The sequence below is a fragment of the Scyliorhinus torazame genome, chromosome 20 (genome assembly GCF_047496885.1).
Source record: "Scyliorhinus torazame isolate Kashiwa2021f chromosome 20, sScyTor2.1, whole genome shotgun sequence".
Taxonomy (NCBI): domain Eukaryota; kingdom Metazoa; phylum Chordata; class Chondrichthyes; order Carcharhiniformes; family Scyliorhinidae; genus Scyliorhinus; species Scyliorhinus torazame.
In genome coordinates, this window is record NC_092726.1 from 118,867,832 (window position 1) to 118,939,920 (window position 72,089).

Genomic DNA, 72,089 nt, shown 5'->3' on the forward strand with positions numbered 1-72,089 from the left:
CATCATTTTGTTCAATCATTTCTGACCCCCTCCACTGCAATTACATCATTCTTATAATCCCCCGACCAGATTTGCACAGTGTATTCCAGATGTGGCCTCACCATGTCTATAATGCTCATAAAAGTTCTACTCATCACAGAATTGAGGCAAATCATTGAGTCTTAAACTCCAGTTGGCGTGCCAATAGGCTCTGTTAGAACTGGAGCAACAATTCCTCACTTGTTAGTTGTAATCTCAGCACGTTGGTGAGAAATGTCACTCTTCCTTTTTACATTTTCCAATTATCCTTTTTTGCCAGAGGAATGGATTTCACTCATCTGCTTATATGGGTGTATTTATTTGAAGGAACGTCTTTTAAATCGTTGTCTGCCCCCTTCTTTCCTTTTTAATATCTGGGCTGCTGGCTGATTAACTACTGAAAACTGTAGTTTTAACTTGACACACCCCTGATCTAAACTGTCACTTGAACTGGCCAAAGACTCCGCTTGGAACAGTGTGCTCTGTGGCAGGGTCCCGTGATTCAATTCCGTAGGACGCGGCTAGCAGCCATCCTATCCAATTCTCAAGTTTCTTGGGCAGAGCCATCTGCAGCTTATGGAAGAAGGGAGTAGTCTCCATTTTAATTTAGTTTTGTTTAGAACTCCCGAGCTGCAACACGCGGGTAAAACACTGTCTTCTATCAGCTCTCTGCCTGGCGATTTCAATGCTACCAGCCAGCCGGTGAAAGTTCCACCCCTGAGCAACGGGCTGGCAAGCAATGCCAGACCTCTCTCATTTGATGACTTGTGACAAAACACCTTCCATTTCTGCACAACCTGGGAGCGGTTTTCAACAGTCATTTATATTCGGACCAGTAAACTGTTAAGTCAGAGCTCTGAATTCCCTGGCACTTGTTGGATGCTTTTGGAATTTCCAGAATAATCTGAGGAGAATCCAATCCAGTTCCATAACGGTATTCATTTGTTTATTTTTTCACACCTCCAAGATTCTAGACATCAAAACAATGCTGTGTTTTTTCTATCTCAGATCCATCATGGATACCTGACGCATATTTGACTTGAGGTTACATAATTTATGCTATTCACTGAATCTGTACATTTCTCAGATTTCTAAACCGATTACCAAAAAGCAATTTGCCTCCTTTTGTTAACGCCATCGGCAAATTTGAGTGTACAGAACCTTAGATCTATGTACACGGCCTTAATGTGCACGTTATCATGTTTCTCCATTGGTCATGAATTGGTGAATTGTCGCAATGCTTCGTGATGGGAAAGTAGATATTTGCACAAATATTATGAGAGCTGCAAAGCAAACGCTTCTAATTTAACAGTGAAATGCAAACAATGCTAACGTGTGATCTGCAAATGTCTGAATCTCCCATGCCCTGGATTGTGGTACTTCCATTAAACCAACTTGACGGACACATAACAGTGCTGATCAGAATGTAAATGTTTGTTAAATGGCCTGGAACTGATGCCCGAACTCCCCAACCATGTGTCCCAGTGGAAATATATGTGTTATATAAGTAGGGGGTTGCCTCTAACAAAGCAGCATATCGCGTAAAACAGACAGGAAACGCCCAGAAAATGAGAATAGAATGGAGAAAGAAATAATTCTTCAGATCGAAGATGTTTTCTTTCATACCCTTGCAGTATTGGGTATACCAGGTAGGATGCTAAATATGTTCAAATCATTGTTAACTCCATTGGATATATCCTCTCTCCTGCCCATTGTATTAGAACTATCTTTCTATCCTTATATTGTCTTAGTTCCTTTTTATTTGTTTGGCTGTAAATTTTAACTTCTCAGAAATCTGCTGCCGTGATTTCACCAGCCTCCTTTATGTTCTCCGACCAGCATTGCTTCCCGCGGCAGGAAAGTCTCCATTCTAAAATCCTGAAGTGAAAATAATCACGCTCGTGTTGTCAGAAACCAGTTGCTCAACCGTGACCACCCGAGGTCTCGATTTCCTACAATTACTTTTTCCTAATCATGGATTCATGTTAATTCTCTTGGTTATTATGCTTTCAACGGCTTAGCCCTGGAGCTCCGTAATTCAATGTCTACATTTCAATATTTTCTTTTACAATAGAAACAGTAAATTTTATAAACACTCGGCATCTCTGGCAGCACCTGTGCATAGCTAATATTTCGGTGTGACTCCAGACAATAATTGCGATTTGAGGATAGTTACGTAAGTGCAATTCTACGTGAAAATGCTGGACATTTTGTTTCTATTCATTGGATACGGGCCTGGCTGGCTGTACCAGATTCCGTTGCCTATCCCTAATTTAGCTGTGGACCTGGGGTTAAATGTAACAACAACAGTACATTTCCTTCCCTGAAGGACAGAAGTGAAACGGGTGTTGTTTTTGTAACAATGGTTTAATGGTCATGTTTCGACAATTATTTCCAAATTTATATTGTTTTCAAATGTTACCATGTACTGGAAGTGTGACTCGAACTGGAATCGCAGAGCACTACCCTGGATCTAAACATCGTGGCGGTGACACTGTCCACTTTCTCCCCAAACCCAAGCATACGGAAGTGAATTATTAACTATGTTCCTCTCCACAGCTGCTGCCTGATTTAAAGAGATTTTTCACCAGTATTTTCAAGTCTTATTTAAGATTACTAACTTGCCATGCATTTTGATTTCATTTTCCTTTAACATTCTCCGCACAATTTACATCTTTCATCAAGCTATTTACCTTCTATTTGAAAATCACATTCTGTGGCAGAATATTAATTGTTGTAATTTTTCAGATTTTTGGATCATAATTGTTTTACTCTGTGAAATGCAAACTCCAGCTACAAGTAGTTGTTACTGAAACGAGAACGTGCCTGTGGCACTAGAAAAAGGGTTTTATTTTGTTGAGGGTTGTTGCAACAGACGAGTGTATCAAGGCATTTGGGTTGACAAGATCAATATAGGCCCCATCGCTAAAACAGACCATCACAGTTTGCTCGTTTAATGAATTGATCTAACTTAGTCCTCCAGCTTGAGTGTAAAGTGGGAAAGCAATTCGAAATCAGCTGAATGTAAAATTCATACTGCCAATACCCTTCTGGTTCCGGGACCGTCTCGACCTTTTCGGAAAGTGGAAGGAGGAAGTGAGTATTCTGAATCCAGTGCAAAATCACAGTCCATCAAAACCTTGTTTCAGACACATTCACTTCCTGCTAATTTAAGATCCATAACTCAGATTTTGAGGATAATAATTGATTGAGTCTATCTGTGCTGGATGCAAACGAAGATTTTTTGAAAAGTTCTCATTGGTTTAACAGACAACGGGGATTTTTCTGGTAAAATGTTCTTTGCGTTACAGTCTTAAAATCGATATACTTTGTTGACAAACTCCACAGCTGTTTACCAGAGACGTTACTATTGTTCCATGAAGAACTTAGGTTCATGTAGATATATATTTTTAAGTAATAATAAATGAGCCGAGAAACTTTGAACAGCAACAGTCCAGGAAGTACACGATTTTGTTTATATCAAATCTCTTTCTGGCAGCGTCCTTTTTACTGGGTCAGCAATGGCTGTAGTGACGTTAAATAGAGAAAGTTTGTGCAAGCATATTCTGTCCTTTTAGGGTTTCTGTTTCAGCAGATTGTTTAAATTAGTTAGCTTCTGGGATTCGCGTGCTTCAATAAAGTGTTCCTGTATACACAATGTGTAGTAGTTAATGGTTAACTAGATTGCATTGCAGTAGTTAATGGCTAATTGGGCATAGGTTTGGAGTCAGTTATTAAACACTAACTTGTGTTGTGTGCTGTTTACATTCGCCAATTTCGGCTGCAGTATGTTAGTTATATAAACTCTAATTATCGAGGGTATGGATCATTTAAACTCTATTTTAGTGTTCGATTTATGTGGAGGCTACTGTTGGCACAGTTTGAATATTCTCTCTTGTCGTATGTTGATGTTTAACTTCCAAACGACCAAAGACGTGCAGGTTAGGTGGAATAGTCATGCTAAATTGCCCCTCAGTGACCAAAAGGTTAGCAGCTCGGGTTACTGAGTTACGGGGACTGGGTCAGAGGATGGGCCTTAGTAGGGTGGCCTTTCCAAGTGTCGGTGCAGACTTCATGGGCCGAATGGCCTCGTTCAGCATTGTGGGATTCTTTGATTCTATCGTCTGACAAAGGAACAAAAATAGAACGCAGCATGTACACAACGGATCTGGAACCTTCGGCAGAGAGCTCTTCCAACTGAACGTTTCAGGTCAAAGGCATATTCTTCAGGAAGAGTGACGTGTGATGAGCATTGTGCAAGTGAAAGTGTTGAGAGTAGAAACAGCACAACCTGTGAATGTGTAATGGGGGAAGAGGTAGAAATTACAAAAGTTGCCATGCTGCAAAATGTATTTAGAGCGGTAAATGTTGCAGTAAATGAACAAAGGTTTTACCCAGTGTGAAGAATGAACACCTTTGTCCAAAATAAAAGACATGCAAGTTGGAAGATGTTTGGGAGAACGACGACATTTGGTAGCGGTTCATGAGCCAATCTGGTTTGACGTCTTGAACTGAATGATGAGTTCTGAAGGCTGCAAAGTTTGTAACTGACAGAGAACGTGATGTCCAGCCATTTTGCGTTTGCTTCATTTGAACAAAGCTGTAAGCGCTGGATATGGCTTAGAACAAAATTTGGCGATTGATACCCGGAATCTCTAATTTATGCTTGAAGATCAGGTGTGGTCCGCAAAGCAAATACCCAAGCTGTGCTTGGCCCACCTAAATTAGGGAAGGGAAGGTTCTGTGCAGTGAATACAAGGTATTAATTTAATCGAAGCCCACGGGGCCAATGTTGTACCTGCTGTAGTGTTCCTGATTTTTATCATGTGCCAAGAGCTTCATCACCCTCCTCCTAGCAGCATAAAGACATGATTCTGAAGATTTCTCCTTCTGCCATGAAATGCATCTGAAACTGATTTCTCGTTAATTTATAGCTAGTACATCTTGTGTTCCAAGGTGAACACTCCACTGACCTTCTTATATGCTCCCTAAAAATGCACGTTGACATTTTATTATAGAATCATAAAATCTACGTCACGGAGACAGGCCCTTCGGCCCAAACTGGTCCACGCCAACCAAACAGCACATCTAAGCTAACTCCATTTGCCTGCATTTGGCCCATATCGCTCCAAATCATTCCTATCCATGTACCTGTCCAAATGCCCTTTAAATGTTGCTAATGCCCCTGCCTCAACCACGTCCTCCGACAGCTCATTCCAAGTACATACCAACCTCTGTCTAAAACGTTGCTCCTCAGGTTTCCATTAATATTTTCACCTCTTAAGTTTCAGCAACCCTGGGAATAAGTGCATTCACCCTGCCCATGCCTCTTGTGATGTTTACTCCTCTATAAGATCACAACTCAGTCTCCTACGCTCCAGAGAAAAAAGTCTTGGCCTGTCCAATCTGACCCTGTAACTCAGTCCCTTGCGTCCTGACAAAATCCTTATAAATCTCTTCTGCACTTGTCCCAGTATAATAATATCTACCCTATAGCCAGGCGATCAAAACTGAACACATTACTCCAGGTGCAGCCTCACCAAGTCCTGTACAACTGCAACATAACTTCCCAACTGCTATACTCAATGCCCTGACTCATCAAGGCCAGGTTAGCAAAAGCGTTCGTCACTGCCCAACCTAGCTGTGTCTCCACCTTTCGAGAACCGTGCACCTGAACTCCAAGGTCCTTCTGTTCGACGATACTCCTTAAGGTCCTACTATTCACCTTGAAAGAACCTTGATTTGACTTTCCAAAATGTAACATCTCACACTTACCTGTATTGAACTCAATTTGCCACTTCTCGGCCCACTTTGCCAGCTGCTCAAGATCCTGCTGCAATTTTGATAACCTTCCTCACTGCCTGCAGTTCCACCTATTTTAGTGTCATCTTCCGACATGCCTCTGTCTTGCTTCTTCCTTCAGTATATCCATCAAATAATATATTGTGATCTTGCTCTTACGAATTTTTCGCACATTATGTTCGATCTGCCATTTATTTCGAACTCACAATCTACGTTCCTTTTTTGGAATCATTGTATCGCCGTCACACTGTGATACGGAAAAAATATTTTGGGCATCAATAAATTTGAAACCACATTTGAGGTGGCCCTGTGGCACAGTGGTTATCACTGCTGCCTCAAATCGCCAGGGACCCGGGTTCGATTCCGACCACGGATGACTGTCTGTGTGGTGTCTGCACATTCTTCCCGTGTCAGCATGGGTTTCCTCTGAGTGCTGCAGTTTCCTCCCACAGACCAAATATGTGCAGGTTATTTGGATTGTCTATGCTCAGTTGCACCTAGGTGGGATGCGGGGATAGGGCCGGGGAGTGGTTCTGTATAGATTGCTCTTTCAGTGGGTCGGTGCAGACTCGTTGGGCCGCATGGCCTTCTTCTCCACTGTAGGAATTCTATTATTCCATGATAACGCCTGACCCAAGCTATAATTCTTTAATTGCTATATGATTTGTCAACACTGACACCGATGTACAGGACTGGTTGGTAATAGGGAAGCACTACCTTTACTGGTACTGGATTAAAAGGTGCAACCTCCAAGGTTGATGGACAGGATCAGGATTTAGGGTGACGACTTACCATGGAGAGATAATTGACGAAAATACATGGGGCAGAAAATACGCAATGTGGGCCATTTTAACAGGCGGAAGGCTGAGATTGGTGGATTGGCAGGATAGGTGCGGCGGTCTTCGCTTGTAATGAACTGTACTGATAAATTTGTGAAGTTGCAAAGAATGCCGTGACTAAGCTTGCTGATTTCCGTTCGTCTAACAGCAATTCCTTACCTCTTTATATCCTTATTTCTTCGTGTTCTGATGCACTCATAACGCCACTTCGTCTTGAAACCGTCTGTCAATCAAAGATTTCCTGGCTAACTTCCAATTTCCCTCCTTCCTCATACATTATGTGTTTCGCAATTCAGGTGTTCATGTCCGGCCGGGCACATTGACAACCCCTGTGCTCTCTGACCAGTATGCACCCCGTTAGAGAAACACATCAAAATCTATATTGTTTCTGCAAACTATTCCATGTCATGGCCCCGCTGTCCTCATTAATTAAATACAACGCCAGCACAATCAGTGATATCTGCATTCATCCGCTGAGAATCCCAGATTTACTCAGTCCATTCTCTGTTCAGTTTTTTCAGCTAACAAGTCCTCCCACTCGGGACATCTCTCCATAGAAATATCCGTCCCTTCCTCCCTCTTTACGTATTTGAGATACCCTCAAAGAGTTTAATTCAGCAGATTTACGTTGAATGCCAGAATAGGTGCTGATTCTTTCCGTATGCAGCTTAGTTTCGTTTATAGTTGCATAATTTTGCTGCAGAATATTTTTGTCCATTGTTTTAAGTGTATGTCTTTTCTCTGTGGATTACGGCAACTAGTTGCAATTGTTCTGAAACTTTCACAGCGAATATATATCGGAAGGAGAGCTTGATACATATGCGATAGCAAGAGAGTTTAACAGGAGAGCAAGGCATTTTAACGGGCATTTCGAAGGAGAAGAGAACCGTGCTGTTTAAGCAGGGAATTCAATAACTTGTCGATGAATCAGTTGAAACATGGACACGGAATAAAAGTAATGGAAGAGAAAGGCTGGAGTTAGTTGTCATCTAGAGAATACAGTGTTGAAGGAGGCCTTTCGGTCCACCGAGTCTGCACCGACCCTCTGGAAGTACACAAACCTAGTACCACTCCCCCGCATTATCTTCGTAACCCTGTAATCCCCCGCAACCACTGGACACCAATCCAGCATGGCCAATCCACCTGAATGACACATCCTTGGACTGTAGGGCAGGGGCTATTACAAACTTATAAACAGGGGAATGAGAAAGATCGCTAAAGAGGCTGACGTTCCGTGCTATACTCACAAATATTTCCTTGGCTGTTATGTGTAATCCACGTTTTCCTGTCTTTATTCCAGCCAACATAGTCACTCTGCTGATCCTCCGATTCAGGGACTGCGGTCTGTGCAAGAGAACAACTATCTACCTGGTAGCCATGGTCTCATCCGACCTGATGGTCCTTATATTTCTTGTTCTGATCAACTATGTACTGGCGCCTCGTTTACCACAGGCACTTTTCCTTAACATCTTAGTATCTGGTCTGAACTCCCTCATGAGTGTCGCTGTGACCAACTGCTCAGTCTGGCTGACTGTGTCCTTCACCTGTGATCGCTTCGTGGCGATCTGTTGTCAGAGTTTTAAAAGACGCTTCTGTGCCCCCAAATCTGCAGCTCTGGTCGTTGGAGCGATTTATCTTGGGACATATGTGAGAAGCATCCCCAATTTCTTCACAAATGTTCATTACTATGATCACGAAGAACTGGAGAAGGAAAGCAGAGATGCTCCCAGCACAGATTCAATTCACGCCTGGAGGGTGTTTTACTGGGTAAAGCTAATTTTAAATCCATTGGTTCCCTACTTCGCCGTGATGCTGCTCAACCTTTTGACGGTCAGACACGTCCTTGCGGCTAGTCGGGTCCGGCGCGGATTCCGGGCAGATGGTCAGAGTACAAGGGACCCCGAGATGCAGAATCGGAAGAAGGCCCTGGTTTTGCTTATTGCGGCCTCCGCCAGCTTCATCTTGCTGTGGATGCCGACGATCTGCCTCTTTCTTTTCTCGCGGATCACTGCAACCTACAGTTTCCACGACTTCAAAGACCCCGTCGCCGTTATTCATGAAATCGCCGATATGCTCAGTATACTGAACTGCTCTACGAGTACGTGTATGTACGCTCTCACCCAATCAAAATTCAGGGGAGAGCTGAGGAGGGTGGTGCGATATGGGAAAGATCGAATTACAAAAACTCCTACAACACATGAGTGAATTCAACCAATGACACAAATACAAAATCCCACTGACATTTCATTATTGATCAGATCAATTTCTAATCTTAACACTTGTTTGGGAGCCATTTTCATTGTGGAATTGTATTCACTACAGGTGTTAAGCAGTAAACATAATCGACAACAATGCTTCGTGAAGAGTCTATATTCTCAGTGTAATTTCACAGTGAAAAATATACACGCTCTTAGTGATATCCTTTGAAAGCGGAAACATCTTTTGTGGTCACTGGGCCTCGCCTCGATTTAGGCCTGATTAAATTGGAAAATGTATAATTAAGTATTGGGCACTGTATATCAAACAAGAGTGAACACTCAATCGGGCTTGGAATTCTGACTTGACACATAATGAAATGCACAACATCCAGACAACCTGCCAGACCCTGCCTGGCCCTGCCCCGTTACTCACCCATCAGGAGATCACCCAGACAACCTGCCAGACCATGCCTGGCCCTGCCCCGTTACTCACCCATCAGGAGATCACCCAGACAACCTGCCAGATCCTGCCTGGCCCTGCCCCGTTACTCACCCATCAGGAGATCACCCAGACAACCTGCCAGACCCTGCCTGGCCCTCTCCCGTTACTCACCCATCAGGATATCACCCAGACAACCTGCCAGATCCTGCCTGGCCCTCTCCCGTTACTCACCCATCAGGATATCACCCAGACAACCTGCCAGATCCTGCCTGGCCCTGCCCCGTTACTCACCCATCAGGAGATCACCCAGATAACCTGCCAGACCATGCCTGGCCCTCTCCCGTTACTCACCCATCAGGATATCACCCAGACAACCTGCCAGACCCTGCCTGGCCCTCTCCCGTTACTCACCCATCAGGAGATCATCGTTGCGACTGTTATGCACCAATTTTATTTTTGGTAGACGAGATCGAGCTACACTCTCTGGCACCCAGAGTCACATTGTATGGCAACAAGATATGTGCAAACTACACCTCCGGAGATGGACACTTGGTGCGGCCTCCCAATGTTCTGCCAAGTAGCCATCACGGAATGTATTGGGTGTTGGGACCCCCTTTCTGCGGACTCATGGCAGAAAGCCAGAGAAGCTTCCAGAAAGGTGTCAAGGGAGGGGGCTAAAGGTAGAGGCCAAAGACCTCACAGGAGTGAGGATTCGGCGTGGGAAGTGACCTTGACCATCCAGAACACTGACCAGAGGACGAAGAAAGAAAGCATCCAGCGAGACACACCTTCTAGATGGTGGACCAGAGAGGCTCGAGGATCGGACACACGGTTCGAAGAAGCCATCTTTACGGGTAGTATAACCGAATCTTGGGTATCTCTTGCATTTTTATGTGGGTTAATTGAAGGGTTAAATATTGTGTTTGGTCATTAAAATTGATTTTATTATATATTTACGATGTCCTTTGTTCTCCTGGATTGTGAAGAGATCTGGAAAAAAAACCTTGAGTGAACAGAGCAGTGTAATATTTGAATTGGGCAGATACCCGCATCTTCAGGCACCTGCGTAATTACTCCTGCGATAATCCTTGGCATCCGCCGGCTTCTACGTTATTTGAATATCAGGTAACTGTGTGAACAGGGCAGTTAGTAAACTGAGCACAAAACATAAAACTTAGAAAATAGTGCCAAGGACGGACAGAGTCAGCATGACTTTGTGAAGTGGAAATAATGTCGCACAGGAGACTGGAAAATACGTGAAGTGCCCATGGTGTTGAGGGTAATATCCTGGCATTGTGAGAGGATTGGCTGACTGGCAGAAGGCATAGAGTGGGAAAAAAGGTGTCTTTTTCAGGATGGAAGCCGGTGACTAGTGGTGTGCCTCAAGGGTCGGTGCTGGGACCACAAAGTTCCACAATATACATTAATGATCTGGAAGAAGGAACCGAATGCACTGCTGCTAAGTTTCGAGGCGATACAAAGATCTGTTGAGGGACAGGTAGTATTTAGGAAGCAGGGGGCTGCAGCATGATTTGGACAGGCTAGCAGAGTGGGCAAAGAAGTGGCAGATGGAATACAATGTGGAGAAATGTGAGGTTCTGCACTTTGGAAAGAGGAATGGAGGCATTTGCTATTTTCTAAATTGTGAAATGCTGAGGAAAGCAGAAGCACAAAGGGACTTAGGAGTCGTTTTCTCGAGTCTCTTAATGTTAACGTGCAGGTTGAGTCGGCAGTTAGGAAGGCAAACGCAATGTTAGCATTTATGTCGAGAGGGCGAGAGTACAAGACTAGGGATGTACCTGAGGCTGTAGAAGGCTCAAATCAGATCCTATTTGGAGTATTGTGAGCAGTTTTGCACCCCTTATCTGCGGAAGGATGTTCTGACCTTGGAAAGGGTCCAGAGGAGGTTCACAAGAATGATCCCTGGAATGAAGAGCTTGTCGTATGAGGACGGTTAAGGACTCTGGGTCTGTATTTGTTGGAATTTTGAAGGATGAGGGGGTTCTAATTGAAACTGACCGGATACTGCGAGGCTTGGATAGAGTGGACGTGGAGAGGATGTTTCCACTCGTAGGAAAGACTAGAACCAGAGTACGCAATCTCAGACTACAGGAACAATCCTTTAAAACAGAGATGAGGAGGATTTGTTTCAGCGACAGGGTGGTGAATCTGTGGAACTCTTTGCCGCAGAAGGCTCTGGAGGCCAAAGCACTGAGTATCTTTAAGACAGAGATAGATAGGTTCTTGATCACTAAGGAGATCAGGGGTTATGGGGTGACGGCAGGAGAATGGGGATGAGGAAAATATGAGCCATGATTGAAAGGCGGAGCACCCTCGATGGGCCTTGTGGCCTTATTCTGATCCTATGTTTTATGGATTATCCTGCAGATTAATTGGGAAACAAGTTGTACCAGGAAACGCACAGTTCAAGATAAACAGAATAAATGGAGATGTTCAGGCTGCAGGGGGATATTGAAGGAGGATTGAATTAATCGTAGACGGGCAGCACGGTGGCACAGTGGGTTAACACTGCTGCCTCCCGGCGCCGAGGTCTCAGGTTCAATCCCGGTTCTGGGTCACTGTCAGTTTGGAGTTTGCACATTGTCCCCGTGCTTGTGTGGGTTTCGCCCCCACAACGCAAATATATGCAGGGTAGGTAGATTGGCAACGTTAAATTGCCCCTGAATTGGAAAAAATGAATTGGATGCTCTAAATTTACGAAAGAAAAGACATAATCGGAGATGGCCGGGGCACAGAGGAATTAAGAAGAGGAATGCTAAGGAAGGGATATATCTGGATTTGGGGAAAATTTTGGTCAGCTTCCGGAATTGTCTTTTCGTGACTTTGGGTGAGTTAGATATATTAAATTAACGACTGGGAACTTTAAACCTCAGGTAAGCTGCTAGGAATTCGGACTTTGCCAAAAATTAAATACACAACACACAGACAAACTGGTAGAACGTGTCTGGCCCTGCCCCGTCACTCGCCCATTGTGAGATCATCTTTTCAATTGTCAAGCACCAACTTTGTTTTGGCGAGCCCGGATCGAGCCGCACTCCCCGAAGCCCAGTGTTCAAAACATAACAACATCGAAACTAGGAGCAGGAGGAGTCCATTCGGCCCTTCCAACCTGCTCCGTCATTCATTATGATCATGGCTCCTCATCCAACTCGACAGCCTAATGCCGCTTTCCCTGTACAACTTTTGATAATCCTCGCACTAAGTCCTATATCTAACTGCTTCTTGAATCATATTTTGGCCTCAACAACATCCTGTGGTAACGAATTCCACAGGCTCACCACTCTCTGGCTGAAGGAAATCCCCATAATTCTGTCCTCTGATCGACTCCATAGCCTGAATCGGTGACGCCCAGTGACCCACCATCGGGAATATCAATCCTGCATCTACCCTATATAGTCCTGTTAGAACTTTGTATGTTTCTAAGAGAATATAATAACATAATACCATCAGACCATGAGATCATGTGACATAGGAGCAGAATTCGATCACTCGGCCCATCGAGTCTGCTCCGCCATTCAATCATGGCTGATATTTTCTCATCCCCATTCTCCTGCCTTCTCCACATAACCCCTAATTGCCATCTACCATCGCCTAATTAATCAAGAACCTATCTATCTCTGTCTTAAAGACACTCAGTGATTTGGCCTCCACAGCCTTCTGCGGCAATGTGTTCCACAGATTCACCATCCTCTGGCTGAGGAAATTCCTCCTCATCTCTGTTTTAAAGGATTGTCCATTTAGTCTGAGATTGTGTCCTCTGGTTCTAGTTTTTCCTACAAGTGGAAACATCCTCCCCACATCCACTCTATCCAGGCCCCGCAATATCCTGTAAATTTCAATAAGATCCCTCCTCATCCTCCAACGAGTACAGACCCAGAGTCCTCAACCGCTCCTCATACAACACGTTCGTAATTCCAGGGATCATTCTTGTGAACCTCTCTGGAGTCTTTCCATGGCCAGTACATCCTTTCTTAGATGCGGGGTCCAAAACTGCTCACAATACTCCAAATGGGGTCTGACCAGAGCCTGAGACAGCCTCAGAAGTACATCCCAGGTTTTGTCTTCTCGCCCTCTTGACATGAATGCTAACATTGTATTTGCCTTCCTAACTGCCGTCTGAACCTGCACGTTAACCTTAAGAGAATCGATAACAAGGACTCCCAAGTCCCTTTCTGATTTCCTAAGCATTTCCCCATTTAGAAAATAGTCTATGCCGAAATTCCTCATTCCAAAGTGCATAACCTCACACTTTTCCACATTGTATTTCATCTGCCACTTCATTGCCCACTCTCCTAGCCTGTCCAAGTCCTTCTGCAGCCCCATTGCTTCCTCAATATTACCTGTCCCTCTACAGATCTTTGTATCATCTGCAAACTCTGCAACGGTGCCTTCAGTTCCTTCTTCCAAATCATTAATGTATAATGTGGAAAGTTGTGGTCCCAGCACAGACCCCTGAGGCACAGCACTAGATCCAGGATTCCAGGTTCGATTCCCGGCTGGGTCACTGTCTGTGCGGAGTCTGCACGTTCTCTTTGTGTCTGTATCGGGTTCCTTCGGGTGCTCCGGTTTCCTCTCACAGTCCAAAGATGTGCGGGATAGGTGAACTGGCCATGATAAATTGCCCATGATGTCCAGAAAAAGGTAAGTGGGGGTTACTGGGTTACGGGAATAGGGTAGGTACGTGGGCTTGAGTCTGGTGCTCTTTGTAAGTCCGGTGCCGAATCGCTGGGCCGAATCGCCTCCTTCTGTACTGTAAATTCTATGGTTCTATGGTTCATGGCAGCGATTATCTTGCTGTGTTTTCTCCAATATCAACGCATTGAGAAATCGAACATCAATGTGTGTAAAGACGATTTGTTTCATGACAAACCCAGTTTCGTATCTCAGCGCATGCGCCTGCCCTTATGTCATGCACCAGAATTCAAAATGTTGTGAATACGACAATCTGCTCAGATCACCTATGCTCCGCATTTATTTTTTAACTGTTACCGTCTATCGTCCTCCTCCAGTTCTTGTCTTTTTTGGAAATGAAAACAGTCTCTCTCAAGTTTTTCTATCAGCTTCTTCGGCGACTCACTCGAAAATGTGCCTCAATCCAATGCCCATTTACCATTCCTCATCCGCAAGAGAATAACGCCGTCTTCCTGCTTTGACACAGAGTCATCCGGGCTTGAAACGCAGGCTCTGTTCCCTGTCCACGGAATCCTATGGCCCACTGTGCATTGAAGCCAATGTGTAAGAAGCAGATCAGAGAAGCATTAATACCGGGAATGGGTGAATTGGCTGATTTGGAAGGATGGAAATGTCAGGTTTGTACCAAATAGAGCTCAGAAGAGTAAGAGACGATTTTATCGAATCCTTGAAGATCCTTTGGGATATTAACAGTGGGAATGTGAAGAGGCTGTTTCCACTTGTCAGAGAATATGTTCACTTTTTATATATAAATGGTCGCTCATTCAAAACAGAAATTAGAAGAATTATTTCGTTTTCCTTGGAGGGCCCTCAGTCGCTGGAACTCGATTTTTTCAACGCAGAGGAAGCAAAATGTTTGAATGTTTTTAAAGAAGAGCTCGATGGAATCTTAGCTAAAATGGGAGTGAAAGGCCATCGGTGGTCCCAGGTACGTGTGGACATGTTGCGATACAGTCACACCAGGATCTCGTTTCGAGACTCAGGCGACCCGGAGATAGGGTAAGACGTTGACAGTGAATTTCGGCCACAGCTGTCTCCAACATCCTCCAGCACCCCAGAGACACTCCCCTCCGTTGGGAACTTTGGTGGAGAAGCTCTTGGGACACTCTGTTTTGCGCATCCCACAGTCACAACGGTACAGCAGGTGGATGTAGGAGCACCCGAAGGTTCGGACGTTCGGAGGGCATACCGACCCGTCAAGCTTGCGGCCGACCAAACGGATCCCGGACTCCTGGAACACTCAGTTCGAAGGACATTGGAGATGCAGTCAGTGAGCTAGGGACCACATGAGAGGATGTTGGCGAGCATCCAGCACCAGCGGGCGCAGGTGGAGGAGTCAAAATGCATCGCAGGAGCTGGAGGTGGTGCCGAACATGGGTGTCGCCCAGGCCAACACAGCACGGTGCAGGCCGTGGTCGAGACAGTTCCGGCTTTGCATCAGCATGTCCAAGGCCTGGGGCATTCTGTGGAGCCGGTGTCCGCGGCCCAGAACAGAGTTGCCGCCTCATAGGCAGACACGTGCCAAAGCTACTTGGACATTGCTGCGGCGCTCCTCAGCACGGCCCAGTCACAGCAGGCTATGGCTAGGAACGGCGGCGGCATTGCCGAGACGCTAGCCGGCATGGCCCAGACACAGAGGGAGGTGTCCTAGTCCCAAAAGGAGCTGGCCCATTCACTGGCTGACCCGGAAGGTGGTCGCACTGTAGCAGCATTATCTGGCGCATTCTCAGGCAGCGATGGTCCACTCCCTGTGCTCCATAGCCAAGAGTATACAGACCCTGGTCGAAAGCAGAGCCGGGCCTCCAAGACTGGTAGTTCCAGGTGACCGTTTACAGGGGATGGCCCCGCTCGCATCCCCGTCCCATACAGTAACCCGGAGGCCACCGCGCATCCCGAGGGAGTAGGAGATGGTGAGACCCGTGCCAGTGACTCCTGCAGCGGAGGGGCTGTAAAACCGCGGCATCACAGATTCCCCCCTCCCCTCCAGCCCCTGTTGCATATTGTGGGCAGCGGACAGAACAGGGCGGCACCCGGGCCATCTGGAGCAACCGAACAGCAACCGGGCCCATTCCCGCCCGATCGCCCCAGAAGATGTGCGCCAACGGGGAACCATGTCGCAGGGCAGGGGTCACAGCAGGGCACCTGCACTCCTGTGGTACCGTATGGGGAACCACCTCGATGAAGGCCAGAGACCTGGACACCAGTAAGGTTGGCGCCCGTGCGGGGCACAGTTTGTTCATAGTGACTGGGGCACAGATGTGTAATTATTTGTTCTGAATTAACACCTGTCACCACCGTTACAACCTGCCTCAGTGCTCCATTTGATGGGTGTGGGGCTGGTCTGGGCTGGGCGGGGTGCGGGGATCAGGCGAATGGTGCATCCCCTATGGAAGGTCCGTGCTCCCACCCTCCCCACAAACGTCACCGTAGGGATTCGATGGGACCGTGTGATGGACTGGCCGGCTCGCATGCAGGGATCTCCCAAGTTGTCTGGGGAAGTGCTACCTTGGGCAGGAATCAGAATCAGACGTTGTCATACAATACGGAGCAGCAGAGCTCATAGCAGAGCGGTGTGTCATCCTCCTCCTTCCCATGGACCAGAAACTCTGTTACTGCCAATCCAGGCGGAGCTCAGAGCAGAGCGGTGTGCCATCCTCCTCCTTCCCATGGACCAGAAACTATGTTACTGCCAATCCAGGCAGAGCTCAGAGCAGAGCGGTGTGCCATCCTCCTCCTTCCCATGGACCAGAAACTCTGTTACTGCCAACCCAGGCAGAGCACAGAGCAGAGCGGTGTGTCATCCTCCTCCTTCCCATGGACCAGAAACTCTGTTACTGCCAATCCAGGCGGAGCACAGAGCAGAGCGGTGTGTCATCCTTCTCCTTCCCATGGACCAGAAACTCTGTTACTGCCAATCCAGGGCCCCCATCAGATTGTGTGGCTGCAATGTATCACAAAGGGGGTTGCAGGCGGGAAGTGGAGTGAGAGGCTGGGATGCAGTGTCCATGCCTCTGGCCAGCCCCCAATCCTCCACCCCTTTCTAGTCAATGAACCTGGAGGCAATCAGAGCATTTCGTGCATGTTGGCTCTGGAAGACATGTTGTGTGGCCTCCGGTGCTCCGCCTAGGCCCCATGTTCTGCCCATCCTCCCCATCCGCAGCATCCTCTTCATTGGACGAGGGTTGGCGTTCACCCTGCTCCATCATCACATCGCCCCTCTGCAATGCGATGTTGTGGAGAACGCAGCAGGCGAAATGCATCACGTCGCTCGTCCCCTGGACACGGGGTGTCTCAGCGAAGGCTGCAAACCCCATACCCGGGTATCCTGATGGGCTCAGTCCACGTGGAAATGGATGTATTGAGGCGCCAGGGCTACGTGACAACGTGACGTACCTGCGCACCGAGGTCTTTGAGACCCCGGACAGGTCCCCACTTAGCGCCATGCAATGACTGTATCACGTACAACTTCAGGGCGTCAGTCACCTTGACGGATACCGGTAACGTGCGTCCAGCCCCATACCCCCGCGTTGCCACGTGTTCCATCATCTTGCAGATGGGCCACACTGTCTCTCTGCTTAGCGAGAGGCTCTGACGGCATGCCCGGTCCAGCAGGCCGTCTAATGACGGGCTGTACCGGTACACACTCGACCTCATGCGGCACCTCCTGTGTACCGGCTCGGTCCCTGGATACGGTCTTCTCCAGCCCGGTCTTCTGCAGGCCGGACCTCTGCAGCCCGGTCCTCTGCAGTCCGGTCCCCTGCAACCCAGTCATCTGCAGCCCGGTCCTCTGCAACCCGGTCCTCTGCATCCCGGTCCTCTGCAGCCCGGTCCACTGCAGTCCGGTCCTCTGCAGCCCGGTCCTCTGCAGCCCGGTCCTCTGCAACCCGGTCCTCTGCATCCCGGTCCTCTGCAGCCCGGTCCACTGCAGTCCGGTCCTCTGCAGCGCGGTCCTCTGCATCCCGGTCCTCTGCAGCCCGGTCCTCTGCAGCCCGGTCCACTGCAGTCCGGCCCTCTGCAGCGCGGTCCTCTGCATCCCGGTCCTCTGCAGCCCGGTCCTCTGCAGCTCGGTGCTCTGCAGACCGGGCCCCTGCAGCCCGGTCCCCTGCAAACCGGTCCTCTGCAGCCCGTTCCTCTGCATTCCGGTCCTCTGCGGCCTGGTCCTCTGCATCCCAGTCCTCTGCAACCCGGTCCTCTGCTGCCCGGTCCTCTGCAGCCGGGTCCTCTGCAGCCCGGTTTTCTACCGCACCGTACTCGACAGCCCGTTTCTCTGCAGCTCGGTCCTCTACCGCACGGTCCTCTGCAGCTCGGTCCACTGCAGCTCGGTTCTCTGCATCCCGGTCCTCTGCATCCCGGTCATCAGCAGCTCAGTCGTCTGCAGCTCGGTCCTCTGCAGCCCGGCCCGATGCAGCTCGGTCCTCTTCAGCCCGATTCTCTGCAGCCCGGTCCCCTGCAACGCGGTCCCCTGCAGCTCGGTCCCCTGCAGCTCGGTCCTCTGCATCCCGGTCCTCTGCATCCCGGTCATCAGCAGCTCAGTCGTCTGCAGCTCGGTCCTCTGCAGCCCGGTCCTCTGCAGCTCGGTCCTCTGCAGCCCGATTCTCTGCAGCCCGTTCCTCTGCAGCCCGATTCTCTGCAGACCGGTCCCCTGCAACCCGGTCCCCTGCAGCTCGGTCCCCTGCAGCTCGGTCCTCTGCATCCCGGTCCTCTGCAGCCCGCTCCTCTGCATCCCGGTCCTCTGCAGCGCGGTCCTCTACTGCACGGTCCTCTGTAGCCCGCTCCTCTGCATCCAGGTCCTCTGCAGCGCGGTCCTCTACTGCACGGTCCTCTGCAGCCCGGTCCTCTGCAGCCCGCTCCTCTGCAACCCGGTCCTCTGCATCCCGGTCCTCTGCAAACCGGTCCTCTGCGGCCTGGTCCTCTGCAGCCCGGTCTACTGCAGTCCGCTCCTCTGCAGCGCGGTCCTCTGCATCCCGGTCCTCTGCAGCCGGGTCCTCTGCAGCTCGGTGCTCTGCAGACCGGGCCCCTGCAGCCCGGTCCCCTGCAAACCGGTCCTCTGCAGCCCGGTCCTCTGCATTCCGGTCCTCTGCGGCCTGGTCCTCTGCATCCCAGTCCCCTGCAGCCCGGTCCTCTGCTGCCCGGTCTTCTACCGCACGGTACTCGACAGCCCGTTTCTCTGCAGCTCGGTCCTCTACCGCACGGTTCTCTGCATCCCGGTCCTCTGCATCCCGGTCATCAGCAGCTCGGTCCTCTGCAGCCCGATTCTCTGCAGCCCGCTCCCCTGCAACCCGGTCCCCTGCAGCTCGGTCCTCTGCAGCCCGATTCTCTGCAGACCGGTCCCCTGCAACCCGGTCCCCTGCAGCTCGGTCCCCTGCAGCTCGGTCCTCTGCATCCCGGTCCTCTGCAGCCCGCTCCTCTGCATCCCGGTCCTCTGCAGCGCGGTCCTCTGCAGCACGGTCCTCTGCAGCCCGCTCATCTGCAACCCGGTCCTCTGCATCCCGGTCCTCTGCAACCCGTTCCTCTGCAGTCCTGTCAACTGCAGCCCAGTCCTTTGCAGCTCGGTCCTCTGCAGCCCGGTCCTCTAAAGCCCAGTCCTCTGCAACCCGATTCTCTGTAGCCCGATCCTCTGCAGCCCGGTCCTCTGCATCACGGTTCCCTGCAGTCCGGTCCTCTACAGTCCGGTACTCTGCAGCCCGGTACTCTGCAGCCCGGCCCTCTGCAGCCCGGTCCTCAGCAGCCCGGTCCTCTGCAGCTGGTCCTCAGCAGCCCGGTCCCCTGCTGCACGGTCCTGTGCAGCCCGGTGCTTAGCAGACCGGCCCCCTGCAGCCCGGTCCCCTGCAACCCGTTCCTCTGCATCCCGGCCCTCTGCTGCCCGGTCCTCTGCAGCCCGGTCTTCTACCGCACGTTTCTCGACAGCCTGCTTCTCTGCAGCCCGGTCCTCTGCAGCTCGGTCCTCTACCGCACGGTCCGCTGCAGCCCGGTCCTCTGCGGCCTGGTGCTCTGCAGCCCGGTCTTCTACCGCACGTTTCTCGACAGCCTGCTTCTCTGCAGCTCGGTCCTCTACCGCACGGTCCGCTGCAGCCCGGTCCTCCGCGGCCTGGTGCTCTGCAGCCCGGTCCTCAGCAGCCCGGTCCTCTAGCCCAGTCCTCTGCAGCCCGGTCCTCTGTAACCCGGTCCCCTGCAGCTCGGTCCCCTGCAGCTCGGTCCGCTGCAGCCCGGTCCTCTGCAGTCTGCTCCTCTGCAGCCCGGCCCTCTGCCGCCGGATTCTCTGCAGTCCGGTCCTCTGCAACCCGGTCCGCTGCAGCTCGGTCCCGTGCAGCTCGGTCCTCTGCAGCCCGGTCCTCTGCAGCCCGGTCCTCTGCAGCCCGGTCCTCTGCAGCCCGGTCCTCTGCAACCCGGTCCCCTGCAGCTCGGTCCCCTGCAGCTCGGTCCGATGCAGCCCTGTCCTCTGCAACCCGGTCCCCTGCAGCTCGGTCCCCTGCAGCTCGGTCCGCTGCAGCCAGGTCCTCTGCAGCCTGCTCCTCTGCATCGCGGTCCTCTGCAGTCTGTTCCTCTGCAGCCCGGTCCTCTGCAGCCCGGTCCTCTCCAGCCCGGTCCTCTGCAGCCCGGTTCTCTGCATCCTGGTCCTCTGCAACCCGTTCCTCTGTATCCCGGTCCTCTGAATTACGGTCCTCTGCATCCCGGTCCTCTGCAGCCCCTTTCTCTGCAGCACGGTGCTCTACAACCCGGTCCTCTGTATCCCGGTCCTCTGCAGACCCGTTCTCTGCAGCACGGTCCTCTACAACCCGGTCCTCTGAATTCCGGTCCTTTGCAGCCCGGTCCTCTGCAGCCGGGTCCTCTGCAGCCCGGTCCTCTGCAGCCCGATTCCCGGCAACCCGGTCCCCTGCATCTCGCTCCCCTGCAGCTCGGTCCTCTGCAGCTCGGTCATCTGCAGCCCGTTCCCCTGCAGACCGGTTCTCTACAGCCCAGACCACTGCAGCCCGGTCCTCTGCAGCGCGGTCCTCTGCAACCCGGTTCCCTGCATCCCGGTCCTCTGAAACCCGGTCCTCTGCAGCCCGGCCCTCTGCAGCCGGGTCCTCTGCAGCCTGGTCCTCTGCAGCCCGGTCCTCTGCGTCCCGGTCCTCTGCATCCTGGTCCTATGCAGCCCGGTACTCTGCGGCCTGGTCCTCTGCAGCCCGGTCCTCTGCATCCCGGTCCTCTGCAGCCCGACCCTCTGCAGCCCGCCCCTCTGCATCCCGGTCCTCTGCAGCCTTGTCCTCTGCATGCCGGTCCTCTGCAGCCCGATCCTCTGCAGCCCGGTCCTCTGCAGCCCGGTCCTCTTCTGCTCGGTCCTCTGCTACCCGGTCCTCTGCATCCCTGTCCTCTGCAACCCGGTCCTCTGCAGCACGGTCCGCTGCAGCTCGGTCCTCTGCATCCCGGTCCTCTGCAGCCTGGTCCTCTGCATCCCGGTTCACTGCAGCCCGATCCTCTGCAGCCCGGTCCTCTGCAGCCCGGTCCTCTGCAGCCCGGTCCTCTGCAGCCCGATTCTCTGCAGCCCGGTCCTCTGCAGCCCGATTCTCTGCAGCCCGGTCCTCTGCAACCCGGTCCACTACAGCACGGTCCCCTGCAGCTCTGTCCTCTGCAGCTCGGTCCTCTGCAGCCCGGTCTCCTGCAGACCCATTCTCTGCAGCTGGGTCCTCTGCAGCCCGGTCCACTGCAGGCCGTTTCTCTGCAGCTCCGTCCCCTGCAGCCCGGTCCTCTGCAGCCCGGTCCTCTGCAGCCCGGTCCTCTGCAGCCCGGCCCTCTTCAGCCCGGTCCTCTGCAGCCCGGTCCTCTGCAGCCTGGTCCTCTGCATTCCGGTCCTCTGCAGCCCGGTCCTCTGGAGCCCGATCCTATGCAGCCCGATCCTCTGCAGCTCGGTCCTCTGCATCCCGGTCCTCTGAAGCTCGGTCCTATGCAGTCCGGTCCTCTGCAGCCCGGTCCTCTGCATCCCGGTCCTCTGAAGCCCGGTCCTCTGCAGCCCGGTCCTCTGCAGCCCGATCCTATGCAGCCCGATCCTCTGCAGCTCGGTCCTCTGCATCCCGGTCCTCTGAAGCTCGATCCTCTGCAGTCCGATCCTCTGCAGCCCGGTCCTCTGCACCCCGGTCCTCTGAAGCCCGGTCCTCTGCAGCCCGGTCCTATGAAGCCCGGTCTTCTACCGCACGTTTCTCGACAGCCTGCGTCTCTGCAGCTCGGTCCTCTACCGCACGGTCCGCTGCAGCCCGGTCCTCTGCAGACCGGCCCTTTGCATCCCGGTCCTCTGAGGCCTGGTGCTCTGCAGCCCGGTCCTCAGCAGTCCGGTCCTCTGCAGCCCAGTCCTCTGCAGCCCGGTTCTCTGTAACCCGGTCCCCTGCAGCTCGGTCCCCTGCAGCTCGGTCCGCTGCAGCCCGGTACTCTGCAGTCTGCTCCTCTGCATCCCGGCCTCTGCAGTCTGGTCCTCTGCAGCCCGGTCCTCTGCAGCCCAATCTTTTCCAGCCCGGTCCTCTGCATCCCGGTCCTCTGCAGTCTGGTCCTCTGCAGCCCGGTCCTCTGCAGCACGGTCCTCTCCAGCCCGGTCCTCTGCAGCCCGGTTCTCTGCATCCTGGTCCTCTGCAACCCGGTCCTCTGCAACCCGGTCCTCTGTATCCCGGTCGTCTGCATCCCGGTCCTCTGCAGCCCCGTTCTCTGCAGCACGGTCCTCTCCAGCCCGGTACTCTGCAGCCCGGTTCTCTGCATCCTGGTCCTCTGCAACCCGGTCCTCTGAATTCCGGTCCTCTGCATCCCGGTCCTCTGCAGCTCCGTTCTCTGCAGCACGGTCCTCTACAACCCGGTCCTCTGTATCCCGGTCCTCTGAATTCCCGTCCTCTGCAGCCCGGTCCTCAGCAGCCGGGTCCTCTGCAGCCCGGTCCTCTGCAGCCCGATTCTCTGCAACACGGTCCCCTGCATCTCGCTCCCCTGCAGCTCGGTCCTCTGCAGCCCGTTCCCCTGCAGACCGGTTCTCTACAGCCCAGACCACTGCAGCCCGGTCCTCTGCAGCCCGGTCCTCTGCAGCGCGGTTCTCTGCAGCGCGGTCCTCTGCAACCCGGTTCCCTGCATCCCGGTCCTCTGCAGCTCGGTCCTCTGCAGCGCGGTCCTCTGCAACCCGGTTCCCTGCATCCCGGTCCTCTGAAACCCGGTCCTCTGCAGCCCGGCCCTCTGCATCCTGGTCCTCTGCAGCCCGGTCCTCTGCAGCCCAATTCTCTGCAGCCCGGTCCTCTGCGTCCCGGTCCTTTGTATCCTTGGTCCTCTGCAGCCAGGTCCTCTGCGGCCTGGTCCTCTGCAGCCCGGTCCTCTGCAGCCCGGTCCTCTGCATCCTGGTCCTCTGCATCCTTGGTCCTCTGCAGCTCGGTCCTCTGCGGCCTGGTACTCTGCAGCCCGGTCCTCTGCATCCCGGTCCTCTGCATCCCGATCCTCTGCATCCCGCTCCTCTGCAGCCTGGTCCACTGCAGCCCGCTCCTCTGCATCCCGGTCCTCTGCAGCCTTGTCCTCTGCATCCCGGTCCACTGCAGCCCGGTCCTCTGCAGCCCGGTCCCCTGCAGCCCGGTCCTCTGCAGCCCGGTCCTCTGCATCCTGGTCCTCTGCAGCCCGGTCCTCTGCAGCCCGATTCTCTGCAGCCCGGTCCTCTGCAGCCCGGTCCTCTGCAGCCCGGTCCTCTGCAGCCCTATTCTCTGCAGCCCGGTCCTCTGCAACCCGGTCCACTACAGCACGGTCCCCTGCAGCTCTGTCCTCTGCAGCTCGGTCCTCTGCAGCCCGGTCCCCTGCAGCCCGGTTCTCTGCAGCCGGGTCCTCTGCATCCCGGTCCTGTGCAGCCTGGTCCTCTGCATTCCTGTCCTCTGCAGCCCGGTCCTCTGCAGCCCGATCCTCTGCAGCCCGATCCTCTGCAGCTCGGTCCTCTGCATCCCGGTCCTCTGAAGCTCGGTCCTCTGCAGCCCGGTCCTCTGCATCCCGGTCCACTGAAGCCCGGTCTTCTGCAGCCCGATTCTCTGCAGCCCGGTCCTCGGAAGCTCGGTCCTCTGCAGCCCGGTCCTCTGAAGCCCCGTCCTCGGCAGCTCGGTCTTCTGCAGCCCGGTCCTCTGTATCCCGGTCCTCTGCAGCCCGATTCTCTGCAACCCGGTCCTCGACAGCTCGGTCCTCTGCAGCCCGGTCCTCTGCAGCCCGGTCCTCTGCAGCCCGGTCCTCTGCAGCTCGGTCCTCTGCAGCTCGGTTCTCTGCAGCCTGGTCCTCTGCAGTCCGGTCCTCTGCATCCCGGACCTCTGCAGCCCCGTCCTCTGCAGCCCGGTCCTCTGCAGCTCGGTCCACTGCAGCCCGCTCCTCTGCAACCCGGTCCTCTGCGACCTGGTCCTCTGCAGCCCAGTCCTCTGCAGCCTGGTCCCCTGCAGTCCGGTCCTCTGCAGCCCGGTCCTCTGCAGCCCGGCCCTCTGCAGCCCGGTACTCTGCAGCCCGGTCCTCTGCAGCCCGGTCCTCTGCAGCCCGGTCCTCTGCAGCCCGGCCCTCTGCAGCCCGGTCCTCTACCGCACGTTTCACGACAGCCTGTTTCTCTGCAGCTCGGTCCTCTACTGCACGGTCCTCTGCAGCTCGATCCTCTGCAGCCCGGTTCTCTGCAGCCCGGTCCTCTGCAGGCCTGTCCTCTGCAGCCCGGTCCACTGCAGCCCGCTCGTCTACCGCACTGTTCTCGACAGCCTGTTTCTCTGCAGCTCGGTCCTCTACTGCACGGCCCTCTGCAGCTCGGTCCTCTGCAGCCCGTACCTTTGCAGCTCAGTCCTCTGCAGCCCGGTACTCTGCAGCCAGGTCGGTGGGGAGAGTGTGACGGAATGGTCAGCTCGCATGCAGCGATCACCCTGGTTGATGGGGACAGTGTGATAGAATGGCCAGCTCGCATGCAGGGATCACCCAGTTGGATGGGGACAGTGTGACAGAATGGCCAGCTTGCATGCAGGGATCACCCAGGTGGTTGGGGACAGTGATTGAATGGCCGTCTCTCATTCAGGGATCACCCAGGAGGATGGGGACAGTGTGATAGAATGGTCAGCTCGCATGCATGGATCACCCAGGTGGATGGGGACAGTGTGATAGAATGGCCAGCTTGCATGCAGGGATCACCCAGGTGGTTGGGGACAGTGATTGAATGGCCGTCTCTCATTCAGGGATCACCCAGGAGGATGGGGACAGTGTGATAGAATGGTCAGCTCGCATGCATGGATCACCCAGGTGGATGGGGACAGTGTGATAGAATGGCCAGCTTGCATGCAGGGATCACCCAGGTGGTTGGGGACACTGTGATAGAATGGCCAACTCGCATGCATGGATCACCCAGGTGGATGGGGACAGTGTGATAGAATGGCGAGCTCGCTTGCAGGGGTCACCCAGGTGGTTGGGGACACTGTGATAGAATGGCCAGCTTGCATGCAGGAATCACTCAGGTGGGTGGGGACAGTGTGATAGAATGGCCAACTCGCATGCAGGGATCATCCAGGAGGATGGGGACAGTGTGATAGAATGGCCAGCTCGCATGCAGTTATCACCCAGGTGGATGGGGACAGTGATTGAATGGCCGTCTCTCATTCAGGGATCACCCAGGAGGATGGGGACAGTGTGATAGAATGGCCAGCTTGCATGCAGGGATCACCCAGGTGGATGGGGACAGTGTGACAGAATGGCCAGCTCTCATGCAGGGATCACCCAGGTGGGTGGGGACAGCGTGATAGAATTGTCAGCTCGCATGCAGGAATCACTCAGGTGGGTGGGGACAGTGTGATAGAATGGCCAACTCGCATGCAGGGATCATCCAGGAGGATGGGGACAGTGTGATAGAATGGCCAGCTCGCATGCAGTTATCACCCAGGTGGATGGGGACAGTGATTGAATGGCCGTCTCTCATTCAGGGATCACCCAGGAGGATGGGGACAGTGTGATAGAATGGTCAGGTCGCATGCAGAGATCACCCAGGTGGATGGGCACAGTGAGACAGAATGGTAAGCTCGCATGCAGGGATCACCCAGGTGGATGGGGACATTGTGATAGAATGACCAGCTCGCATGCAGGGATCACCCAGGTGGTTGGGGACACTGTGATAGAATGGCCAACCCGCATGCATGGATCACCCAGGTGGTTGGGGACAGTGTAATATAATGGCTCAGCTCGCATGCAGTGATCACTCAGGTGGTGGAACAGTGTGATAGAATGGCCAGCTCGCATGCAGGGATCACCCAGGTGGATGGGGACAGTGAGACAGAATGGTCAGCTCGCATGCAGGGATCACCCAGGTGGATGGGGACATTGTGATAGAATGACCAGCTCGCATGCAGGGATCACCCAGGTGGTTGGGGACACTGTGATAGAATGGCCAACCCGCATGCAGGGATCACCCAGGTGGATGGGGACAGTGTGATAGAATGGCCAGCTCGCATGCAGGGATCACCCAGGTGGATGGGGACAGTGTGATTGAATGGCCAGCTCGCATGCAGGTATCACCCAGGTGGATGGGGACAGTGATTGAATGGCCATCTCTCATTCAGGGATCACCCAGGTGGATTGGGACAGTGTGATAGAATTGCCAGCTCGCATGCAGTGATCCCCCAGGTGGATGGGGACAGTGTGATAGAATGGCCAGCTCGCATGCAGGGATCATGCAGGTGGATGGGGACAGTGAGACAGAATGGTCAGCTCGCATGCAGGGATCACCCAGGTGGATGGGGACATTGTGATAGAATGACCAGCTCGCTTGCAGGGGTCACCCAGGTGGTTGGGTACACTGTGCTAGAATGGCCAACCCGCATGCAGTGATCACTCAGGCGGTGGAACAGTGTGATAGAATGGCCAGCTCGCATGCAGGGATCACCCAGGTGGGTGGGGACAGTGTGATAGAATGGTCAGCTCGCATGCAGGAATCACCCAGGTGGGTGGGTACAGTGTGATAGAATGGCCAGCTCGCATGCAGGGATCACCCAGGTGGATGGGGACAGTGTGATAGAATGGCCAGCTCGCATGCAGTTATCGCCCAGGTGGATGGGGACAGTGATTGAATGGCCATCTCTCATTCAGGGATCACCCAGGTGGATGGGGACAGTGTGATAGAATGGTCAACTCGCATGCAGGGATCACCGAGGTGGATGGGGACAGTGAGACAGAATGGTCAGCTCGCATGCAGGGATCACCCAGGTGGATGGGGACATTGTGATAGAATGACCAGCACGCATGCAGGGATCACCCAGGTGGATGGGGACAGTGTGATATAATGGCTCAGCTCGCATGCAGTGATCACTCAGGTGGTGGAACAGTGTGATAGAATGGCCAACTCGCATGCAGGGATCACCCAGGTGGATGGGGACAGTGTGACAGAATGGACAGCTCGCATGCAGGGATCACCCAGGTGGGTGGGGACAGTGTGATAGAATGGTCAGCTCGCATGCAGGAATCACCCAGGTGGGTGGGGACAGTGTGATAGAATGGCCAGCTCGGATGCAGGGATCACCCATGTGGATGGGGACAGTGTGATAGAATGGCCAGCTCGCATGCAGGGATCACCCAGGTGGATGGGGACAGTGTGATTGAATGGCCAGCTCGCATGCAGGTATCACCCAGGTGGATGGGGACAGTGATTGAATGGCCATCTCTCATTCAGGGATCACCCAGGTGGATTGGGACAGTGTGATAGAATTGCCAGCTCGCATGCAGTGATCCCCCAGGTGGATGGGGACAGTGTGATAGAATGGCCAGCTCGCATGCAGGGATCATGCAGGTGGATGGGGACAGTAAGACAGAATGGTCAGCTCGCATGCAGGGATCACCCAGGTGGATGGGGACATTGTGATAGAATGACCAGCTCGCTTGCAGGGGTCACCCAGGTGGTTGGGTACACTGTGCTAGAATGGCCAACCCGCATGCAGTGATCACTCAGGTGGTGGAACAGTGTGATAGAATGGCCAGCTCGCATGCAGGGATCACCCAGGTGGGTGGGGACAGTGTGATAGAATGGTCAGCTCGCATGCAGGAATCACCCAGGTGGGTGGGTACAGTGTGATAGAATGGCCAGCTCGCATGCAGGGATCACCCAGGTGGATGGGGACAGTGTGATAGAATGGCCAGCTCGCATGCAGTTATCGCCCAGGTGGATGGGGACAGTGATTGAATGGCCATCTCTCATTCATGGATCACCCAGGTGGATGGGGACAGTGTGATAGAATGGCCAGCTCGCATGCAGTTATCACCCAGGTGGATGGGGACAGAGATTGAATGGCCATCTCTCATTCAGGGATCACCCAGGAGGATTGGGACAGTGTGATAGAATGGTCAACTCGCATGCAGGGATCACCGAGGTGGATGGGGACAGTGAGACAGAATGGTCAGCTCGCATGCAGGGATCACCCAGGTGGATGGGGACATTGTGATAGAATGACCAGCACGCATGCAGGCATCACCCAGGTGGATGGGGACAGTGTGATATAATGGCTCAGCTCGAATGCAGTGATCACTCAGGTGGTGGAACAGTGTGATAGAATGGCCAACTCGCATGCAGGGATCACCCAGGTGGATGGGGACAGTGTGACAGAATGGCCAGCTCGCATGCAGGGATCACCCAGGTGGGTGGGGACAGTGTGATATAATGGTCTGCTCGCATGCAGGAATCACCCAGGTGGGTGGGGACAGTGTGATAGAATGGCCAGCTCGGATGCAGGGATCACCCATGTGGATGGGGACAGTGTGATAGAATGGCCAGCTCGCATGCAGGGATCACCCAGGTGGATGGGGACAGTGTGATTGAATGGCCAGCTCGCATGCAGGTATCACCCAGGTGGATGGGGACAGTGATTGAATGGCCATCTCTCATTCAGGGATCACCCAGGTGGATTGGGACAGTGTGATAGAATTGCCAGCTCGCATGCAGTGATCCCCCAGGTGGATGGGGACAGTGTGATAGAATGGCCAGCTCGCATGCAGGGATCACCCAGGTGGATGGGGACATTGTGATAGAATGACCAGCTCGCATGCAGGGATCACCCAGGTGTTGGGGACACTGTGATAGAATGGCCAACCCGCATGCATGGATCACCCAGGTGGATGGGGACAGTGTGATAGAATGGCTCAGCTCTCATGCAGTGATCACTCAGGTGGTGGAACAGTGTGATAGAATGGCCAACTCGCATGCAGGGATCATGCAGGTGGATGGGGACAGTGTGACAGAATGGCCAGCTCGCATGCAGGGATCACCCAGGTGGGTGGGGACAGTGTGATAGAATGGTCAGCTCGCATGCAGGAATCGCCCAGGTGGGTGGAGACAGTGTGATAGAATGGCCAGCTCGCATGCAGGGATCATCCAGGTGAATGGGGACAGTGTGATAGAATGGCCAGCTCGCATGCAGGGATCACCCAGGTGGATGGGGACAGTGTGATTGAATGGCCAGCTCGCATGCAGGTATCACCCAGGTGGATGGGGACAGTGATTGAATGGCCATCTCTCATTCAGGGATCACCCAGGTGGATGGGGACAGTGTGATAGAATGGCCAGCTTGCATGCAGGGATCACCCAGGTGGATGGGATCTGTGTGATAGAATTGCCAGCTCGCATGCAGGGATCACCCAGGTGGATGGGGACAGTGTGATAGAATGGCCAGCTCGCATGTAGGGATCACCCAGGTGAATGGGGATAGTGTGATAGAATGGCCAGCTCGCATGCAGGGATCACCCAGGTGGATGGCGACAGTGTCACAGAATGGGCAGCTCTCATGCAGGGTTACCCCAGGTGGATGGGGACAGTGTGACAGAATGGCCAGCTCTCATGCAGGGTTCCCCCAGGTGGATGCGGACAGTGTGACAGAATGGCCAGCTCGCATGCAGGGATCACCCAGGTGGATGGATACAGTGTGACAGAATGGGCAGCTCTCATGCAGGGTTCCCCCAGGTGGATGGGGACAGTGTGACAGAATGGCCAGTTCGCATGCAGGGATCACTCAGGTGGATGGAGACAGAGTGATAGAATGGCCAGCTCACATGCAGGGATCACCCTGGTGGATGGGGACAGTGTGACAGAATGGGCAGCTCGCATGCAGGGATCACCCAGGTGGATGGGGACAGTGTGATAGAATGTCCAGCTCTCATGCAGGGATCGCCCAGATGGTTGGGGACACTGTGATAGAATGTCCATCCCGCATGCATGGATCACCCAGGTGGATGGGGACAGTGTGACAGAATGGCCAGCTTGCATGCAGGGATCACCCAGATGGTTGGGGACACTGTGACAGAATGGCCAGCTCGCATGCAGTGATCACTCAGGTGGTGGAACAGTGTGATAGAATGGCCAGCTCGCAGGCAGGTATCACCCAGGTGGGTGGGTACAGTGTGATAGAATGGTGAGCTCGCATGCAGGAATCACCCAGGTGGGTGGGGACAGTGTGATAGAATGGCCACCTCGCATGCAGGGATCACCCAGATGGATGGGCACAGTGTGATAGAATGGCCAGCTCGCATGCAGGAATAACCCAGGTGGGTGGGGACAGTGTGATAGAATGGCCAGCTCGCATGCAGGGATCACCCAGGTGGATGGGGACAGTGTGATAGAATGGCCAGCTCGCATGCAGGGATCACCCAGCTGGATGGGGACAGTGTGATAGAATGACCAGCTCGCATACAGGGATCACCCAGGTGGTTGGGGACACTGTGATAGAATGGCCAACCCGCATGCATGGATCACCCAGGTGGATGGGGACAGTGTGATAGAATGGCTCAGCTCGCATGCAGTGATCACTCAGGTGGTGGAACAGTGTGATAGAATGGCCAACTCGCATGCAGGGATCACCCAGGTGGATAGGGACAGTGTGACAGAATGGCCAGCTCGCATGCAGGGATCACCCAGGTGGATGGGGACAGTGAGAGAGAATGGTCAGCTCGCATGCAGGAATCGCCCAGGTGGGTGGGGACAGTGTGATAGAATGGCCAGCTCGCATGCAAGGATCACCCAGGTGAATGGGGACAGTGTGATAGAATGGCCAGCTCGCATGCAGGGATCACCCTGGTGGATGGGGACAGTGTGATTGAATGGCCAGCTCGCATGCAGGCATCACCCAGGTGGATGAGGACAGTGATTGAATGGCCATCTCCCATTCATGGATCACCCAGGTGGATGGGGACAGTGTGATAGAATGGTCAGCTTGCATGCAGGGATCACCCAGGTGGATGGGATCTGTGTGATAGAATTGCCAGCTCGCATGCAGAGATCACCCAGGTGGATGGGGACAGTGTGATAGAATGGCCAGCTCGCATGTAGGGATCACCCAGGTGAATGGGGATAGTGTGATAGAATGGCCAGCTCGCATGCAGGGATCACCCAGGTGGATGGGACAATGTGACAGAATGGGCAGCTCTCATGGTGGGATCCCCCAGGTGGATGGGGACAGTGTGACAGAATGGCCAGCTCTCATGCAGGGTTCCCCCAGGTGGATGGGATCTGTGTGATAGAATTGCCAGCTCGCATGCAGGGATCACCCAGGTGGATGGGGACAGTGTGATAGAATGGCCAGCTCGCATGTAGTGATCACCCAGGTGAATGGGGATAGTGTGATAGAATGGCCAGCTCGCATGCAGGGATCACCCAGGTGGATGGGGACAGTGTCACAGAATGGGCAGCTCTCATGCAGGGATCCCCCAGGTGGATGAGGACAGTGTGACAGAATGGCCAGCTCTCATGCAGGGTTCCCCCAGGTGGATGCGGACAGTGTGACAGAATGGCCAGCTCGCATGCAGGGATCACCCAGGTGGATGGGCACAGTGTGACAGAATGGGCAGCTCTCATGCAGGCTTCCCCCAGGTGGATGGGGACAGTGTGACAGAATGGCCAGCTCGCATGCAGGGATCACTCAGGTGGATGGAGACAGAGTGATAGAATGGCAAGCTCACATGCAGGGATCACCCTGGTGGATGGGGACAGTGTGACAGAATGGGCAGCTCGCATGCAGGGATCACCCAGGTAGATGGGGACAGTGTGATAGAATGTCCAGCTCGCATGCAGGGATCACCCAGATGGTTGGGGACACTGTGATAGAATGTTCATCCCGCATGCATGGATCACCCAGGTGGATGGGGACAATGTGATAGAATGGCCAGCTTGCATGCAGGGATCACCCAGATGGTTGGGGACACTGTGACAGAATGGCCAGCTCGCATGCAGTGATCACTCAGGTGGTGGAACAGTGTGATAGAATGGCCAGCTCGCATGCAGGGATCACCCAGGTGGGTGGGTACAGTGTGATAGAATGGCCAGCTCGCATGCAGTGATCACTCAGGTGGTGGAACAGTGTGATAGAATGGCCAGCTCGCATGCAGGGATCACCCAGGTGGGTGGGTACAGTGTGATAGAATGGTGAGCTCGCATGCAGGAATCACAAAGGTGGGTGGGGACAGTGTGATAGAATTGCCACCTCGCATGCAGGGATCACCCAGGTGGATGGGGACAGTGTGATAGAATGGCCAGCTCGCATGCAGTGATCACTCAGGTGGTGGAACAGTGTGATAGAATGGCCAGCTCGCATGCAGGGATCACCCAGGTGGGTGGGTACAGTGTGATAGAATGGTGAGCTCGCATGCAGGAATCACAAAGGTGGGTGGGGACAGTGTGATAGAATGGCCACCTCGCATGCAGGGATCACCCAGATGGATGGGGACAGTGTGATAGAATGGCCAGCTCGCATGCAGGAATCACCCAGGTGGGTGGGGACAGTGTGATAGAATGGCCAGCTCGCATGCAGGGATCACCCAGGTGGATGGGGACAGTGTGATAGAATGGCCAGCTCGCATGCAGGGATCACCCAGCTGGATGTGGACAGTGTGATAGAATGACCAGCTCGCATGCAGGGATCACCCAGGTGGTTGGGGACACTGTGATAGAATGGCCAACACGCATGCATGGATCACCCAGGTGGATGGGGACAGTGTGATAGAATGGCTCAGCTCGCATGCAGTGATCACTCAGGTGGTGGAACAGTGTGATAGAATGGCCAACTCGCATGCAGGGATCACCCAGGTGGATGGGGACAGTATGACAGAATGGCCAGCTCGCATGCAGGGATCACCCAGGTGGGTGGGGACAGTGTGATAGAATGGCCAGCTCGCATGCAGGGATCACCCAGGTGAATGGGGACAGTGTGATAGAATGGCCAGCTCGCATGCAGGGATCACCCAGGTGGATGGGGACAGTGTGATTGAATGGCCAGCTCGCATGCAGGGATCACCCAGGTGGATGGGGACAGTGTGATTGAATGGCCAGCTCGCATGCAGGTATCACCCAGATGGATGAGGACAGTGATTGAATGGCAATCTCTCATTCAGGGATCACCCAGGTGGATGGGGACAGTGCGATAGAATGGTCAGCTTGCATGCAGGGATCACCCAGGTGGATGGGATCTGTGTGATAGAATTGCCAGCTCGCATGCAGAGATCACCCAGGTGGATGGGGACAATGTGATAGAATGGCCAGCTCGCATGTAGGGATCACCCAGGTGAATGGGGATAGTGTGATAGAATGGCCAGCTCGCATGCAGGGATCACCCAGGTGGATGTGGACAATGTGACAGAATGGGCAGCTCTCATGCAGGGTTCCCCCAAGTGGATGGGGACAGTGTGACAGAATGGCCAGCTCTCATGCAGGGATCGCCCAGATGGTTGGGGACACTGTGATAGAATGTCCATCCCGCATGCATGGATCACCCAGGTGGATGGGGACAATGTGATAGAATGGCCAGCTTGCATGCAGGGATCACCCAGATGGTTGGGGACACTGTGACAGAATGGCCAGCTCGCATGCAGTGATCACTCAGGTGGTGGAACAGTGTGATAGAATGGCCAGCTCGCAGGCAGGTATCACCCAGGTGGGTGGGTACAGTGTGATAGAATGGTGAGCTCGCATGCAGGAATCACCCAGGTGGGTGGGGACAGTGTGATAGAATGGCCACCTCGCATGCAGGGATCACCCAGATGGATGGGCACAGTGTGATAGAATGGCCAGCTCGCATGCAGGAATAACCCAGGTGGGTGGGGACAGTGTGATAGAATGGCCAGCTCGCATGCAGGGATCACCCAGGTGGATGGGGACAGTGTGATAGAATGGCCAGCTCGCATGCAGGGATCACCCAGCTGGATGGGGACAGTGTGATAGAATGACCAGCTCGCATACAGGGATCACCCAGGTGGATGGGGACAGTGTGACAGAATGGCCAACCCGCATGCATGGATCACCCAGGTGGATGGGGACAGTGTGATAGAATGGCTCAGCTCGCATGCAGTGATCACTCAGGTGGTGGAACAGTGTGATAGAATGGCCAACTCGCATGCAGGGATCACCCAGGTGGATAGGGACAGTGTGACAGAATGGCCAGCTCGCATGCAGGGATCACCCAGGTGGATGGGGACAGTGAGAGAGAATGGTCAGCTCGCATGCAGGAATCGCCCAGGTGGGTGGGGACAGTGTGATAGAATGGCCAGCTCGCATGCAGGGATCACCCAGGTGAATGGGGACAGTGTGATAGAATGGCCAGCTCGCATGCAGGGATCACCCTGGTGGATGGGGACAGTGTGATTGAATGGCCAGCTCGCATGCAGGTATCACCCAGGTGGATGAGGACAGTGATTGAATGGCCATCTCCCATTCATGGATCACCCAGGTGGATGGGGACAGTGTGATAGAATGGTCAGCTTGCATGCAGGGATCACCCAGGTGGATGGGATCTGTGTGATAGAATTGCCAGCTCGCATGCAGAGATCACCCAGGTGGATGGGGACAGTGTGATAGAATGGCCAGCTCGCATGTAGGGATCACCCAGGTGAATGGGGATAGTGTGATAGAATGGCCAGCTCGCATGCAGGGATCACCCAGGTGGATGGGACAATGTGACAGAATGGGCAGCTCTCATGGTGGGATCCCCCAGGTGGATTGGGACAGTGTGACAGAATGGCCAGCTCTCATGCAGGGTTCCCCCAGGTGGATGGGATCTGTGTGATAGAATTGCCAGCTCGCATGCAGGGATCACCCAGGTGGATGGGGACAGTGTGATAGAATGGCCAGCTCGCATGTAGTGATCACCCAGGTGAATGGGGATAGTGTGATAGAATGGCCAGCTCGCATGCAGGGATCACCCAGGTGGATGGGGACAGTGTCACAGAATGGGCAGCTCTCATGCAGGGATCCCCCAGGTGGATGAGGACAGTGTGACAGAATGGCCAGCTCTCATGCAGGGTTCCCCCAGGTGGATGCGGACAGTGTGACAGAATGGCCAGCTCGCATGCAGGGATCACCCAGGTGGATGTGCACAGTGTGACAAAATGGGCAGCTCTCATGCAGGCTTCCCCCAGGTGGATGGGGACAGTGTGACAGAATGGCCAGCTCGCATGCAGGGATCACTCAGGTGGATGGAGACAGAGTGATAGAATGGCAAGCTCACATGCAGGGATCACCCTGGTGGATGGGGACAGTGTGACAGAATGGGCAGCTCGCATGCAGGGATCACCCAGGTAGATGGGGACAGTGTGATAGAATGTCCAGCTCGCATGCAGGGATCACCCAGATGGTTGGGGACACTGTGACAGAATGGCCAGCTCGCATGCAGTGATCACTCAGGTGGTGGAACAGTGTGATAGAATGGCCAGCTCGCATGCAGGGATCACCCAGGTGGGTGGGTACAGTGTGATAGAATGGTGAGCTCGCATGCAGGAATCACAAAGGTGGGTGGGGACAGTGTGATAGAATGGCCACCTCGCATGCAGGAATCACCCAGGTGGGTGGGGACAGTGTGATAGAATGGCCAGCTCGCATGCAGGGATCACCCAGGTGGATGGGGACAGTGTGATAGAATGGCCAGCTCGCATGCAGGGATCACCCAGCTGGATGTGGACAGTGTGATAGAATGACCAGCTCGCATGCAGGGATCGCCCAGGTGGTTGGGGACACTGTGATAGAATGGCCAACACGCATGCATGGATCACCCAGGTGGATGGGGACAGTGTGATAGAATGGCTCAGCTCGCATGCAGTGATCACTCAGGTGGTGGAACAGTGTGATAGAATGGCCAACTCGCATGCAGGGATCACCCAGGTGGATGGGGACAGTATGACAGAATGGCCAGCTCGCATGCAGGGATCACCCAGGTGGGTGGGGACAGTGTGATAGAATGGCCAGCTCGCATGCAGGAATCACCCAGGTGAATGGGGACAGTGTGATAGAATGGCCAGCTCGCATGCAGGGATCACCCAGGTGGATGGGGACAGTGTGATTGAATGGCCAGCTCGCATGCAGGGATCACCCAGGTGGATGGGGACAGTGTGATTGAATGGCCAGCTCGCATGCAGGTATCACCCAGGTGGATGAGGACAGTGATTGAATGGCAATCTCTCATTCAGGGATCACCCAGGTGGATGGGGACAGTGCGATAGAATGGTCAGCTTGCATGCAGGGATCACCCAGGTGGATGGGATCTGTGTGATAGAATTGCCAGCTCGCATGCAGAGATCACCCAGGTGGATGGGGACAATGTGATAGAATGGCCAGCTCGCATGTAGGGATCACCCAGGTGAATGGGGATAGTGTGATAGAATGGCCAGCTCGCATGCAGGGATCACCCAGGTGGATGTGGACAATGTGACAGAATGGGCAGCTCTCATGCAGGGTTCCCCCAAGTGGATGGGGACAGTGTGACAGAATGGCCAGCTCTCATGCAGGGTTCCCCCAGGTGGATGCGGACAGTGTGACAGAATGGCCAGCTCGCATGCAGGGATCACCCAGGTGGATGGGGACAGTGTGACAGAATGGGCAGCTCTCATGCAGGGTTCCCCCAGGTGGATGGGGACAGTGTGACAGAATGGCCAGCTCGCATGCAGGGATCACCCAGATGGATGGGGACAGTGTGATAGAATGGCCAGCTCGCATGCAGAATCACCCAGGTGGGTGGGGACAGTGTGATAGAATGGCCAGCTCGCATGCAGGGATCACCCAGGTGGATGGGGACAGTGTGATAGAATGGCCAGCTCGCATGCAGGGATCACCCAGCTGGATGTGGACAGTGTGATAGAATGACCAGCTCGCATGCAGGGATCACCCAGGTGGTTGGGGACACTGTGATAGAATGGCCAACACGCATGCATGGATCACCCAGGTGGATGGGGACAGTGTGATAGAATGGCTCAGCTCGCATGCAGTGATCACTCAGGTGGTGGAACAGTGTGATAGAATGGCCAACTCGCATGCAGGGATCCCCCAGGTGGATGGGGACAGTGTGATAGAATGGCCAGCTCGCATGTAGGGATCACCCAGGTGAATGGGGATAGTGTGATAGAATGGCCAGCTCGCATGCAGGGATCACCCAGGTGGATGGGGACAGTGTCACAGAATGGGCAGCTCTCATGCAGGGATCCCCTAGGTGGATGAGGACAGTGTGACAGAATGGCCAGCTCTCATGCAGGGTTCCCCCAGGTGGATGCGGACATTGTGACAGAATGGCCAGCTCGCATGCAGGGATCACCCAGGTGGATGGGCACAGTGTGAAAGAATGGGCAGCTCTCATGCAGGCTTCCCCCAGGTGGATGGGGACAGTGTGACAGAATGGCCAGCTCGCATGCAGGGATCACTCAGGTGGATGGAGACAGAGTGATAGAATGGCAAGCTCACATGCAGGGATCACCCTGGTGGATGGGGAGAGTGTGATAGAATGGCCAGCTCGCATGCAGGGATCACCCAGGTAGATGGGGACAGTGTGATAGAATGTCCAGCTCGCATGCAGGAATCACCCAGATGGTTGGGGACACTGTGATAGAATGTTCATCCCGCATGCATGGATCACCCAGGTGGATGGGGACAATGTGATAGAATGGCCAGCTTGCATGCAGGGATCACCCAGATGGTTGGGGACACTGTGACAGAATGGCCAGCTCGCATGCAGTGATCACTCAGGTGGTAGAACAGTGTGATAGAATGGCCAGCTCGCATGCAGGGATCACCCAGGTGGGTGGGTACAGTGTGATAGAATGGTGAGCTCGCATGCAGGAATCACAAAGGTGGGTGGGGACAGTGTGATATAATGGCCACCTCGCATGCAGGGATCACCCAGATGGATGGGGACAGTGTGATAGAATGGTGAGCTCGCATGCAGGAATCACAAAGGTGGGTGGGGACAGTGTGATATAATGGCCAGCTCGCATGCAGGAATCAACCCAGGTGGGTGGGGACAGTGTGATAGAATGGCCAGCTCGCATGCAGGGATCACCCAGGTGGATGGGGACAGTGTGATAGAATGGCCAGCTCGCATGCAGGGATCACCCAGCTGGATGTGGACAGTGTGATAGAATGACCAGCTCGCATGCAGGGATCACCCAGGTGGTTGGGGACACTGTGATAGAATGGCCAACCCGCATGCATGGATCACCCAGGTGGATGGGGACAGTGTGATAGAATGGCTCAGCTCGCATGCAGTGATCACTCAGGTGGTGGAACAGTGTGATAGAATGGACAACTCGCATGCAGGGATCACCCAGGTGGATGGGGACAGTATGACAGAATGGCCAGCTCGCATGCAGGGATCACCCAGGTGGGTGGGGACAGTGTGATAGAATGGCCAGCTCGCATGCAGGGATCACCCAGGTGAATGGGGACAGTGTGATAGAATGGCCAGCTCGCATGCAGGGATCACCCAGGTGGATGGGGACAGTGTGATTGAATGGCCAGCTCGCATGCAGGGATCACCCAGGTGGATGGGGACAGTGTGATTGAATGGCCAGCTCGCATGCAGGTATCACCCAGGTGGATGAGGACAGTGATTGAATGGCAATCTCTCATTCAGGGATCACCCAGGTGGATGGGGACAGTGCGATAGAATGGTCAGCTTGCATGCAGGGATCACCCAGGTGGATGGGATCTGTGTGATAGAATTGCCAGCTCGCATGCAGAGATCACCCAGGTGGATGGGGACAATGTGATAGAATGGCCAGCTCGCATGTAGGGATCACCCAGGTGAATGGGGATAGTGTGATAGAATGGCCAGCTCGCATGCAGGGATCACCCAGGTGGATGTGGACAATGTGACAGAATGGGCAGCTCTCATGCAGGGTTCCCCCAAGTGGATGGGGACAGTGTGACAGAATGGCCAGCTCTCATGCAGGGTTCCCCCAGGTGGATGCGGACAGTGTGACAGAATGGCCAGCTCGCATGCAGGGATCACCCAGGTGGATGGGGACAGTGTGACAGAATGGGCAGCTCTCATGCAGGGTTCCCCCAGGTGGATGGGGACAGTGTGACAGAATGGCCAGCTCGCATGCAGGGATCACCCAGGTGGATGGAGACAGAGTGATAGAATGGCCAACTCGCATGCAGGGATCACCCTGGTGGATGGGGACAGTGTGACAGAATGGGCAGCTCGCATGCAGGGGTCACCCAGGTGGATGGGGACAGTGTGATAGAATGTCCAGCTCGCATGTAGGGATCACCCAGATGGTTGGGGACACTGTGATAGAATGGCCATCCCGCATGCATGGATCACCCAGGTGGATGGGGACAGTGTGATAGAATGGCCAGCTCGCATGCAGGGATCACCCAGATGGTTGGGGACACTGTGATAGAATGGCCAACCCGCATGCATGGATCACCCAGGTGGATGGGGACAGTGTGATAGAATGGCCAGCTCGCATGCAGTGATCACTCAGGTGGTGGAACAGTGTGATAGAATGGCCAGCTCGCATGCAGGGATCACCCAGGTGGATGGGGACAGTGTGATTGAATGGCCAGCTCGCATGCAGGTATCACCCAGGTGGATGAGGACAGTGATTGAATGGCAATCTCTCATTCAGGGATCACCCAGGTGGATGGGGACAGTGCGATAGAATGGTCAGCTTGCATGCAGGGATCACCCAGGTGGATGGGATCTGTGTGATAGAATTGCCAGCTCGCATGCAGAGATCACCCAGGTGGATGGGGACAGTGTGATAGAATGGCCAGTTCGCATGTAGGGATCACCCAGGTGAATGGCGATAGTGTGATAGAATGGCCAGCTCGCATGCAGGGATCACCCAGGTGGATGGGGACAGTGTGACAGAATGGGCAGCTCTCATGCAGGGTTCCCCCAAGTGGATGGGGACAGTGTGACAGAATGGCCAGCTCTCATGCAGGTTTCCCCCAGGTGGATGCGGACAGTGTGACAGAATGGCCAGCTCGCATGCAGGGATCACCCAGGTGGATGGGGACAGTGTGACAGAATGGGCAGCTCTCATGCAGGGTTCCCCCAGGTGGATGGGGACAGTGTGACAGAATGGCCAGCTCGCATGCAGGGATCACCCAGGTGGATGGAGACAGAGTGATAGAATGGCCAACTCGCATGCAGGGATCACCCTGGTGGATGGGGACAGTGTGACAGAATGGGCAGCTCGCATGCAGGGGTCACCCAGGTGGATGGGGACAGTATGATAGAATGTCCAGCTCGCATGCAGGGATCACCCAGATGGTTGGGGACAAAGTGATAGAATTGCCATCCCGCATGCATGGATCACCCAGGTGGATGGGGGCAGTGTGATAGAATGGCCAGCTCGCATGCAGGGATCACCCAGATGGTTGGGGACACTGTGATAGAATGGCCAACCCGCATGCATGGATCACCCAGGTGGATGGGGACAGTGTGATAGAATGGCCAGCTCGCATGCAGTGATCACTCAGGTGGTGGAACAGTGTGATAGAATGGTGAGCTCGCATGCAGGAATCACCCAGGTGGGTGGGGACAGTGTGATAGAATGGCCAGCTCGCATGCAGGGATCACCCAGATGGATGGGGACAGTGTGATAGAATGGCCAGCTCGCTTGCAGGAATCACCCAGGTGGGTGGGGACAGTGTGATAGAATGGCCAGCTCGCATGCAGGGATCACCCAGGTGGATGGGGACAGTGTGATAGAATGGCTCGCATGCAGGGATCACGCAGGTGGATGGGGACAGTGTCATTGAATGGCCAGCTCGCATGCAGTTATCACCCAGGTGGATGGGGACAGTGATTGAATGGCCATCTCTCAATCAGGGATCACCCAGGAGGATGGGGACAGTGTGATAGAATGGTCAGCTCGCATGCAGGGATCACCCAGGTGGATTGGGACAGTGTGACAGAATGGCCAGCTCGCATGGAGAGATCACCCAGGTGGATGGGGAGAGTGTGATAGAATGGCCAGCTCGCATGCAGGGATCACCCAGGTGGATGGGGACAGTGTGATCGAATGGCCAGCTCGCATGCAGGTATCACTCAGGTGGATGGGGACAGTGATTGAATGGCCATCTCTCATTCAGGGATCACCCAGGTGGATGGGGACAGTGTGATAGAATGGCCAGCTCGCATGCAGGGATCACCCAGGTGGATGGGGACAGTGTGATTGAATGGCCAGCTCTCATTCAGGGATCACCTTGGTGGATGGGGACAGTGAGACAGAATGGCCAGCTCGCATGCAGGGATCACCCAGCAGGATGGGGGACAGTGTGACAGAATGGCCAACTCGCATGCAGGGATCACCCAGGTGGATGGGGATAGTGTGATAGCATGGACAGCTCGCATGCAGGGATCACCCAGGTGGATGGGGACAGTGTGACTGAATGGGCAGCTCTCATGCAGGGTTCCCCCAGGTGGAATGGGGACAGTGTGACAGAATGGCCAGCTCGCATGCAGGGATCACCCTGGTGGATGGGGACAGTGTGACAGAATGGCCAGCTCTCATGCAGGGTTCCCCCAGGTGGATGCGGACACTGTGACAGAATGGCCAGCTCGCATGCAGGGATCACGCAGGTGGATGGGGACAGTGTGACAGAATTGGCAGCTCTCATGCAGGGTTCCCCCAGGTGGATGGGTACAGTGTGACAGAATGGCCAGCTCTCATGCAGGGTTCCCCAGGTGGATGCGGACAGTGTGACAGAATGGCCAGCTCGCATGCAGGGATCACCAAGGTGGATGGGGACAGTGTGACAGAATGGGCAGCTCTCATGCAGGGTTCCCCCAGGTGGATGGGGACAGTGTGACAGAATGGCCAGCTCGCATGCAGGGATCACCCAGGTGGATGGGGACAGTGTGATAGAATGGCCAGCTCACATGCAGGGATCACCCTGGTGGATGGGGACAGTGTGACAGAATGGGCAGCTGGCATGCAGGGATCACCCAGGTGGATGGGGACAGTGTGATAGAATGGCCAGCTCGCATGGAGAGATCACCCAGGTGGATGGGGAGAGTGTGATAGAATGGCCAGCTCGCATGCAGGGATCACCCAGGTGGATGGGGACAGTGTGATCGAATGGCCAGCTCGCATGCAGGTATCACCCAGGTGGATGGGGACAGCGATTGAATGGCCATCTCTCATTCAGGGATCACCCAGGTGGATGGGGACAGTGTGATAGAATGACCAGCTCGCATGCAGGGATCACCCAGGTGGATGGGGACAGTGTGATTAAATGGCCAGCTCTCATTCAGGGATCACCTTGGGGGATGGGGACAGTGAGACAGAATGGCCAGCTCGCATGCAGGGATCACCCAGCAGGATGGGGACTGTGTGACAGAATGGCCAACTCGCATGCAGGGATCACCCAGGTGGATGGGGATAGTGTGACAGAATGGACACCTCGCATGCAGGGATCACCCAGGTGGATGGGGACAGTGTTACAGAATGCGCAGCTCTCATGCAGGGTTCCCCCAGGTGGATGGGGACAGTGTGGCAGAATGGCCAGCTCGCATGCAGGGATAACCCAGGTGGATGGGGACAGTGTGATAGAATGGCCAGCTCACATGCAGGGATCACGCTGGTGGATGGGGACAGTGTGACAGAATGGGCAGCTCGCATGCAGGGATCACCCAGGTGGATGGGGACAGTGTGATAGAATGGCCAGCTCGCATGCAGGGATCACACAGGTGGATGGGGACAGTGTGATAGATTGGCCAGCTCACATGCAGGGATCACACTGGTGGATGGGGACAGTGTGACAGAATGGGCAGCTCGCATGCAGGGATCACCCAGGTGGATGGGGACAGTGTGAAAGAATGGCCAGCTCGCATGCAGTGATCACTCAGCTGGTGGAACAGTGTGATAGAATGGCCAGCTCGCATGCAGGGATCACCCAGGTGGATGGGGACAGTGTGACAGAATGGCCAGCTCGCATGCAGGGATCACCCAGGTGGATGGGGACAGTGTGACAGAATGGCCAGCTCTCATGCAGGGATCACCCAGGTGGGTGGGGACAGTGTGATAGAATGGTCAGCACGCATGCAGGAATCACCCAGGTGGGTGGGGACAGTGTGATAGAATGGCCAGCTCGCATGCAGTTATTACACACGTGGATGGGGACAGTGATTGAATGGCCATCTCTCATTCAGGGATCACCCAGGAGGATGGGGACAGTGTGATAGAATGGGCAGCTCGAATGCAGGGATCACCCAGGTGGATGGGGACAGTGTGACAGAATGGCCCGCTCGCATGCAGGGATCACCCAGGTGGATGGGGACAGTGTGATAGAATGGCCAGCTCACATGCAGGGATCACCCTGGTGGATGGGAACAGTGTGACAGAATGGGCAGCTCGCATGCAGGGATCACACAGGTGGATGGGGACAGTGTGATAGAATGGCCAGCTCGCATGCAGTGATCACTCAGGTGGTGGAACAGTGTGATAGAATGGCCAGCTCGCATGCAGGGATCACCCAGGTGGATGGGGACAGTGTGACAGAATGGCCAGCTCGCATGCAGGGATCACCCAGGTGGATGGGGACAGTGTGACAGAATGGCCAGCTCTCATGCAGGGATCGCCCAGGTGGGTGGGGACAGTGTGATAGAATGGTGAGCTCGCATGCTGGAATTACCCAGGTGGGTGGGGACAGTGTGATAGAATGGCCAGCTCGCATGCAGGGATCACCCAGGTGGATGGGGTCAGTGTGATAGAATGGCCAGCTCGCATGCAGGGATCACGCAGGTGGATGGGGACAGTGTGATAGAATGGCCAGCTCGCATGCAGTTATCACCCAGGTGGATGGGGACAGTGATTGAATGGCCATCTCTCATTCAGGGATCACCCAGGAGGATGGGGACAGTGTGATAGAATGGTCAGCTCGCATGCAGGGATCACCCAGGTGGATGGGGACTGTGTGACAGAATGGTCAGCTCGCATGCAGGGATCAGCCAGGTGGATGGGGACAGTGTGATAAAATGGCCAGCTCGCATGCAGGGATCACCCAGGTGGTTGGGGACACTGTGATAGAATAGCCAACCCGCATGCATGGATCACCCAGGTGGATGGGGACAGTGTGATAGAATGGCTCAGCTCGCATGCAGTGATCACTCAGGTGGTGGAACAGTGTGATAGAATGGCCAGCTCGCATGCAGGGATCACCCAGGTGGATGGGGACAGTGTGATAAAATGGCCAGCTCGCATGCAGGGATCACCCAGGTGGTTGGGGACACTGTGATAGAATGGCCAACCCGCATGCATGGATCACCCAGGTGGATGGGGACAGTGTGACAGAATGGCTCAGCTCGCATGCAGTGATCACTCAGGTGGTGGAACAGTGTGATAGAATGGTCAGCTCGCATGCAGGGATCACCCAGGTGGATGGGGACAGTGTGACAGAATGGTCAGCTCGCATGCAGGGATCACCCAGGTGGATGGGGACAGTGTGACAGAATGGCCAGCTCTCATGCAGGGATCGCCCAGGTGGGTGGGGACAGTGTGATAGAATGGTGAGCTCGCATGCTGGAATTACCCAGGTGGGTGGGGACAGTGTGATAGAATGGCCAGCTCGCATGCAGGGATCACCCAGGTGGATGGGGTCAGTGTGATAGAATGGCCAGCTCGCATGCAGGGATCACGCAGGTGGATGGGGACAGTGTGATAGAATGGCCAGCTCGCATGCAGTTATCACCCAGGTGGATGGGGACAGTGATTGAATGGCCATCTCTCATTCAGGGATCACCCAGGAGGATGGGGACAGTGTGATAGAATGGTCAGCTCGCATGCAGGAATCACCCATGTGGGTGGGGACATTGTGACAGAATGGCCAGCTCGCATGGAGAGATCACCCAGGTGGATGGGGAGAGTGTGATAGAATGGCCAGCTCGCATGCAGGGATCACCCAGGTGGATGGGGACAGTGTGATCGAATGGCCAGCTCGCATGCAGGTATCACTCAGGTGGATGGGGACAGTGATTGAATGGCCATCTCTCATTCAGGGATCACCCAGGTGGATGGGGACAGTGTGATAGAATGGCCAGCTCGCATGCAGGGATCACCCAGGTGGATGGGGACAGTGTGATTGAATGGCCAGCTCTCATTCAGGGATCACCTTGGTGGATGGGGACAGTGAGACAGAATGGCCAGCTCGCATGCAGGGATCACCCAGCAGGATGGGGGACAGTGTGACAGAATGGCCAACTCGCATGCAGGGATCACCCAGGTGGATGGGGATAGTGTGATAGCATGGACAGCTCGCATGCAGGGATCACCCAGGTGGATGGGGACAGTGTGACAGAATGGGCAGCTCTCATGCAGGGTTCCCCCAGGTGGAATGGGGACAGTGTGACAGAATGGCCAGCTCGCATGCAGGGATCACCCTGGTGGATGGGGACAGTGTGACAGAATGGCCAGCTCTCATGCAGGGTTCCCCCAGGTGGATGCGGACACTGTGACAGAATGGCCAGCTCGCATGCAGGGATCACGCAGGTGGATGGGGACAGTGTGACAGAATTGGCAGCTCTCATGCAGGGTTCCCCCAGGTGGATGGGTACAGTGTGACGGAATGGCCAGCTCTCATGCAGGGTTCCCCAGGTGGATGCGGACAGTGTGACAGAATGGCCAGCTCGCATGCAGGGATCACCCAGGTGGATGGGGACAGTGTGACAGAATGGGCAGCTCTCATGCAGGGTTCCCCCAGGTGGATGGGGACAGTGTGACAGAATGGCCAGCTCGCATGCAGGGATCACCCAGGTGGATGGGGACAGTGTGATAGAATGGCCAGCTCACATGCAGGGATCACCCTGGTGGATGGGGACAGTGTGACAGAATGGGCAGCTCGCATGCAGGGATCACCCAGGTGGATGGGGACAATGTGATAGAATGGCCAGCTCGCATGGAGAGATCACCCAGGTGGATGGGGAGAGTGTGATAGAATGGCCAGCTCGCATGCAGGGATCACCCAGGTGGATGGGGACAGTGTGATCGAATGGCCAGCTCGCATGCAGGTATCACCCAGGTGGATGGGGACAGCGATTGAATGGCCATCTCTCATTCAGGGATCACCCAGGTGGATGGGGACAGTGTGATAGAATGACCAGCTCGCATGCAGGGATCACCCAGGTGGATGGGGACAGTGTGATTAAATGGCCAGCTCTCATTCAGGGATCACCTTGGGGGATGGGGACAGTGAGACAGAATGGCCAGCTCGCATGCAGGGATCACCCAGCAGGATGGGGACAGTGTGACAGAATGGCCAACTCGCATGCAGGGATCACCCAGGTGGATGGGGATAGTGTGACAGAATGGACACCTCGCATGCAGGGATCACCCAGGTGGATGGGGACAGTGTGACAGAATGGGCAGCTCTCATGCAGGGTTCCCCCAGTTGGATGGGGACAGTGTGACAGAATGGCAAGCTCTCATGCAGGGTTCCCCCAGGTGGATGCGGACAGTGTGACAGAATGGCCAGCTCGCATGCAGGGATCACCCAGATGGTTGGGGACAAAGTGATAGAATTGCCATCCCGCATGCATGGATCACCCAGGTGGATGGGGGCAGTGTGATAGAATGGCCAGCTCGCATGCAGGGATCACCCAGATGGTTGGGGACACTGTGATAGAATGGCCAACCCGCATGCATGGATCACCCAGGTGGATGGGGACAGTGTGATAGAATGGCCAGCTCGCATGCAGTGATCACTCAGGTGGTGGAACAGTGTGATAGAATGGTGAGCTCGCATGCAGGAATCACCCAGGTGGGTGGGGACAGTGTGATAGAATGGCCAGCTCGCATGCAGGGATCACCCAGATGGATGGGGACAGTGTGATAGAATGGCCAGCTCGCTTGCAGGAATCACCCAGGTGGGTGGGGACAGTGTGATAGAATGGCCAGCTCGCATGCAGGGATCACCCAGGTGGATGGGGACAGTGTGATAGAATGGCTCGCATGCAGGGATCACGCAGGTGGATGGGGACAGTGTCATTGAATGGCCAGCTCGCATGCAGTTATCACCCAGGTGGATGGGGACAGTGATTGAATGGCCATCTCTCAATCAGGGATCACCCAGGAGGATGGGGACAGTGTGATAGAATGGTCAGCTCGCATGCAGGGATCACCCAGGTGGATTGGGACAGTGTGACAGAATGGCCAGCTCGCATGGAGAGATCACCCAGGTGGATGGGGAGAGTGTGATAGAATGGCCAGCTCGCATGCAGGGATCACCCAGGTGGATGGGGACAGTGTGATCGAATGGCCAGCTCGCATGCAGGTATCACTCAGGTGGATGGGGACAGTGATTGAATGGCCATCTCTCATTCAGGGATCACCCAGGTGGATGGGGACAGTGTGATAGAATGGCCAGCTCGCATGCAGGGATCACCCAGGTGGATGGGGACAGTGTGATTGAATGGACAGCTCTCATTCAGGGATCACCTTGGTGGATGGGGACAGTGAGACAGAATGGCCAGCTCGCATGCAGGGATCACCCAGCAGGATGGGGGACAGTGTGACAGAATGGCCAACTCGCATGCAGGGATCACCCAGGTGGATGGGGATAGTGTGATAGCATGGACAGCTCGCATGCAGGGATCACCCAGGTGGATGGGGACAGTGTGACAGAATGGGCAGCTCTCATGCAGGGTTCCCCCAGGTGGAATGGGGACAGTGTGACAGAATGGCCAGCTCGCATGCAGGGATCACCCTGGTGGATGGGGACAGTGTGACAGAATGGCCAGCTCTCATGCAGGGTTCCCCCAGGTGGATGCGGACACTGTGACAGAATGGCCAGCTCGCATGCAGGGATCACGCAGGTGGATGGGGACAGTGTGACAGAATTGGCAGCTCTCATGCAGGGTTCCCCCAGGTGGATGGGTACAGTGTGACAGAATGGCCAGCTCTCATGCAGGGTTCCCCAGGTGGATGCGGACAGTGTGACAGAATGGCCAGCTCGCATGCAGGGATCACCCAGGTGGATGGGGACAGTGTGACAGAATGGGCAGCTCTCATGCAGGGTTCCCCCAGGTGGATGGGGACAGTGTGACAGAATGGCCAGCTCGCATGCAGGGATCACCCAGGTGGATGGGGACAGTGTGATAGAATGGCCAGCTCACATGCAGGGATCACCCTGGTGGATGGGGACAGTGTGACAGAATGGGCAGCTGGCATGCAGGGATCACCCAGGTGGATGGGGACAGTGTGATAGAATGGCCAGCTCGCATGGAGAGATCACCCAGGTGGATGGGGAGAGTGTGATAGAATGGCCAGCTCGCATGCAGGGATCACCCAGGTGGATGGGGACAGTGTGATCGAATGGCCAGCTCGCATGCAGGTATCACCCAGGTGGATGGGGACAGCGATTGAATGGCCATCTCTCATTCAGGGATCACCCAGGTGGATGGGGACAGTGTGATAGAATGACCAGCTCGCATGCAGGGATCACCCAGGTGGATGGGGACAGTGTGATTAAATGGCCAGCTCTCATTCAGGGATCACCTTGGGGGATGGGGACAGTGAGACAGAATGGCCAGCTCGCATGCAGGGATCACCCAGCAGGATGGGGACTGTGTGACAGAATGGCCAACTCGCATGCAGGGATCACCCAGGTGGATGGGGATAGTGTGACAGAATGGACACCTCGCATGCAGGGATCACCCAGGTGGATGGGGACAGTGTTACAGAATGCGCAGCTCTCATGCAGGGTTCCCCCAGGTGGATGGGGACAGTGTGGCAGAATGGCCAGCTCGCATGCAGGGATAACCCAGGTGGATGGGGACAGTGTGATAGAATGGCCAGCTCACATGCAGGGATCACGCTGGTGGATGGGGACAGTGTGACAGAATGGGCAGCTCGCATGCAGGGATCACCCAGGTGGATGGGGACAGTGTGATAGAATGGCCAGCTCGCATGCAGGGATCACACAGGTGGATGGGGACAGTGTGATAGATTGGCCAGCTCACATGCAGGGATCACACTGGTGGATGGGGACAGTGTGACAGAATGGGCAGCTCGCATGCAGGGATCACCCAGGTGGATGGGGACAGTGTGAAAGAATGGCCAGCTCGCATGCAGTGATCACTCAGCTGGTGGAACAGTGTGATAGAATGGCCAGCTCGCATGCAGGGATCACCCAGGTGGATGGGGACAGTGTGACAGAATGGCCAGCTCGCATGCAGGGATCACCCAGGTGGATGGGGACAGTGTGACAGAATGGCCAGCTCTCATGCAGGGATCACCCAGGTGGGTGGGGACAGTGTGATAGAATGGTCAGCACGCATGCAGGAATCACCCAGGTGGGTGGGGACAGTGTGATAGAATGGCCAGCTCGCATGCAGTTATTACACACGTCGATGGGGACAGTGATTGAATGGCCATCTCTCATTCAGGGATCACCCAGGAGGATGGGGACAGTGTGATAGAATGGGCAGCTCGAATGCAGGGATCACCCAGGTGGATGGGGACAGTGTGACAGAATGGCCCGCTCGCATGCAGGGATCACCCAGGTGGATGGGGACAGTGTGATAGAATGGCCAGCTCACATGCAGGGATCACCCTGGTGGATGGGAACAGTGTGACAGAATGGGCAGCTCGCATGCAGGGATCACACAGGTGGATGGGGACAGTGTGATAGAATGGCCAGCTCGCATGCAGTGATCACTCAGGTGGTGGAACAGTGTGATAGAATGGCCAGCTCGCATGCAGGGATCACCCAGGTGGATGGGGACAGTGTGACAGAATGGCCAGCTCGCATGCAGGGATCACCCAGGTGGATGGGGACAGTGTGACAGAATGGCCAGCTCTCATGCAGGGATCGCCCAGGTGGGTGGGGACAGTGTGATAGAATGGTGAGCTCGCATGCTGGAATTACCCAGGTGGGTGGGGACAGTGTGATAGAATGGCCAGCTCGCATGCAGGGATCACCCAGGTGGATGGGGTCAGTGTGATAGAATGGCCAGCTCGCATGCAGGGATCACGCAGGTGGATGGGGACAGTGTGATAGAATGGCCAGCTCGCATGCAGTTATCACCCAGGTGGATGGGGACAGTGATTGAATGGCCATCTCTCATTCAGGGATCACCCAGGAGGATGGGGACAGTGTGATAGAATGGTCAGCTCGCATGCAGGGATCACCCAGGTGGATGGGGACTGTGTGACAGAATGGTCAGCTCGCATGCAGGGATCAGCCAGGTGGATGGGGACAGTGTGATAAAATGGCCAGCTCGCATGCAGGGATCACCCAGGTGGTTGGGGACACTGTGATAGAATAGCCAACCCGCATGCATGGATCACCCAGGTGGATGGGGACAGTGTGATAGAATGGCTCAGCTCGCATGCAGTGATCACTCAGGTGGTGGAACAGTGTGATAGAATGGCCAGCTCGCATGCAGGGATCACCCTGGTGGATGGGGACAGTGTGATAGAATGGCCAGCTCGCATGCAGGGATCACCCAGCTGGATGGGGACAGTGTGATAGAATGACCAGCTCGCATGCAGGGATCACCCAGGTGGTTGGGGACACTGTGATAGAATGGCCAACCCGCATGCATGGATCACCCAGGTGGATGGGGACAGTGTGACAGAATGGCTCAGCTCGCATGCAGTGATCACTCAGGTGGTGGAACAGTGTGATAGAATGGTCAGCTCGCATGCAGGGATCACCCAGGTGGATGGGGACAGTGTGACAGAATGGTCAGCTCGCATGCAGGGATCACCCAGGTGGATGGGGACAGTGTGACAGAATGGCCAGCTCTCATGCAGGGATCGCCCAGGTGGGTGGGGACAGTGTGATAGAATGGTGAGCTCGCATGCTGGAATTACCCAGGTGGGTGGGGACAGTGTGATAGAATGGCCAGCTCGCATGCAGGGATCACCCAGGTGGATGGGGTCAGTGTGATAGAATGGCCAGCTCGCATGCAGGGATCACGCAGGTGGATGGGGACAGTGTGATAGAATGGCCAGCTCGCATGCAGTTATCACCCAGGTGGATGGGGACAGTGATTGAATGGCCATCTCTCATTCAGGGATCACCCAGGAGGATGGGGACAGTGTGATAGAATGGTCAGCTCGCATGCAGGAATCACCCATGTGGGTGGGGACATTGTGACAGAATGGCCAGCTCGCATGGAGAGATCACCCAGGTGGATGGGGAGAGTGTGATAGAATGGCCAGCTCGCATGCAGGGATCACCCAGGTGGATGGGGACAGTGTGATCGAATGGCCAGCTCGCATGCAGGTATCACTCAGGTGGATGGGGACAGTGATTGAATGGCCATCTCTCATTCAGGGATCACCCAGGTGGATGGGGACAGTGTGATAGAATGGCCAGCTCGCATGCAGGGATCACCCAGGTGGATGGGGACAGTGTGATTGAATGGCCAGCTCTCATTCAGGGATCACCTTGGTGGATGGGGACAGTGAGACAGAATGGCCAGCTCGCATGCAGGGATCACCCAGCAGGATGGGGGACAGTGTGACAGAATGGCCAACTCGCATGCAGGGATCACCCAGGTGGATGGGGATAGTGTGATAGCATGGACAGCTCGCATGCAGCGATCACCCAGGTGGATGGGGACAGTGTGACAGAATGGGCAGCTCTCATGCAGGGTTCCCCCAGGTGGAATGGGGACAGTGTGACAGAATGGCCAGCTCGCATGCAGGGATCACCCTGGTGGATGGGGACAGTGTGACAGAATGGCCAGCTCTCATGCAGGGTTCCCCCAGGTGGATGCGGACACTGTGACAGAATGGCCAGCTCGCATGCAGGGATCACGCAGGTGGATGGGGACAGTGTGACAGAATTGGCAGCTCTCATGCAGGGTTCCCCCAGGTGGATGGGTACAGTGTGACGGAATGGCCAGCTCTCATGCAGGGTTCCCCAGGTGGATGCGGACAGTGTGACAGAATGGCCAGCTCGCATGCAGGGATCACCCAGGTGGATGGGGACAGTGTGACAGAATGGGCAGCTCTCATGCAGGGTTCCCCCAGGTGGATGGGGACAGTGTGACAGAATGGCCAGCTCGCATGCAGGGATCACCCAGGTGGATGGGGACAGTGTGATAGAATGGCCAGCTCACATGCAGGGATCACCCTGGTGGATGGGGACAGTGTGACAGAATGGGCAGCTCGCATGCAGGGATCACCCAGGTGGATGGGGACAATGTGATAGAATGGCCAGCTCGCACGGAGAGATCACCCAGGTGGATGGGGAGAGTGTGATAGAATGGCCAGCTCGCATGCAGGGATCACCCAGGTGGATGGGGACAGTGTGATCGAATGGCCAGCTCGCATGCAGGTATCACCCAGGTGGATGGGGACAGCGATTGAATGGCCATCTCTCATTCAGGGATCACCCAGGTGGATGGGGACAGTGTGATAGAATGACCAGCTCGCATGCAGGGATCACCCAGGTGGATGGGGACAGTGTGATTAAATGGCCAGCTCTCATTCAGGGATCACCTTGGGGGATGGGGACAGTGAGACAGAATGGCCAGCTCGCATGCAGGGATCACCCAGCAGGATGGGGACAGTGTGACAGAATGGCCAACTCGCATGCAGGGATCACCCAGGTGGATGGGGATAGTGTGACAGAATGGACACCTCGCATGCAGGGATCACCCAGGTGGATGGGGACAGTGTGACAGAATGGGCAGCTCTCATGCAGGGTTCCCCCAGTTGGATGGGGACAGTGTGACAGAATGGCCAGCTCGCATGCAGGGATCACCCAGGTGGATGGGGACAGTGTTACAGAATGTGCAGCTCTCATGCAGGGTTCCCCCAGGTGGATGGGGACAGTGTGGCAGAATGGCCAGCTCGCATGCAGGGATAACCCAGGTGGATGGGGACAGTGTGATAGAATGGCCAACTCACATGCAGGGATCACGCTGGTGGATGGGGACAGTGTGACAGAATGGGCAGCTCGCATGCAGGGATCACCCAGGTGGATGGGGACAGTGTGATAGAATGGCCAGCTCGCATGCAGGGATCACACAGGTGGATGGGGACAGTGTGATAGATTGGCCAGCTCACATGCAGGGATCACACTGGTGGATGGGGAGAGTGTGACAGAATGGGCAGCTCGCATGCAGGGATCACCCAGGTGGATGGGGACAGTGTGAAAGAATGGCCAGCTCGCATGCAGTGATCACTCAGCTGGTGGAACAGTGTGATAGAATGGCCAGCTCGCATGCAGGGATCACCCAGGTGGATGGGGACAGTGTGACAGAATGGCCAGCTCGTATGCAGGGATCACCCAGGTGGATGGGGACAGTGTGACAGAATGGCCAGCTCTCAGGCAGGGATCACCCAGGTGGGTGGGGACAGTGTGATAGAATGGTCAGCACGCATGCAGGAATCACCCAGGTGGGTGGGGACAGTGTGATAGAATGGCCAGCTCGCATGCAGTTATCACCCAGGTGGATGGGGACAGTGATTGAATGGCCATCTCTCATTCAGGGATCACCCAGGAGGATGGGGACAGTGTGATAGAATGGGCAGCTCGAATGCAGGGATCACCCAGGTGGATGGGGACAGTGTGACAGAATGGCCAGCTCCCATGCAGGGATCACCCAGGTGGATGGGGACAGTGTGATAGAATGGCCAGCTCACATGCAGGGATCACCCTGGTGGATGGGAACAGTGTGACAGAATGGGCAGCTCGCATGCAGTGATCACTCAGGTGGTGGAACAGTGTGATAGAATGGCCAGCTCGCATGCAGGGATCACCCAGGTGGATGGGGACAGTGTGACAGAATGGCCAGCTCGCATGCAGGGATCACCCAGGTGGATGGGGACAGTGTGACAGAATGGCCAGCTCTCATGCAGGGATCGCCCAGGTGGGTGGGGACAGTGTGATAGAATGGTGAGCTCGCATGCTGGAATCACCCAGGTGGGTGGGGACAGTGTGATAGAATGGCCAGCTCGCATGCAGGGATCACTCAGGTGGATGGGGTCAGTGTGATAGAATGGCCAGCTCGCATGCAGGGATCACGCAGGTGGATGGGGACAGTGTGATAGAATGGCCAGCTCGCATGCAGTTATCACCCAGGTGGACGGGGACAGTGATTGAATGGCGATCTCTCATTCAGGGATCACCCAGGAGGATGGGGACAGTGTGATAGAATGGTCAGCTCGCATGCAGGGATCACCCAGGTGGATGGGGACTGTGTGACAGAATGGTCAGCTCGCATGCAGGGATCAGCCAGGTGGATGGGGACAGTGTGATAAAATGGCCAGCTCGCATGCAGGGATCACCCAGGTGGTTGGGGACACTGTGATAGAATAGCCAACCCGCATGCATGGATCACCCAGGTGGATGGGGACAGTGTGATAGAATGGCTCAGCTCGCATGCAGTGATCACCCAGGTGGATGGGGACAGTGTGACAGAATAGCCAGCTCGCATGTAGGGATCACCCAGGTGGGTGGGGACAGTGTGATTGAATGGTCAGCTCGCATGCAGGAATCACCCAGGTGGGTGGGGACAGTGTGATAGAATGGCCAGCTCGCATGCAGGGATCACCCAGGTGGATGGGGACATAATGACAGAATGGCCAGCTCGCATGCAGGGATCACCCAGGTGGATGGGGACAGTGTGATCGAATGGCCAGCTCGCATGCAGGTATTACCCAGGTGGATGGGGACAGTGATTGAATGGCCATCAATCATTCAGGGATCACCCAGGTGGATGGGGACAGTGTGATAGAATGGCCAGCTTGCATGCAGGGATCACCCAGGTGGATGGGATCTGTGTGATAGAATTGCCAGCTCGCATGCAGGGATCACCCAGGTGGATGGGGACAGTGATTGAATGGCCATCTCTCATTCAGGGATCACCCAGGTTGATGGGGACAGTGTGACAGAATGGCCAGCTCGCATGCAGGGATCACCCAGGTGGATAGGGACAGTGTGATAGAATGACCAGCTCGCATGTAGGGATCACCCAGGTGGATGGGGACAGTGTGATAGAATGGCCAGCTCGCATGCAGGGATCACCCAGGTGGATGGGGACAGTGTGATAGAATGACCAGCTCGCATGTAGGGATCACCCAGGTGGATGGGGACAGTGTGACAGAATTGCCAGCTTGCATGTAGGGAGCACCCAGGTGGATGGGGACAGTGTGATAGAATGGACAGCTCGCATGCAGGGATCAACCAGGTGGATGGAGACAGTGTGATAGAATGGCCAGCTCGCATGTAGGGATCACCCAGGTGGATCGGGACATTGTGATAGAATGGACAGCTCGCATGCAGGGATCACCCAGGTGGATGGGGACATTGTGACAGAATGGCCAGCTCGCATGTAGGGATCACCCAGGTGGATGGGGACAGTGTGATAGAATGGCCAGCTCGCATGCAGGGATCACCCAGGTGGATGGGGACAGTGTGACAGAATGGGCAGCTCTCATGCAGGGTTCCCCCAGGTGGATGGGGACAGTGTGATAGAATGGCTAGCTCTCATGCAGGGTTCCCCCAGGTGGATGCGGGCAGTGTGACAGAATGGCCAGCTCGCATGCAGGGATCACCCAGGTGGATGGGGACAGTGTGACAGAATGGGCAGCTCTCATGCAGGGTTCCCCCAGGTGGATGGGGACAGTGTGACAGAATGGCCAGCTCGCATGCAGGGATCACCCAGGTGGATGGGGACAGTGTGATATATTGGCCAGCTCACATGCAGGGATCACCCTGGTGGATGGGGCAGTGTGACAGAATGGGCAGCTCGCATGCAGGAATCACCCAGGTGGATGGGGACAGTGTGATAGACTGGCCAGCTCACATGCAGGGATCACCCAGATGGATGGGGACAGTGTGACAGAATGGCCAGCTCGCATGTACGGATCAGCCTGCTGGATGGCGGATGTGTAACTATGAGCTGGTGACAGACGTTCTTGGATAATGTGGAGCAGCAGAGCTCAGCACAGAGCTGGGTATATTCATCGTCCATCCCATGGGCCAGATCGACTGTTGCTGCCAACCCAGGGCCCGCACCCGGCGCTAAGGCAGGTAGGAATCACGGAAAGGGTTGCAAGAGTTGAGGCATGGAGCATGTCCATCGTGGAATTGATCTGCCCTGCGCGGTTGGGTGTGTGTGTGTGGGGTTACCGTAATTGTGATTGCTGCTGTCCAGGCGACCTATTCAGGGAACCTGGATCCGATTACTGCGTATCTTCTCCGCCAGCCGAGGTGCACAATTTGTACTGCCTCCTGTGACTGTCCACGACTCATGCCCTGCCCATCCTCGCCCTCGACCGCGCATCATCGCACGAGCCCTGGCGTTCCTCCTCATGCCCCCCCCCCCTCGCTGTGCAATGTTGTCGATGATGCAGCATTCCACCCTGCTGTGGAAAACTCTAACCCTATACTGAAGGGCCCCTACCCCAGGCGGTCCAGACACGTCAACCACATCTTCAGGAGGCCGAAGCACAGCTCGATCGTGCCCCTGATCGCTGCAAGGAGGGGTGGGCGGAGTTGTGGCGGGTCTCCGCGTCGGTCTGTGTCCTCAGATAGGCGTCATCAGCTATGACCACAGCAGGTATCCCCGTGTCGCTGAGGAGTCAACCCGTCAGCTGGGAGTGCACCTCCGAAAGGCCAGGAACCGGCTAGTTGAGGGGTTAATGCGCGCTGCCCGGATACCGGGCACAAACGTACACGATGCGCATCTCATGATTACAAACCAGCTTATGGTCATCGAGTGGAGTCCCTTTCCCTTTGTGTACAGCGGCCTGTCAAAGGCAGGTGCTCGGAGGGGAACATGCATCCTTTCGATTGCCCCCTGGACCTAAGGTGTCTCGGCGATGGCAGCGAACCACGCGCCGCGGGAATCCTGTTGGGCTCGGCCCTCAGTGAGTTTGCTATATTGTGGCCAACGGTCATCTGGAGCATCCGTGACAGCGAGGATGCACCTGTGCACTGAGGCCACGAGATCCCGAACAGGTCCTGGAAGGGGCCCGTGGTATCAATGTTTATGGAGACCTTCGCCCTGGCGGCCACGGGGAGTGAGTTCCACCCCTCCCCCCCCCCCTCCCCCCACCTCACCCCGCCCGATACCTCCGCGGTGCCAGTGCGCCATCATCTGGCAGATAGGCTGGACTGTTCCCTTGCTCATCCGAAATCTTGGACGGTGTGCCCGAAACGGCAGGTCCTCGAATGACAGGCGCTGCCGGTACACATGAAGCCTAATGCAGTGCCTCCTTCCCATCTCCCACTCGGCCTGTTGGGCGGCCAGAAAAAAGGCTTGCATGCCAGCTTGGATTCCCAAGTCTATTGACTGCAGGGGATGACAGGCAGACATGTTAACATGGAGAGTACACACGGCCCAACCAGGTCCAGCGGGCTACATGGTGATCCCGGCCAGCACTTCACATCCTGTCCCCGCATGTACCCCTCCACCATTCCCAATTCCCACGCCCCTGCTCATCCCGAGCAACCTGACCTCCGCACCCGTGGATCTGTTGGTGCCCGGCCACCGTGGGGGCCTCAGGCCGTGGGACATCCGTGCACCCAGGGGTGCCGTTGTCTGGAACTACCCAGCGTAACATTCTGCAGCCCCTGTCCGGCGCCCTCCTGTAGGGACAATTGTGGGCTTTGCATTAGGTAGGTCGTGTGCTGCGCCACTGGTGGGTGCCAGCAGGTTGTGAGGGGGGATATCGCAGGGTGTGGAGGGTGAGGAGCTGGAGTGTAGGCGTACCCTCTCAAGCCATCCCGGCCAGTGCCCCCAAACCCCCCCCCCCAGCCAGTGCCCCCAGCCATCACTGGCAGTGTCCCTAGCCATCCCTGCCAGTGCCGCCAGCCACCCATGCCAGTGCCCCCACCCACCCCAGCCAGTGCCCCCAGCCATCACTGGCAGTGTCCCCAGCCACGCCTGCCAGTTCCCCCAGCCTTCCCTGCCAGTGCGCCTAGCCATCCTTGCCAGAGCCCACAGCCACCCCTGCCAGTGCCCCCACCCATCACTGCCAGTGCCCCCAGCCATCCCTGCCAGTGCGCCTAGCCATCCCTGCTACTGCCCTCAGCAACCCATACCAGTGGCCCCAGGCAACCCTGCCAGTGCCGCCCGCGATCCCTGCCAGTGCCGCATGCCATCCCTGACTGTGCCCCAGCCATCTCTGGCAGTGCCCCCAGCTACCCCTGCCAGTGCCCCCAGCCATCCCTGCCAGTCCCCCCATCCATCCCTGCGAGTGCTCCAAGCCACATCTGCCAGTGCCCCCAGACATCCCGGCCAGTGCCCGCAACCAACCCTGCCAGCACACACTCGCCAGACCTGCCAGTGCCTCCCAGCCATCCATGCCAGTGCCTCCACCTCCCTCCAGCCAGCCCTGCAAATGCCCCCTCACCCAGGAATCCCTGCCAGAGAACCCCCAGCCAGCTCTGCCAGTGCCCTGCCCGCCAGCCCAGTCAGTGCTTCCCAGCTATCCCTGTCAGTTTCCCCCCACGCCAGACAGCCCTGCCAGTGATCCCCCTAGCCAGTGTTGGCAAACTAACTAGATATGGCACTTAGCAATGGTAATATTGCTTTTCGGAGTCGCCATGTATCAAATGATACCACCATAAGGCTTTACCGGATATCGATCAAAGTCCAATCAACCAGTTAGTCAGTTCAAGTTCCAAGATAGTTTATTTATACACAAGGATTACTTCGACACGCAAAATAAAACAATATAAGTTAAACTACACCTAACAACTACAATAACCTAAACTTAACTTCAGGGCAACCGGCTCTTTGCAGATGAACAAGGCCTTTGTTCGGATCTTGCATGGCTTGGTAGAAGAAGTGGCTTTGTTTCTCCTGGGCTCATCCGATAGCGATCGTTGGTCTTGAACTTGTCTTCTGGTCGTAATGCTACACTTGGTTATAGGAGTAGGACTTCGCGCTCTTTGGGGCGGTCCTTAGCTTTGGACCCAATAATTCGAAATGCTTCGATCACTGCCTTCGATTTTGGCCAATAAAGGGGCGGGTACCTTGATTGCTGGGCGTGTCCTGAGCGGTCATTCACCTTGGTAGTTTGGGCTTTCTTAGCAAAGGGCGTGGCGCCATTTAATCTGCATCTGTATCTAGTACAGTCCTTTTGTTCTGGGTAAATGGGCCATTAGAGTGCAAACGAGCGGGTGTTTCGATCGCGTCTAGCTATCTGGGTTACAAATACACACACAAGCTCTGAGTGTGTCTGAGCCCTGGGTTGGCCATAATTCCCATGGTCCTTTGCAGGTGGCCATCTGAGATGGCTACATCCCGCCCTCCTGATGTTGAACGCAAAGCGTGGTGGATTACACTGTTGATCTCTCATCCGTCCTTGGGCTGTCGGTTACCCTTGGTCAAGGACAGTTTCTATACTTCTCTGTCCTATGTTTTGGAGCATTTACTTACGTTTTATTAACACATCATACGTTCCTAATCTCTAAGGGGTCATTCTAAAACGTTTAACTATTACACATTTTACATATTCGCAAAAGGGAATATCTACCCATCACTATCTAAGGTACTCTCATGCTGCTGGCAAATATAAATTGGACATTATGTACAATACAAAATGTTTAAACCAACGGCAGCTTCACATTTCTACTTAACTTATCAACGTTACAGAGGTGTGTTATGAGCGAGGCGTTTTCAGAACACCAATATGTACCATGGAGTTCAACCAACCTCTCCCTTTAATGGATTTGTTGCTTTTCCGAGCACACGGCTTTTTCCCTAGGTGTGGGATTACAAATATGGACAAGTGGGTTTTTAAACACAAAACACTGTTTATTCCATGAACTCAAGTTAACATCTTAAATAAACATTGGATCTCTTAACACCCCTTACTTCAAAGGTAACTCTGAAAATATTGCAACAGTAAATAATTCCTTAAAATGTTCCTTCAAACTCCCAAGAGACTGAACACCTTTAAACACAATCACATCAGGTTAAAGGCTTCACTATTACAAGTTTAAATCACCCACATGATCCAGAGATAGTCTTTCATGGCAGAGATCCAGCTCACTGCAAAACACAGACACACACCCAGCTCTTTTCCTCCCAACTGCAAAACTAAACTAAACTGCAAAATGGCTGAACTGAGCTGAGCTCCACCCACTCTATGATAGCACTGTTTTCTTAAAGGTACATTGCTTAAACACCCAGTTCTTAAAGGCACTCTCGCATGACACATCCCCCCAAGCATTGGTGATCACAGCTTTCAGGCAGTAAAATGCCTGTTGAAAGTCGGCTGTCTATTGAAACGTTTTCCGTTTCTTCAGCAATTCCATTGGTGGAATAATCACGCCCAAAACTTTTGCACAACTGTTCGATCAAATTCATTCATGTTAAGAAATCTCATTATTTAACTTCGTCTTGAGGGTATTGGAAACTCCTCAAGGAAAGTGGTTCGCGCTTCTCCAAATTCACTTTCTGCTCGGTTCATCACCAAACCCGCCCCCTGAAGTCGACCGCAGAACTCCATACGATGTTTTAAATGTTCTTTTCATGTCTGGAAATTGGCAATAAAAGCAGATTGTCCCAGTTTCTCCATGCAATCCTTCAATGGTGGGACAGGATAAGAGTCCGTTCTTCTAACTGCATTCACCTTTCTATAGTCCACACACAACCGATGGGTACTATCTGGTTTAGGTACCATCACTATGAGTGAGCTCCATTGGCTGCAACCAACTTCAATTAGGCCATTCTTCAGCATACTCTCAGTCTCTCTGTTAACCTGTGCCAATTTTAAAGGATTAAGTCTACATGGATGTTGTTTGATGGGAACAGCATTTCCCACATTTACATCATGTGTAGCCATTTTTAGTACTTCCCAATTTATCTCTACAAACCTGCCCATCTGATATCAATAACGCTTTCAGGTCAGTTTGTTTTTCCTCTGGAAGGTAACTTAAAAATTCATCCCAATTTTTAAGAACATCCTCATTTTCCAATTTAATTTGAGGTATGTCAAATTCACAGTCATCTGGATTTGGTTCGTCACTTTGAGTTAGAATCATTAAAACATACTCCTTTTTCTTTCCTTCCCTTTCAAAGTACCTTGAAAGCATATTCACATGACACACTCGGCGAGTCTTCCTTCTTCTCGTGTTTTACCACATCATTCACCTCACTTAATTTCCTTTCAATCTGAAAAGGTCCACAAAACCTAGCTTTTAAAGGCTCACCTACCACTGATAACAACACTAAAACTTTATCTTCACTGACAAAACTACGAACTTTGGATTCCTTGTCCGCTACCCGTTTCATCACATTTTGTGCAACTCTCAAATGTTGTCCAGCCAATTCACCTTCTCTATTTTCTCGTTCCCTAAAATTTGACACGTAATCCAATAATGTAATTTCCGAATTCTCACCCAAATATGTCTCCTTAATCAATTTAACTGGTCTTCTTACCTCATGGCCAAAAATTAGTTCAAAAGGACTAAATTTGGGAGACACATTAGGTGCATCCCTAATTGCAAACAATACGAATGGGATTCCTTTATCCCAATCCTCTGGATAATCGGGACACTAAACCCTCAACATTGTCTTTAATGCCTGATGCCACCTTTCTAACACTCCCTGCGATTTTGGGTGGTACGCAGTTGATTTAAATGGTTTTATTCCTAAGCTATCCATATATCCTTTGCATAACTTTAAAGTAAAATTTGATCCTTGATCCAACTGAATTTCTGTGGGTAGTCCATATCCAGTAAATAATTTAAGTAACTACTCCACAATCCTTTAAGCTGTAATATTGCGCACTGGAAGGGCCTCTGGGAACCTAGTAGACACATCCATTATAGTCAAAAGATATTGATTACCACTTTTTGTTTTAGGAAGCGGTCCTATACAATCGATTAGGAACCTTGTAAAAGGTTCTTCAAATGCTGGAATGGGGATTAAGGGCGCTTGTTTTATCACTGCTTGAGGTTTCCCTATCGCTTGACATGTGTGAAATGATTGACAACATTTAACTGCATCTTTATGTAGTCCAGGCCAACTAAACTATTTCTGGATTTTAGCTTGAGTTTTCCTTATTCCCAAATGACCTTCCACTGGTACCTCATCTGCAGCTCGCAATACCTCCTTTCCATACCCTACCGGCAATACTACTTGATGAACTTCTGCCCACTTTTCTTCCGCCTGCAGATGTACAGGTCTCCATTTTCTCATCAAGACATCATTGTTACGGTAATAACACTATGGTATACTCTCAGATTCCTCTCCGTATATGCTTTCTGATATATACCTTTTATTTCAAATCTCTCTGTTGTAATTCCGCCAATTTTCCTGAACTAAAAATATCCGCCTCATCCTCCACCTGTTCTTGTTCTTTTTCAACTGTCTGATCAATACTCGTTTCTGATAATTGCACTTCACCTTCATCTTCACTCTTTGATTTCTCCTCTTGTCTTAACCTGTGACTTTGCGACCTTGTTACTACACAATCCGGAAGAATCCCAGGATGTTCGTCCTTCAACAATTCAGTTGACTGATTTTCCACTGGCTTATCAACCACAGTAGGCATCACTCGCACCTGCGGTCCAGCTATATCATTACCCAAGATCAACTGTATTACTGGACAAGATAGTTTATCTATTACTCCTTCTACCACTTCACCACTCTTCACTGGTTTACAAACTTACCTTAGACAATGGAACGCTACTCCTCTCACCCTGAATTCCACATAGCACCACCTTTTCTGGCAACATTCTTCCCAAACTACATAATTCCTCATCTTTTACCATTAAAGATTGATATGCCCCTGTATCTCTTAAAATTAGAACATAGAACATAGAACGATACAGTGCAGTACAGGCCCTTCGGCCCACGATGTTGCACCGGCATGGGAAGTCAAAAAACAAAAGCCATCTAACCTACACTATGCCATTATCATCCATATGCTTATCCAATAAACTTTTCAATGCCCTCAATGTTGGCGAGTTCACTACTGTTGCAGGTAGGGCATTCCACGGCCTCACCACTCTTTGCGTAAAGAGCCTATCTCTGACCTCTGTCCTATATCTATTACCCCTCAGTTTAAGGCTATGTCCCTTCGTGCTAGCCATTTCCAACCGCGGGAGAAGGCTCTCACCGTCCACCCTATCTAACCATTTTGTATGCCTCAATCAAGTCTCCTCTTAACCTTCTTCTCTCCAACGAAAACAACCTCAAGTCCATCAGCCTTTCCTCATAAGATTTTCCCTCCATACCAGGCAACATCCTGGTAAATATCCTCTGCACCCGTTCCAAAGCTTCCACGTCCTTCCTATAATAAGGTGACCAGAACTGTACGCAATACTCCAAATGCGGCCGTTCTAGAGTTTTGTACAGCTGCAACATGGCTTCATGACTCCGGAACTCAATCCCTCTACCAATAAAGGCCAACACACCATAGGCCTTCTTCACAACCCTATCAACCTGAGTGGCCACTTTCAGGGATCTATGTACATGGACACCGAGATCCCTCTGCTCATCCACACTTCCAAAATTTTCACCATTAGTCAAATATTCCGCATTCCTGTTATTCCTTCCAAAATGAATCACCTCACACTTCTCTACATTAACCTCCATTTGCCAACTCTCAGCCCAGCTCTGCAGCTTATCTATGTCCCTCTGTAACCTGCAACATCCTTCTGCACTGTCGACAACACCACCGACTTTAGTGTTGTCTGCAAATTTACTCACCCACCCTTCTGCGCCCTCCTCTAGGTCATTTATAAAAATGCCAAACAGCAATGGCCCCAGAACAGATCCTTGTGGTACGCCACTTGTAACTTAACTCTATTCTGAACATTTCCCATCAACCACCACCCTCTGTCTTCTTTCAGCTAGCCAGTTTCTGATCCACATCTCTCAATCACCCTCAATCCCCAGCCTCCGTATTTTCTGCAATAGCCTACCGTAGGGAACCTTATCAAACGCTTTACTGAAATCCATGTACACCACATCAACTTCTCTACCCTAGTCTACCTGGTCAGTCACCTTCTCAAAGAACTCGATAAGCTTTGTGAGGCATGACCTACCCTTCACAAAGCCATGCTGACTATCCCTGATCATATTATTCCTATCTAGATGATTATAAATCTTGTCTCTTATAATCCCCTCCAAGACTTTACCCACAACAGACGTGAGGCTCACCGGTCTATAGTTGCCGTGGTTGTCTCTACTCCCCTTCTTGAACAAAGGGACCACATTTGCTACCCTACAGTCCTCTGGCACTATTCCTGTAGCCAATGATGACATAGAAATCAAAGCCAAAGGTCCAGCAATCTCTTCCCTGGCCTCCCAGAGAATCCTAGGATAAATCCCATCAGGCCCCGGGGAGTTGTCTATTTTCAGCCTGTCCAGAATTGCCAACACCTCTTCCCTACGTACCTCAATGCCATCTATTCTAATAGCCTGGGTCTCAGCATTCTCCTCCGCAACATTCTCTTTTTCCTGAGTGAATACTGACGAAAAATATTCATTTAGTATCTCGCCTATCTCTTCAGATTCCACACACAACTTCCTATTCCTGTCCTTGGCTGGCCCTACTCTTACACTAGTCATTCTTTTATTCCTGACATACCCATATAAAGCTTTCGGTTTTCCTTGATCCTACCTGCCAAATACTTCTCATGTCCCCTCCTTGCTCGTCTTAGCTCTCTTTTTAGATCCTTCCTCGCTACCTTGTAACTATCAAGCGCCCCAACTGAAACTTCAGACATCATCTTCACATAGGCCTCCTTCTTACTCTTAACAAGAGTTCCACTTCTTTGGTAAACCACGGTTCCCTCGCTCGCTCGAAATTGTGACTTCTTTACCTGCTCCTCCTGATACACATGAGTAAACTTTACCCACACAAGTAAATTCTTTAAACATATCTGGCACCTTCTTAACAATTACTTTTTGAACAGGCTGTACAATCGTTTGCACCTCATTCGCTTCCCTTGGGCTTTCCTTTTCCGCTCTAACAAATCCCACTGTCTTATCCTGTTTTACCACAATAGCCTTCCACGTGCGTTTCTTCAACCACCAACACTGTGATTGCGCCAGAACACCAGCATTGCGCAGGTCAAAGAGACACAGCCTGAGTGAGTGAGACACAGACAGAGTGAGAGTTTGGTAACTTGGTGCAGTGAGGTAATTCGGTGAAGAGTGGGAGAAGGTGCTTTTTCCCTACTGTTTTGTTCTCTCTCTTTCTCCGGGCCTAATTTCGGGAGCCGTTCGGAGGAGGAGGACCAGTCTCTGTGTGGATAAAAACCTAATGGTAACTTCCTGTTTCCCATTTTTTTAACCAAAAGTGATGTCAGAGGGAAGCTTTGATCTGATTGGTTGATAGCAAATCTGCCCCAATTTTAAAAAAAAACACAGCTAAACTCGTAAACTTAAATTAAACTAATTAATTAATTAGTGATGGCTGGTCAGGTGATGTGCTGGAGCTGCTTGATGTGGGTGCTGGCAGATCCTATTGCGCGCTGCAGCGACCACATCTGCAGTAAGTGTTGGCTGCTTGAAGAGCTCCGGCTCAGAGTTGATGAGCTGGAGTCTGAGCTTCAAACACTGAGGCACATCCGGGAGGGGGAGACTTACCTGGACACTGTGTTTCAGGAGGCGGTCACACCTGTCAGTGTAAGTAGTTTAAATCCTGCCAGTGGCCAGGGACAGCAGGGTGTGACTGCAAGTCAGGCAGGTAAAGGGAACCAGCAGTCAGGAACTCAGGAGCCACAGCCCTTGACCCTGTATAACAGGTATGAGGCACTTGCTCCCTGTGTGGATGGCGAACAGGGCTGCAGGGAGGATGAGTCAGCTGACCAAGGCACCATGGTTCAGCAGGCCATTCAAGGGGAGGGAGTAAATAGGCAAGTTGTAGTTGTTGGGGATTCTATTATCAGGAGGATAGATAGTATCCTTTGTGAGCAGGATAAAGAGTCCCGCATGGTATGTTGCCTACCCGGTGCTAGGGTGCGGGGCATCTCTGACCGGCTTGAAAAGGTACTGGACAGGGAGGGGGGAGGATCCAGTTGCTGTGGTCCATGTCGGTACCAACAACATAGGCAAGTCTAGAAAAGAGGACCTCTTTAGAGATTATAAAGAGGTAGGATTCAAATTGAAAAACAGGTCCTCAAGGGTCATAACCTCCGGATTACTGCCCGAGCCACGTGCAAATTGGCATAGGGAGGCAAGAATAAGGGAAGTTAACACGTGGCTGAAAGAGAGGTGTGGGAAAGAGGGGTTCATTTTCATTGGACACTGGCATCAGTTTTGGGACGGGGGACCTATACCGTTGGGATGGTCTCCACCTGAACCGAGCTGGGACCAGTGTTTTGGCGCAAAGAGTAAATAGGGTGGTCAATAGGAGTTCAATCTAGAGATTGGTGGTGGGGGGGGGGGGGGGGGGTTGCGGGGGGGGGGGGGGGGGGAGTCAGGGAACCAAGAGGTGAAGTAATCAGTGGAAAGAGTAGCTGCTTAGGAATACAAAACAGCACGAAAAGACAAAACTCAGGAGAGGTTACGATAGTCCCCATCCCACAAAATATGACACAGTGTATGGAAAGGCTCAGTAAACCAAGGTCCACCACACTAAGAAAACAAAAAGGGTTGTTCAATAGAGAATTAAAGATGCTATATTTAAATGTGCGCAGTGTACGGAACAAGGAAGATGAGCTTGTTGCCCAGATTGTGACTGGCAGGTATGATGTGGTAGGCATCACAGAGACGTGGTTGCAGGGGGTTCAGGACTGGCATTTAAACATCCAGGGATTCACAACCTATCGAAAAGACAGAGAGGTGGGCAGAGGGGGCGGGGTTGCCTTGTTAATTAGGAATGAAATTAAATCAATCGCACTAAACGACATAGGGTCGGATGATGTGGAGTCTGTGTGGGTAGAGTTGAGGAACCACAAAGGCAAAAAAAACATAATGGGAGTTATGTACAGGCCTCCTAACAGTGGTCAGGACCAGGGGCACAAAATGCACCACGAAATAGAAAGTGCATGTCAGAAAGGCAAGGTCACAGTGATCATGGGGGACTTTAATATGCAGGTGGACTGGGTAAATAATGCTGCCAGTGGACCCAAGGAAAGGGAATTCATTGAATGTTTCCAGGAGGGTTTTTTGGACCAGCTTGTGATGGAGCCCACGAGGGAACAGGCTGTTCTGGACTTAGTGTTATGTAATGAGCCAGACTTGATTAAAGATATTAAAGTAAGGGAGCACTTAGGAGGCTGTGATCATAATATGGTAGAATTCAATCTCCAATTTGAAAGAAAGAAGGTAGAATCAGATGTAAAGGTGTGACAGTTAAATAAAGGTAACTACAGGGGCATGAGGGAGGAACTGACGAAAATCGACTCAGAGCAGAGCCTAGTGGGAAAGACAGTAGAACAGCAATGGCAGGAGTTTCTGGGAGTAATTGAGGACACAGAACAGAGGTTCATCCCAAAGAAAAGAAAGGTTATCAGAAGGGGGATTAGGCAGCCATGGCTGACAAAGGAATTTAGGGAATGCATCAAAGCAAAAGAGAAACCCGATAATGTGGCAAAGAGTAGTGAGAAGTCAGAAGATTGGGAAGGCTACAAAAACAAACAGTGGATAACAAAGAGAGAAATAAGGAAAGAGAGGATCAATTATGAAGGTAGGCTAGCCAGTAACATTAGGAATGACAGTAAAATTGTCTTTAAATACAGTAAAAACAACCGGGAGGCAAAAGTTGACATTGGGCCGCTCCAAAATGACGCTGGTAATATCGTGATGGGAGACAAGGAAATAGCTGAGGAACTAAATACGTACTTTGCGTTAGTCTTCACAGTAGATGACATGAGCAATAGCCCAACAATTCAGGACAGTCAGGGGGCAGAGTTGAATATGGTAGCCATCACAAAGGAGAAAGTGCTAGAGAAACTAAGAGGTCTAAAAATTGATAAATCTCCGGGTCCAGGTGGGCTACATCCTAGAGTTCTAAAGGATATAGCTGAAGAAATAGTGGATGCTTTAGTTATGATCTTTCAAAAGTCAGTGCAGTCAGGGAAAGTCCCAGAGGATTGGAAAATCGCTGTTGAAACCCCCCTGTTCAAGGAGGGAACAAGGAAAAAGATGGAAAATTATAGGCCAATTTGCCTAACCTCGGTTGTTGGCAAGATTCTAGAATCCATTGTTAAGGATGAGATTTCTAAATTCTGGAAAGTGCAGGGTCGGATTAGGACAAGTCAGCATGGATTTAGTAAGGGGAGGTCGTGCCTGACAAACCTGTTAGAGTTCTTTGAAGAGATAACAAATAGGTTAGACCAAGGAGAGCCAATGGATGTTATCTATCTTGACTTCCAAAAGGCCTTTGATAAGGTGCCTCATGGGAGACTTCTAAGTAAAATAAGGGCCCATGGTTTTCGAGGCTAGGTACTGACATGGATTGACGATTGGCTGTCAGGCAGAAGGCAGAGAGTTGGGATAAAAGGTTCTTTTTCGGAATGGCAACCGGTGACGAGTGGTGTCCCGCAGGGTTCAGTGTTGGGGCCACAGCTGTTCTCTTTGTTTCTTAACGATCTAGATGACGGGACTGGGGGCATTCTGGCTAAGTTTGCCGAAGATACAAAGATAGGTGGAGGGGCTTGTAGTATGGAGGAGGTGGGGAGGCTGCAGAAAGATTTAGACAGTTTAGGAGAGTGGTCCAAGAAATGGCTGATGAAATTCAACGTGGGCAAGTGCGAGGTCTTGCACTTTGGAAAAAAGAATAGAGGCATGGACTATGTTCTAAACGGTGACAAAATTCATAATGCTGAAGTGCAAAGGGACTTGGGAGTCCTAGTCCAGGATTCTCTAAAGGTAAACTTGCAGGTTGAGTCCGTAATTTAGAAAACAAATGCAATGTTGTCATTTATCTCAAGAGGCTTGGAATATAAATGCAGGGATGTACCTCTGAAGCTTTATAAAGCATTAGTTAGGCCCCATTTAGAATACTGTGAACAATTTTGGGCCCCACACCTCAGGACGGACATACTGGCACTGGAGCGGGTCCAGCGGATATTCACACAGATGATCCCAGGAATGGTAGACCTAACATACGATGGCCATCTGAGGATCCTGGGATTATATTCATTGGAGTTTAGGATGTTGAGGGGAGGTCTAATAGAAACTTACAAGATAATGAATGGCTTAGATAGGGTGGACGTAGGGAAGTTGTTTCCATTAGCAGGGGAGAATAGGACCCGGGGGCACAGCCTTATAATAAAAGGGAGTCACTTTACAACAGAGATGAGGAGAAATGTCTTCAGCCAGAGAGTGGTAGTCTGTGGAATTCATTGCCACAGAGGACGGTGGAGGCCGGGACGTTGAGTGTCTTTCAGACATAAGTTGATAAATGCTTGATTTCTCGAGGAATTATGCGCTACGGAGAAAGAGCGGGTAAATGGAGTTGAAATCAGCCATGATTGAATGGTGGAGTGGACTCGATGGGCCGAATGGCCTTATTTCCGCTCCTGTGTCTTATGGTCTTATGGTGATTTTACATGGCCTGGTTTATTACAGTGAACATATCTGAAGGTTTTCATTTATTTCCACCCTCCTGGATTTCTTTGTTATTCTGAGATACATTCTCTTTATTGTCTCCCATCAGATCAACTTTACCTTTACTGCTTGAGTATTTCTCATGTCCCCAGTTTCTATCCCTCACCGGCTGAAACTGATGTCGGAAACCAATCTTTGATTTATGAACTAATTCATAATCATCTGCCATTTCCGCTGCTAATCTCGCAGTTTTAACCCTCTGTTCTTCCACATGAGTTCTCACTACATCAGGAATTGAATTTTTAAACTCCTCAAAAAGTATAATTTCTGTGGGAGCTTCATACGTTCGGTCTATTTTCAAAGCCCTTATCCACCTATCAAAATTACTCTGTTTGAGCCTTTCAAACTCCATGAACGTTTGACCAAATTCTTTCCTTAAATTTCTAAACCTTTTTCTGTAAGCTTCAGGCACTAGCTCATATGCACTTAAGATGGATTTCTTTACCTCCTCATACGTTCCAGATACCTCCTCCGGTAGTGATGCAAACATTTCACTAGCTCTAAGTACCAGCTTTGTTTGAATCAGTAACACCCACATGTCATGTGGCCATTTCATTTGTTTAGCTACCTTCTCAAATGAAATGAAAAAGACTACCAATTCCTTCTCGTCAAATCTTGGCAATGCTTGGACATATTTAAATAGATTCCCACCAAGCCTTCGACTATGACGCTCTTTCTCACTATCCTCGTCACTATCATCCAACTGTACGTTTCCCTTGACGTCTACCAATTTTAACTGATTGTCATGTTTCATGGCCATTTTCTGAAGTTCAAACTCCCTCTCTTTATCCTTTTCCCTGATCTGTATCTCCCTTTCTTTTTCTTTTTATTCTGCTTGAGCTATTCTTTCTTTTCTCCTTTCTTCTCTCTCCTTTTCTTTTTCCTCACTCTCTCTTTCTCTTTTTTTTCCCTCTCTCTCACTCTCGTATGCAAGCCACTTTAATTCTTTCTCATGTTCCCTTTGTTTAATTTGCAACTGAATTTTTGCCCTTTCCAATGAGTCAAACTCTTTCTCAGGCAATTTGAAATGCTTAACCACCGCCATAATTACCTCATCTTTTCGCATTTTGTCAGGTAATGTGAACTGCAATGTTCTTGCCAAATCTAACAGTCTGCTTTTTGTTTCTGTCCGTAAAGTACTACATGTGACATTCTCCACCCCCAAAAACGTCTGCGCCTCTGAAAGAGCCATTGTTGACAACACCCTCCCCACGTAAACTAAAATACCACACTGGAAAAGCAACAATCCTTCACTGTCTTTAAGTTCACAAAAGACAATCCAATAGATACACTTTTAACCCGGACGAGCTCCCAATTGTTATGGGTGAGGCGTTTTTCAGATACCCAAAATGAGTCATGGAGTTCAATCAATCTCTCCCTTTAATGGATTTGTTGCTTTTCCTAGCACACGGGTTTTTCCCTCAACACTATTTATTCCATGAACCCAACTTAACATCTTAAATAAACATTGGATCTCTTAACACCCCTTACTTCAAAGGTAACTCTGAAAATATTGCAAAAGTAAATAATTCCTTAAAATGTTCCGTCAAACTTCCAAGAGACTTAACACCTTTAAACAAAATCACATCAGGTTAAAGGCTTCACTATTATAAGTTTAAATCACCCAAATGATCCAGAGATAGACTTTCATGGCAGAGATCCAGCTCACTGCAAAACACAGACACACACCCAGCTCTTTTCCTCCCAACTGCAAAACTAAACTAAACTGCAAAATGGCTGAACTGAGCTGAGTTCCACCCACTCTATGACATCACTGTTTTCTTAAAGTTACATTGCTTAAACATCCAGTTCTTAAAAGCACTCTCGCATGACAGATGTACAATCTTTATTTTTATCGGTGGTAACATTGTTTGTTGGGTTGGGTGAATTCCGAAGAAGGGGGCTGGGGGTGTATATATCGGGAAGCCGGAGGCTCTTTTTCGCCATTTGCGGAGTCTAAGTGTCTGGATGCCACTGCAGGTTATCGTGTGCAGGAAAGGGAATGTCATTTAACAATGTTATCGTACTAAGTGGGGCTTTCAGTGTTTATCTCTATTTGTGGTGTGGTTTCCGGGCTAGCGGTATCATGTTGCGTGGTCATGTTCTGGGCTGGTGTAGTGTAGGGTACAGAGGCTTGTAACGCACGCTGTTGTAGGAGTCCAGCCATGATCACAATGGAGGTCATCATTCCTGTCTTCTTCTGTCTTCCGTTCTGCATATATTCCTGGGGGTGCAAGCATAATATCTGTTATTATCGTTGGTTAACATCTCGTTTTGTTTGTGTTCCTGTCAGAACTTCAATTACCCGTTAGATTGGTCACCATGTGTGACTCCCTCATTTTTTTTCTTTAGAAATAACGTT